This window comes from Solanum dulcamara, chromosome 2 (genome assembly GCF_947179165.1).
Source record: "Solanum dulcamara chromosome 2, daSolDulc1.2, whole genome shotgun sequence".
Lineage (NCBI taxonomy): Eukaryota > Viridiplantae > Streptophyta > Magnoliopsida > Solanales > Solanaceae > Solanum > Solanum dulcamara.
Window position 1 is genome coordinate 37523747 of NC_077238.1, and position 72089 is coordinate 37595835.

The 72089-nt window shown below is 37.8% G+C and overlaps 1 pseudogene; it reads right to left on the reverse strand.

The window, feature by feature from the left end:
* Positions 1 to 36995: 36995 nt before the first annotated feature.
* Positions 36996 to 37117, reverse strand: LOC129881211 (5S ribosomal RNA; annotated as a pseudogene).
* Positions 37118 to 72089: the final 34972 nt, after the last annotated feature.

Consider the following 72089-nt stretch of genomic DNA (forward strand, 5'->3'; position numbering starts at 1 on the left):
ATATTAAAATTGATCATGTCAAATTCAACAAGATCACATGTAATAATTTTGTGGAAGACTGATACGAGATAATTTCTATAAGTTGTCTTGGCTAATACTGAATCATCAATGGGAGTTTAAACCAAAAAAAGTTCTAACAACACCCCAAGGAACACATTAAATCTCATAAAAGGTACGGAGTAACAAATGATAAGTGGTCACCCAGATCAAGCAATGTATAAACATAAAAGTTTAAAACTCATAACATACCCGTAACCACACCAGAGGTCTCATCCATATTTTGCATAGCATGAAAGAGCATAGAATGGGTTATTACGTTGACCACCCTTAGGTTGAGCTTGGGCGTCTTGTTTGACTTGGCCTCCTTGAGAAGGATCTTATGCACTTTTCTTGGCAACGTGAGGGCACTCAAACTTCTTATGGCCTATCTTTCCACATCTATAGCAAGAACCCATTCCCATCAAACATCTACCTCCATGATTCTTTCCACATTTTCCACACTTAGGAAAAGAAGAGCTACTAGTATTGATACCTCCTCTTCCTTGGGATTTAGGGTATGTCACCCCATCCTTAGCAAACTTCTTCCCTAAATCTTAGCCTTGTTGAGAGTGACCACTATTACTACCACCGGTCCTAGCATTGGAGAACCTACCTTCATACCAAGCCCTCTTAGAATCCCTCATTCTCATCTCTTTGAGCTTTTCTCCTTCAATTTGTTTGGAAAACGTCATGAGCCGAGATATGTCTATCTCCTTATCAAGCATAGCAGTATGACATTCCTTAGCAACTAAGTTGGACACTCCTGAGATGAATTGGCTCATTCGGGAACGTGGATCAGAAATCAATAAAGGATCATACTTGGATGGCTTATTAAACTTGAGGGCAATTTCCATCATTCTCATATTCCCTTATCAAAGATTAATGAACATCAAGACCTTAGATTCTCTTAGTTCAAGAGGGAAAAAGCGATCAAGAAAAGCATGTTTGAAGGCTTTCCATTTGATAGGAATTTCATCTACCCTATTTATCTTCCATTGGGTATGCCACACTTGTGAAACACTCTTAAATTGAGAGGCCACTAACTCCGCCTTCTCTTTGGGAGACACCCCGATAATGCTCACTATATTTTACACCTCATCTATGAATTCTTGGGATCCTCACCAACTTTTGAGTTATGAAACCTCGAAGGGTTTATTCGTACAAAGTCCCTCACTCTAGAAGTTGAATTGGGGACACTTGGAGGAGCCGCAACCCCTTGGTTGGATACCACTTAGGCTAGCATAGTAATGGTGGTCCTGAACTCTACATTAGTCACTTGGTCGGGTAAGGGACCAAAGTCTTGACGAGCCGAGGGAGATTTGGCATCATTAGCATTGTTTTCCCTTATCAATGATGGTCTTCCTGGAGGCATGTTTTAGAAAATTCTAAAGAACAATTATTAAGTCTTAGAATACACTCTATCGCATGACATAGATTATGAAAGAAGTGAGAATACCTAAAACATCTTATAGCCTCCTATGTATAGATGTGGCATGCTTCACAACCATGAATAAGACTCTACTTGACGCGCCATGTTAGACACCCTAGACATCATAAAGCTTATGCTCTGATACCAAGTTTATCACGAACAAACCTAAGGCCTAGTCTATAATAGAGATCAAAACCTCGAAGGAATCTAACCAATCATTTTTTCATAGCGTAAACCATACATAGGGTAAAGTAAATACGGAAACATTATAAGAGAGTCTAGAATATGAAACATAACAAAGAATTTCATTTGACAACAAAGACTTAAAATATTTGTCCAACTAGATTCCTCTGCTCCTGAACATGGGCGGGGGCTAAGATATGTCCCTAGCTCACCCTCAAAATGAAAATAAAACAAAAGTCGTTAAAAGTAAGAAACAACAACGCATAACTTGTCTGCGATAGATGAGGACTCACCAAGACTTCATTGATCCAAAAGCTCAACCGGCCACGTGGATGGATATGATCCTTAACCTCAACTCCTATATTGTGATACAATGTAGGCAAAAATATGCATTAGTACGTTTGAATGTAGTAAGAATGGGGGTATGATATGCAATATAAATCATAAGATGCAATGACCAAGAATATACATGATAAAAAGTTTAAGTAAAATAATGAGGAAAGTCATAATGATCAAAGAATTTTAAAGGACATAGTTGAAGATCATAGAGTAACATAATACTCATATATATTTGTGGGATAGGAAGTATAACCGATAATAAGACTATGCAATCTATAACATGGAATCCCATTGTCTCCCCGTACAACAAAGAAAAGGGGAATCTTCTTGCCAAGGTAGACTCTATCCTGCAAAACAGGTCATGTACATACAATTTATGTTGATCCACTATGTAAGTCATAACAAAACCTATGGTGGCACATAGTTTATGAAATATGAGGCTACTACTAAGGCTTTTGGCATGTCCCTTACCTCAAGTCTACTCGGTGGTAAGTCAAATACCGTGGAATATGTATCATAATATAGTAATCAAAGTTAACATATCATAAGAAAGTTCATAGGATTGAAATTCATAGAATAATGCATTTCATAACATAGGTACAAAGTGAATATTGTCCTTCCACAGTACAATTCATGCATACATGATTCATATCATTCGGCCCTAGGTCACAACACAGGGCTCTGAGTCACCTTTTCTATAATTTGTATGAAAATCATAACTTAAAACATACTTATGATCCATGATCATAATTTATACTTGAATTTAGAGTATAAACTCATATAAATAGTCAATTTGATTTAAACCCATAAGTATACCTTGAAACATAGGACTCCTTGGTAAAAATTCATCATAAAAATAACTTCATGCATGGGCTTTCATAATTCATCTTGAAATCATGTAATTTACATAACAACATAATCATATTGATCATAAATTATGATTAAATCCAAAATTGAATGAGCCCAATATAATTCATCAAAAATTGAAGTTTTAAAAGTATTGGGATTTTATGAGATTTTTGAGTTAAACATTGCACTCCATGAGTGGAAGGGACTCATTAATCAATCTACACATACCTTGATTGAAATTGAACTTGAATTTGAGAAAGGAGACTTGATATTGAAGAAATCCTAATTAATGCTTGAAGAAATCTTAAGGAACCTTGGGAGAGAAGTCTAAAATTTATTTGGGAATTAATGAGGGAATATAATGAGTTTAGCAGTATTTAGGATCCAATTCATAATGAATCTAGTCCTTAAAACATCCATACAGACTATTAGAATGTAGGGAAAAAACCAAACTACACATCATTAAAATTCAAGTTGGGCACTTTTACAAATGGATTCTATGGGTCTTAGACACAGTGATGAGTCATCTGTAGGTCCTCAGAAAGACTTGAAAATCGAGTCACTGTACTTTTATTATGACTTTTCATTGAGTTTATGGGTCATCAAAGTCATCCGTATTGTAGTTCTGAAAAACCTTAGAGTTGAGGAGTCTCTGATGTTTTCATATGACTCATTTCTACGAGTCTTAAACTTCTCAATGACTCATCCTGTTCAGTCGTAGGTGAAATCCTGAGGGTGACATCTATGGGTCATCTTAACTTGCCATGGTGACTCATTTCTATGAGTCGTCATTCCCTTTTTGGGTCATTGATGGACTCATTAACCAAACTCCTGCCTTAGCCAAATTTCCAAATTCTTACTTCAACTCTACGAGTCATTTTTACGACCCGTACCAACTTCTATGAGTTGTAGACTTGAGCATTTTCAATTCCTTCAAAAACTTTTCTTTTGTTTGACTTTTTATCATATGGGGTCTTACAAATCTATTTGCTAAGGTAGACTCTACCTTGCTAGGCAAGTCTTGAACATGTGCTTTATGTGGATCCACTAGTTAGGACATAAAGGAAATCCTACGGTGGCACGTAGTTATGAGATAAGAGACATTTTATAAGGATCCCATAGGTCGACCTTCCACCTCAAGTCTCATTCATTGCTAAGTAAAATACCACGAAATACATAACATAGTATTCGTACTTAATAGATATCATTGACTTGTTCATTTGTTTAAAACACATAGAGTAGCTCATTTTCATATCTTAATTGTAATGTGAGTAAAACCCTTCAACATCACAAATCATACTTCCAAATACATATCATTAGGTTTCTAGGTCACCAACAAAGGATCCTAAGTCACCTCCTTCATAACTTGCATAAAATTTATATCTTGATCATAGTTGAAACCCATAATCATATGTTATACTTGAAATTAGGGTAGTAACTTGAATACCTAGACAATTAGATTGAAAACCATGAACTTGGATTGAAAACCTTTATGATCATACTACTTATATCAAGCCATATATAATTCATTAAAGTAATGCTAATTAGATGGATAATTTAGTCAACAATCATATAATATACCATGAATAGGAAAACCCAATGCATAAATCATAAAATTAGGACCTTTTGAATAAGATTTCATAAAGAAAAATTGGAAAGAACCTTGGGACTCCAAGAGTGAAAGGACTCACGGATGAATTCCCACATACCTTGGTGAATTTGACCCTAGAATTGAGAGAAGGAGACTTGATCTTGAAGAAACCCTAACAAAAACCTTGATGAAGGAGAGGATCTTTTAAACGAACCTTGGGATAGAAGACTTTTGAATGTTTAGGAGTAAAGAAAATGAAGGTTTTTAGGAGTATCAAGGTAAGTTAATAATATTAATCTAGTCTTAAAATCCTCCACATACATTACTTAAGTATAGGAAAAGGAACAAGCTACCCCTCATTTAAATCTGGTCGGACATCCCTATGAATCCACCTTACGAGTTGTACAATATTTGACAAGTCATAGAAATGACTTGTCTTCCAGGGCCTGAAAACTCTGAGATTATGATCCTCTAAATTTTCTTCTAAGACTCTTCTTTATGAGTCATCAACTACTCTACGACTCATTTTGTTAAGTCGTAGATTAGGTTCTGAGACCTGTCATGTGCAGGAACTCAGAAACTGCAATGATGATTTTTTCCCATGAGTCTTCATCGCTTATACGGGTCATAAAAAAACTCGTGGACCTACTTTCTTCCTTAACCAAATTCCTACCTCAGCCTTCACTTCCACGGATCACTCCTACAACTTGTAAATAGTGCCTACGAGTCGTAGGCCAACTCATATACTATGGGATAGTAAATATTTCTTGAATTTTTCCTTCGTTTCAACTTTTGAACTTCCAGATTCTTATAATATCTCCCCCTTGAAACATTCGTCCTCGAATGAGATTCAACTAGCATGGAAAGACACGGAAGGAAGACTAGCAACCCAACATGAATGCAATGATACATAGAATTGCATAAATCATGAGATTTTCAAACTTATCATAGAACATGATTTTAAAACCAACTTCATGCATGCATATGAAAGACATAGGATATATATGAAACGTAGGAGTTTAAACGATCTAAGCATGGATAACCTAGTACCTTCATACCGGTTCTAACATTTGAGAACCCACCTTCATACCGGGTCCTCTTAGAGTATCTCATCCTCATCTCCATAAGTTTTTCACCTTGAATTTTTTCGGCAAATATCATGAGCCGAGATATGTCTATTTCCTTAGCAAGAATAACGGTTCAACATTCCTTTACAACCAAGTTGGACACCTCCGATATAAATTAGGTCATTCAAATACATAGATCGGTAACCAATGAAAGAGAATACTTGGATAGCTTAGGGAACTTGGGGGCATAATCCCTTATCCTCATGTTTCCATGCCTAAGACCAAGAAAGGCAAGATTGAAGGCTTCCCAACCAATAGGACCTTCATCAACTCTCTTGGACTTCTATTAAGTATACCAAACTTGGGAAACACCCTTGAATTGCTAGGCTTCCCACTCCACCTTTTTCTTCTAAAGTCACCCCCATTATATACACTACCTTATACACCATGTTAATGAAATTTTGGGGATCTTCATCAATTTTAGAACTATGGAATTCGGGAGGACTCATTCTTTCAAAGACCCTCACTCTAGAATCTAGAGTAGGAACATTGAGAGGATCCATAACCCCTTAATTGGCCACAACTTGAGCTAGCAAAGTAATAGCAAACCAAAACTCTGCATTAGTCACATGATCGTAAAGGGGACCATTTGCTTAAGGGGCCAAAGGATCTTGGTCTCCATTAGCATTGATCACTATTTGAATAGGTGCTCTTATTGGAATCATTTTCTAAAAATCACAAAGAACAATTGTTAGGGAGAGAAAGTCTTAGACTATACCCTATCACATGATATAGATAATAAAAGAAGTGAGGATTTCCTAAAATGCCTTATAGCCTCATATTCATAGATGTGGTACACTTCAAAACTATGTCTAAAACTCTACTTGATGAGGCATGTTGGACTCCCTAGGACACTCTTAAACCTTGTGCTTGGATACCATATTTGTCACGACCCAGACTAGGACCTAGAGGTGACATGATGATCGAAAACCCCAAAGGGCTCCAACCAAGTCTCTTTATCTTAAAGCGGAAAGAATCATAGGAAGATCTCAAGAACTTGAATTATAATAGTATAAAATTCAACTACATAGACTCTATATAGTATGTCCAACAATGCCTCTACTAGTCAATATGGGTATGGCTAAGACATTTCACTAGCTAACCCTCATTATTAATATAACAAAAGTCTTTTAAAAGAATTAAACTCATAAACTTGCCCTCGAATAGATGAGGACTCACCAATCTTTGTAGTAACAGAACTCAACAAGCCACGTGGAGAATGGATGCGATCTTTGACCTAGATATTATAATACAATGTATGCAATAAAGTATGAGTTAGTACGTTTTAATGTACTAAGTATGCGGGCATTCCATGTAATGTGATATATAAGATGCAATGATCAAATAATTTGCACGATATAAAAGAGGATAACGGGAGTTATGAGAAAACTATATTTTGATCAAAGTATTTAAGAAAAATAGATGATATCATTAAGAGTACATAAACAAAGTATACATATATGGGATAGAACCATAACCGATAATAAGACCATGCGAGCTATAACATGGAGTCCCAATGTCTCCCCATACAATGAAAGAAAGAAGAATCTACTTGTCAAGGTAGACTCTTCCATGCTAGGCAGGTCATTATCATGTGCTATATGTGGATCCACCAGCTAGGCCGTAAAGACAAACCCATGTGGCATGTTCTTATGTGTTAAAACCTTTACATAAGGACCCCGTAGATCAAGCCCTAACCTTAAGCCTCATTCGGTGCTAAGTCACATCCCACAAAATACATAACATAGTAATTCTACTTAATATATATCATAAATTTGTTCGTAGATTTAAAACTCATAGACTAGCTCATTTTCATATCATAATTATAATGTGAGTAAAAACCTTCAACATCATATATCATACTTGCATAATACATGTCATTAGGTTCCTAAGTCACCAATTAAGGATCCTAAGACACTTATTTCACAACTTGCGTTAAATTTCTATCTTGATCATAATTGAAACCCGTAATCATAGCTGACACTTGAAATTAGGATAGAAACTCGAATACCTAAATAATTTGATTGGAAACCATGAACTTGTATTGAAAACATGCATGATCATACTACTTATATCAACACATACATAGTTCATGAAAGTAATGTTAATTAGATGCACAATTTAATCAATATTCATATAATATACCATGAATAGGAAAACCCAATACATTAATCATAAAATTAGAGATTTTTGAATAAGATTTCATAATGAAAATTTGGGAAGAACCTTGGGACTCCATGGGTAAAAGGACCCATGGATGAATTCCCACATACCTTGCTAAATTTGACCCTGGAATTGAGAGAAGGACACTTGATCTTGAAGAAACCCTAACCAAAACCTTGATAAAGGAGATGATTTTTAAAGGAACCTTGGGAGACAAGACTTGTGAATGTTTGTGAATTCAATGCGAGAATGAAGGGTTGTAAGAGTATTTAGGATAGTTAATAATAGGAATCTAGTCTTAAAATGTCCACATAGATTAATTAAGTCAATGAAAAAGACCAAAATACCCTTTATTTAAATCTGGCCAGGCAGCCTAATGAATCCACCTTACGAGTCATACAAAGTTTGATAATTCATACAAATGACTCATCTTATAGGGACTGAAAACTCTGAGATTTTAATACTCTAAAGTTTCTTCTAGACTCTTCTTTACGAGTCGGCAACTGCTCTATGAATCATCCTATTGAGACATAGATTGGGTTCTGTCTCTTTTCATGTGCAGGAACTTAGACACTACAATGCTGACTTCTTCTCACGAGTCGTTATCAGTTCTACGAGTTGTAACTAGACTTATAGACCTACTTATTCCTTAACCAAATTCCAACCTCAGCCTTCATTTCCATGGATAACTCATATGACTCGTAAGAGTGCCTATGCATCGCAGGTCAACTCATAAACTCAAGGAAAGTCAATTTTTATTGAATATTTCATTCATTTAGACTGTTTAACTTCTGGGGTATTAGAACTTCCCTCAAATGTCTATACTTTTTGGTGGATCCCGAATGTATAGAATATCTAGAGCTACGGGATTCACTCAATATCATTTGTCTTAGGACATCAACATTAGGATCACATAGCCGACCTTGGTAAAGAAGAACTCCATCTCCTCTTTGTGAGAATGCCTCAATTTTCTTATCGATCACCAACTTCTTCAACTCAACTAAAGTTGGATCCATGTCTTTATTTGCCTTTACATACGCTACCAATGATGATTCTGAACTATTTTGAACAACGATACCACTCTTATTGGAGTAACTCAATTTACCCCCAAATGGGCCAATCGATGCCAGTCTTTAACTAACTCCTTTTTTTTATCTTCAACATAAGCAACACTATTCATGGATAACCAACTAAGAGCATCAGCAAAAACATTTGCTTTACCCAGATGGTACAACACCCTCATATCATAGTCTTTTAATAGTTCAAACCACCTTCTTTGACTAATGTTCAGGTCTCTTTAGCTAAATACATATTTCAAGCTTTTATGGTCGCTAAATATATCAACATGCACACCCTAAATATAGTGACACCAAATTTTCAATGTAAAACAGCTGCTTAGTATGAGGCAAACCCATTATAATGTCCATTTATATATCTTCCCAATTCTAAGTAGGAATCTCAATATCTTGACCTAAACCTCTCAGTTTTTGATGCTCAACCTTAACTTGTTGACTATTAGGACACTTAGCCACGACTCTCCTATGTTTCTCTTTATGCCATTCAACCAATACACCTTAGGGACATCTACCTCTATAGGAAATTCTATACTAAGAGTACTACCCCTTACTACCATATTCAACAAACTTCGAGACCTGATAAGGAAACACACAATACATCATACATTCAACCATATGCCATAAACACTACATTCAAGCCTAGTTCTATAACCAATATAATACCCTCACTTGAAACCCTAAACAAGAATTCATCAATAGACTATTACAATTACTAAAATATCTACAACCCCACATTTAACTCTACTATTCTAACCACTTTATGTCTCCTTTGAAGTCAACATCACATAATAATTTTTATATCTACCTTACTATCTTTATATCCTCATTGGTATTAACTCCTACCAAATGTCACACCAATATACTCTTACCTATCTATTTCACATAACAAGGTCTCATCCAGCTTTTTCTCCATGTCTATAACCTTAAATGGACCAAACATACCACAATTATCACAATATAGAACACCCACTCTTCCCCCAAATCTTCTCTAACTCATCCATAGAGAGTTATGAACTTTCCTCAATATCATTTCTCTTAGGTCAACTACATTCGAAACTCTTAAGCAACCTTGGTAACGAAATACTCCATCTCCCCCTTGTGAGAGAACCTCGATCTTCTCATCAACCACCAATTTCTCATGCACTACCAAACATAATTCCTAACCATCTCAAATAATTACACCACCATCATTAGCATCACTCAAACTTACCCCTCAATATTGAGTCACATGTGGGTATTAACCGAAAAAGGCTCTAGCAAGATTTGGGGACATACATCAAATCTTATAGAAAGGTAAGGAGTAACAAAGGATAATGTGGCACCCTGATCAATTAAATCATAGACATCAATGTCAAACACCCACAACTTACCCATAATCACGTCGAGAGACTCCTTAACATCTTGCCTAGCTTGAAGTGCATAGAACCTATTGTGGCATGGGCCACCACCTTGTTGAACTTGTCTACCTTGAGTAGCTTGCCTTTGAGGATGTCTTTCTTTCCCCTTGTTAGGGTATTTGGAGACCTTATGCCCCATTTTACCACATCCAAAACAAGCACCCATTCCCATCAAACACTTACCCCCATAATTTATTCCATACTTGGTGCACATAGGACAAGTAGTACCACTACCATTTACACCTCTATGTTGGCTCTTAGGGTATGACACCCTATCCCTATCAAATATTTATCCCAAAGCTTGAGGGGAACCTTGACCTTGGAATCTGTGTCCTTGTTGAAAACATCCATTATCCTCATCAGTTTTACCATTAGAAAACCCTTCTTCAAACTGAACCCTCTTGGACTCCATCATCTTTTTCTCTTCAAGCTTTTCTCCTTCTATTTGTTTATAGGTCATGAGCTAAGATATATCCATTTCTTTCACAAGCACATCGGCTCGAATTCTCTAGCAACTAAATTGGACACCCCCGAAATGAACTTACTTATCCGGGCACAAGAATGAACTACCAAAAAAAGAGCAACTCCCTTACACTCATATTACCTTGCTTGAGGTTGATAAACTCCAACACATTTGCCTCCCCCAACTCAAGTGGAAATAAGCGGTCAAGAAAAATAACTTTGAAATCCTCACAACTTATAGGTCCTCTTTCAACCTTTTAGGCCTTCAATTGGTCAAACCATACTCGAGTGACACCCATAAGTTTGTAGGCTGCCATATACGGCTTATCTTTTGAAGACATCCCTAAAATATCCATAATATTATATACCTCATAAAAAATTCTAGGGGATCCTCATCCCCTTCCTAACCATGGAACTCGGGAGGGTTCACCCTTGTGAAGTCTCTAACTCTTGAAGCTGGTGTGATCACATTTGGAGGAGCCATTATACGAGCTATAGTGATAGCAGTCTAAAACTCCTCAGTAGTTATTTGATAGGGAAGAGGGTCGTTAGCTTGAGGGATTTGTCTTCTTAGAGGCATTTTCTGAAAATCACAAAGAATAATCGTTAGGAGGGAAGGTCTTAGAATACCACTTTATCGCATGATATAGATATAAAAAGTGAGGATTTCCTAAGATACCTCATAAGTGTGGCACGCATATTGACCCATGAATAAGACTCTACTTGATGCGGTATATTGGACTCCCTAGGATACTTAAACCTTATGCTCTGATACCAAGTTTTTCACAACCTGACCAAGGGCCAAGTCATAACACTGCGATCGAAACCCCGAAAGGCACCAACAAGCCTCTTGTACATATCATAAGCATACATAGGGTAAAGTAAAAGAAAAAACAGCATAAGAGATTCTAATCCATGAATAGAAAATGAAAAATATCACATGACAACATAGACTATAAATATTTCTCCAACTAGATGCCTCTACTCATGAACATGGGCAGGGGCTAAGACATGTTTGTAGCTCACCCTCAAAATGAAACTTAACAAAAGTTTTTAGAAACAACAACCAACTCAACAACTAGTCCCCGATAAATAAGGACTCATCACAAACACCGCTTTATAGAAAAGTATAACTAGCCACGTAGACAAATATGATCTTGAACCTCAGCCCCTATATTATGAGACAATGTAGGAAAAAAGTATGCATTAGTATATTGGAATGTACAAAGTATGAGGTCAGGACATACAACATAAATCATGGGATGCAATGGTCAAGTAAAACTCATAATAAGATGAGATAAGTAAAGTCATGAGAAAATCATAATGACCAAAGCATTTGAAAAGCATAATGGAGATTATGAAAATACATTTGAGGTCGTACATATGTGGGATAGGAATTATAACCGACAATAAGACCATGCGAGCTATAAAATAGAATCCCGAGGTTATCCCTACACTACAAAAAGGGGAATCTACTTGCCAAGGTAGACTATACCCCACTAGGTGGGTTATACATACACTATATGTAGATCCACTAGCTAGGCCAAAAAGGACAATTCTACGGTGGCACATAGTTGTGGGACAAGAGACTTTATATAAGGACCCTATATTTGGATCTCCCAACCAAGTCCACATTCGGTGCTAAGTCAACTCCCACGGAATACATATATAGAATAGAAATAGTAAATAACATGGCAATCAATATAATCAAGTGAGGAGTTTAAGTTACTTGTAGGTGTAGGGAACAATTAAGGGTACTTGTTCTTTATCTCCTCTTCGGCTTTCCAAGTCATCTCTTCTCAATTATTACTTTGCCATAATTCCTTAGTTCGTAACCTTCTAATTTGTCGATCCAGGATGTAGATAGGTTGATATTCATATGATAACTCCTCTGTTACATGGACATCATTTACGATAAATACTTTGGAAGGGTCGCATATACATTTACAAAGCATTGACATGTGAAAAACTATATGTACAGCTTCCAAATCAGATGGTAGGTCCAACTCATATGCAAGCTTGCCTACCTTATGAATGATCAGATAAGGGCCAATGTATCTTGGGCTAAGCTTCCCTTTCTTTCCAAATCTCATTACCCCTTCATAGGTGACACCTTTAAGAACACCCAATAATCAACCTAAAACTCTAAAAAGTCAACGTCGATTATCTTCATATGATTTCTGTTGACTCTGGGCTGCTAATAATCTTTCTTGAATGAGCTTCACTATATCCACAACTTGTTGAATCATATCTGGGCCTATTAGTTTAGTCTCACCAATGTCAAATCAACCAATATGTGACCTACACTTCCTGCCATACAAAGCCTCGTACGGGGCCATCTGGATACTAGAATGGTAGCTTTTATTATAAGCAAACTCAATAAGAGGAAAATGATCATCCCACCTACCTTTGAAATCAATAATATAGGCCTGTAACATATCTTCTAGCATCTAAATAGTACATTTAGCCCGCTCATCAGTCTGAGGGTGAAATATTATACTAAGATTTACCTGTGTTCTTAATTCCTTCTGGAATGATCTCCAGAAGCTAGCTATAAATTCATCCCCTCTGTCTGAGATAATAGATGTGGGAATCCCATGAAGTCTTACTATCTCCTTATTATATAACCTCGCATAGTCATCAGCTGAATATGTAGTTCTAACCAGAAGAAAATGGGTTGATTTTATCAGCCTATCTATAATAACCCATATGGAATCATACTTACGTGGAGTATGAGGTAAGCCTGTAATAAAATCCATATTAATTTCTTCCTATTTCAAAGTCGGGATTTCCATCTCTTGTAATAGTCCTCTAGGCTTCTGATATAGAATCTTAAACTGTTGGCAATTCGGGCACTAGGCTACGAACCCTGCTATATCTTTTTTCATGCCATTTCCCCAGTAAAAACATCTAAGGTCATGATACATCTTTGTTGACCCTAGATGAAAAAAATATCAGGTATAGTATACTTCTCCCATAACATGTTGTTGTAGCCCTGCAATCTCAGGTACACATAATTTGCCCCTATATCTTAGCACTCTGTCAGGTGTGATCTTGAATAGGGTCTTTTCCTTTTGAAGGATTGCATCCCTATACTGTGCTAGAAAAGGGTCCTCGTACTGGCATCGCTTTACCTCTTCCATGATAGAGGATTTAGTAATTTCTCGAACAGAAACTCCACCATTATTTGACTCAGCCAAACAGACTCCAAGGTTAGCTAACTGGTAAATCTCATGGACTATCTTTTCCCGCTCTAGTTGTACATCTGCCAAGCTTTCCACAAATTTACTATTGAGTGCATATGCTACAACATTTTCTTTCCCTAGGTGGTATAAAATATCAACATCATAATCTTTTAGTACCTCTAGCCACCTTCTCTGCTGCAAATTCATATCATTCTACTTAAAGATGTATTGGAGACTTTTGTGATCTATATAAATATCAACATATACGCCATATAGATAATGCCTCCATATTTTCAAACCATGAATTACTGCTGCCAACTCCAAATCATGAGTTGGATAATTTCTTTTGTGCTTTCAGAGCTACTGGGAGGCATAGGCTATGACTCTACCATACTGCATCAATACACAACCTAGACCAACACTATAAGCATCACAATAAATAACATAGCCATCTGGTCCTTAAGAAGAGTTAGAACAAGGGTCGTAGTCACCTTGTCTTTCAGCAACTAAAAGCTCCATTCACAAGCATCAGTCTATTGGAAGTTACCGACCTTCTGAATATCCTGCTAGCCCTAGAAAACTATGTACCTCTATAGGTGTCGTAGGTCTAGGCCAAGTCTTTACAGCCTCAATTTTCTGTGCATCTACTCGAATACACTCAACTCCAATAATATATCCCACGAATGCTACTAAAGTCAACAAGAATTCACATTTAGAGAACTTAGCATACAACTTCTGGTGCTGGAGCACCTTAAGTACCGTCCACAAATGATCAGCATGCTCCCCTTTTGATCGTGAGTAGATTAGAATATCATCAATAAATACAATCACAAATACGTCTAGGAATGGCTTGAACACTCGATTTATTAGATCTATAAACACTGCTGGAGCATTGGTCAGCCCAAAAGACATTACCCTAAACTCATAAGGCCCGTATCGGGTCTTGAACACAGTGTTTGGAATATTTGCCTCCTTTACCTGTACCTAGTGATAGACTGACCGCAAGTCTATTTTTGAAAAATACTTAGCACCCTGCAACTGGTCAAATAAATCATCAATCTTGGGAAGGGGATATCTTTTCTTTATTGTAACCTTGTTTAACTACCTATAATCAATACACATTTGTAGTGAACCATCTTTCTTTCTCACAAATAATATCGGTTCTCCCCAAAGTGATTTGGTGGTCCTAATGAAGCCTTTTTCTAGTAAAGTCTCGCAGTTCCTCTTTCAACTCCTTTAGCTCTACGGGTGCCATTCTCTAGGAAAGAATAGATATAGGTTGAGTATCTGGTAATACATCTATAATAAACTCTATCTCCCGCTTTGGAGAAAGACCTGGAAGTTCATTTGGGAATACATTTGGAATTTATTAACTACCAAAACTGACTGAAGAGTCGGTACCTCTACTTCCAAGTTATACACATGAACCAGATGATAAATATAACCCTTTCTAAGCATCTTTCTTTCCTTTAGGTATGAAATAAACTTACCTCTCGACGATGCTGTATTGCCCATCCATTCTATGATTGGCTCTCCTGAGAATTAAAATCGAACTACTTTTTCTCTACAATCAACATTAGCATAACAAGAAGCTAACCAATCTATTCCCATACTAACATCAAATTCTGTTATATCTAACTCTACCAAATCGGCCATTGTGTGACGACTATATATAATCACCGAACAATCTCTATATACTTTCTTATTTGTAATAGAATTTCCTACCGGTGTAGCTACCTTAAATGGTTCAATCAATTCAGGTTTTATTCTAATTCTATTAGAAACCAAGGAAGATATATATGATAAGGTGGAGCCTGGATCTATCAATGCATATACATCCCAATAGAAGATCAATAGTATACTTATAACCATATTTGGTGATGCCTCTGGGTTTTGTCTACTAGCTAATGCATATATGGAGTTCGAGGGACCGCTAGAACTAGAAACTCCATCGCGTCCCCTACTACAACCTGCTTGTGTCTGAATACCCTGCCCGAGATGGCATATTGCTATAGAAGAAGATTAACTAAAAACTGACCCAGTAGGCTGAGTTGCACCACTTAGATTACCCCTGAATGGACAATCCCTCATGATATGGCCTTGACAACCATAAGAAAAACAAGCACCAGTAGCGAGATGGCACTCCCCAGAATAGGGCCTACCACACCGAGAACACCAAGGCAAAGGTGGCCTCAGCTAAATCAAACCTCTGGGCATCTATAAACTTGAAGCCCTAGAGCTTCGACTGGCTCCTGAGTACCCTATGCTATCGAACCTCTTACCTGTGAACTGTGAGGGTGTACTCCAGGCTGGCTGAGAAGGATATGTACTATACTATTAAGGTTGCCTGCCTCAAAACATACCAGATTAACCAGTTGATCTAATTCTTTTACGTTGCCTCGGTCATGATCTATATCATATGGATGCCCTCTGTACCGATCGTCTACCCCTTGTGTATATGCCTACTTGAGAAATATCCATACCTAGATGAGAATCCATTGCCATATAGTTATCAATCAAATAATGATCTAGCCCCATCATATAACAATACACTCTATCAGCCATATTAGCTACAATAGTAGGTGCATGTCTTGCCAATGAATCAAAATCAAGACTATAATCTCTAACACTGCAGCCATTCTACCTCAAATATAGAAATCTATCTACTCTATCTCATCTCATCGCCAGAGGTAGAAAGTGGCCAAGGAAGGCCTTTATAAATATATCCCACATTACTGAAGGAGCACCTTCGCCCCTAGAAAACTCCCAGGACTCATACCAATTAACATCTACATCACGCAATAGATATGAGGCTAGCTCAACAGACTCAGTATCAGAAGCCTTAATTATCCTTAACGTACGTTGCATTGTTGAATAAACTCCTGCGGATCCTCTGTGGGATTTGACCCATAAAACTCTGGGATTACAAGTCAAGAAGTCACGAGCCTTTAAAATATCATGCCTATCCACATAGTCAACCCCTAATCCATGCCTACGAGCCTGCCCTACCGCTATTCTGGTTAGTAACTGAACTGCATCTCTCATTGCCCTATCCTCTGCCCCTGACTATAGAGCTGGAGGCTCAGGTACTGGAGCCCTTGGAGCTAGCGATGAAGCTATCCCCTGATCCATAGTTGCAGTTATTACTTCTCTAAGCTCCTTTGGTGGTGCTGGCATAGTAGTGCTCGACGACTGGAGCACAACCTCAGGCATAGACTGGGCATGGGCCTTAGTAACTCTCGGGGTCCGGCTAGTCTCTCCTGCTTCTAACTTGCCCTTTTGGGTAGCTGTCGCTTTCTTTGGAGGCATCACTGTAAACATAATAATTCGTTAGGGAGGAATTATCCTGATAATACAGCTCTATCGCATGATTTAAAGTAAAAAGAAAGGATAATATCCTAAATGTCTTGTAGCTCTTTTTTATAGATGTGGTGCAAAACACATCGATAAATAAGACTCTACTAGACACGGTATATAGATACTCCAAAATGAACTATTCGGATACCACTTTTGTCACAACCCAACCCCATGGGCCATGACTACTGCCCGAGCTGGAAACTTTTATACACACCTATTATGTATAATCAATTAGCAACCAAACATCATTTGGGACCTTCACAGGCAGAACGTCATCTCAAAATTATCATATATATATCAAAACCACCTGTCTCCTAAGGAGTAACAATCATCAAAAGATAGCATAGTATGTAAGCCGACAAGGCTGTCATTATATGAAGAAATGCCCAGTATATACATATACGCAAGCCAACAAGGCTTCTACTATGAATAGAAATATCCCAAAACATAAGTCATACTAGTACAGCCGGACAACATGTATATATAACCCAAATATGTATCTACAGACCTCTAAGAGTATTAACTATAGCATATAACGGGACAGGGCCCCATCGTACCCATAAATAAACAAATATATACATTAAAGGGCTTGGTACAAAAATTATAGGCTCAGACAATGGAGCACTTCAAAACCGCTGAGTGGAAATTCTAAGCTGGCGAATCCCCGAAATGGGTATTTGTACCTACAGGCATAAAATATAGCCCCCTCAAAGAAAGAGGGTCAGTATGATATATGTACTGAGTATATATAAGCATAAAATACAATAAGAAAGATCATAGCTAAGTAGAGGTTTTAGGAGATAAGTATGATATCGATACTCAAGAAATCACTGTACCTGTGCCTTATGAGATAAAATTATGCATGATTATATCATATATGACCCATTATGGACTCAATGAATCTGTCATATACAAGTATATTATATTCGGCCCATCATGGGGCTCGACTCCATCATCATATCATCATGTCATCCTATTATATCATTATATATATATATATATATACCATACCCAACCCTCTAGTGAGGGACTCGATGAACAATATAGTGAAGTTGTTCATGAATACATACCCGGCTTGGGACTAGTGAAATATGTGACAATAGTATGCACGAGCAGATTAGTGAGTAACTATATGCATTTAAATCATCATTTGAGACTCAATAGAATAATCAAAATGATCCATCATTTGAAAATTAAGACAGTATTCTTTCAAGTACCGTTCGATTGTCATTAAGAATAATACCAAACATGAATTATATCAAAATATGAATTATACCAAAATAGAATGGCTGGAATCATACACATGTATCAATACATAATGATATAAGTTCTGGGAATTAAGAATATTATCCATCCTAGTGTCTCTAAGAATAGGAGCTCTTTTTTTGGAATTTATACATTCGGCATCCATTTGTTTCATATAGGTCATGCCAAAAGAAAGAAAGGTTAGTTTTACATACCTTTAGCATTTATTTGCACACAATACATATATGCTGCCCAATAATGTCTCAATCTATATTAAGACGTTAAGCACTATTATTAAGCTATGAAGAGGCATAATACGTATTTTTATCATTAGTAGGTTATTTCTAGAAAATTAGAAATCACCTATGTTACACCTCATACTTTTGTACTTTGGAACACGTTCTTGTCTCTTGAAAGGCTCTTAACTTTTTGGAAGGATCGTAAGCCTCTTAAGTTTCTTAAGGTTTCCTAAAGTTTCTTAAAGCTTCTTAAGAACTCTTAAGCTTCTTAAGAGTTATCATGTGATTCGGGTAACCTATAACGTTAACAAACAACTCTAAGGAAAGGATAATGCGATTCCCCTTAGTAGACAAGATTGGAAATAGAGTTATAAGAATCCGGAAGAAGATGGAGACCGACTAATGAGTTGTAGGACTCGACTTAATTACGTAAGATACCAACTTGGAAATCTTACATACTTAAGCTACGTGATTGCATACCAAGCTTACAAAACAAGGATTACATAGGTTCATAAAGTAAAACGAGATTACAAACCCATGAGGGGGAAAAGAGAGTGCCACATGACAGCATAAGAGAGTGCCATGTGGCAGCAGCTGGATCAAGGGTGGTGGACCCCACCTTCCATGTGGAAGTCCATGGTTGGAAGGCATGGTGCGTTGGGCCATAAGGGCTTGACAGGTGTCACCACTTAGGCGTTGACATGTGTTACTCCCCCATAAGGTGGTATATATATATATATATATATATATATATATATTATAAGTCATCCTTATCTCCAAAAAAAAAGTAATTCTTCCACAAAAGTATCTAGGCAAAGGAAAAGAGAAGAAAAGTCTAGAAAGAAAAAGAGAGAAGAGGAATCTTAAACTTGAGAAAGAGAGCCACGGATTTGGAGCCAAAAAGGTAAGTTCTCCGATTTTATTCTGTGAATTAATTATATAGGGTGCAAAACGATGTTATAAAGGTTTTATTAATGAAAATTTATGATTTTTATCAGCTCGAAAGGTTATCAAACAGCCACGAAGTTTTAGGCGTGCTAAAGGAACTTCCGAGACAAGTTTCGATGAGTTTGATGAGTTTTGGTCAAGGTAAGGGTTTTCCTTTCAAATTGGAGTTTATGATGTCATTATGAGGTATATTACATGTCTTAAATAAGGTTAGAAGTGGAAAAATTGTATAAGGATGGTTGATGTTAGGAACAAACTAAATTGAAGTCGTCGTAGTTAAATCGAAGTCGAGTAGTGTGTTGCGATGGTGGTGCTGTGGTTGAAGCTGGTTGGATGGAATGTTGAAGGGATGGAAAGTGTTATAAAAGGTGTGTGGTTACTTGAGGTTTCAGACATAAGACCCTCTATTTCGTATTGTTAAAGGTTTTGTGAAAAAAAGATTAAAAACTCTATTTTGATATCATTGCTTCGGGCGAGTTGTTTGGAGTTTGTATTATGTAATGTTGAAGTAATTTACTTGTGTATATGCTGCTGATTGTTGTTGTTGGTATGGTTTTTGACACGATGTCTGAGTTGAAATATCAAATATGTTAAAGTTAAAAGGGAAATGATGTCTAATTTTCGGTAACTTTGGAACTAGTAATAAACTAGTCGAGGGTATTGGATAAGGAAACGATTCCTATGGGTACTTGGTTGTAGAGTTGGAAATTGTAAAGTGAAAGGTTATTAGTATTAGTCTCATGCTAATAGGTCAAGGATATAACGAGGCGAGCTGGGTTATAGTTAATCCACAAAAGGTATGTGAAGCTTACCTTTTCTTGTTTTGGCATGTCTTAGCCTTAAGTTATATATACGAAACTTGGGAGTCATTCCATTCATAAAGCTCTGAGTATGAGTCAAGACCTTTTTTTACTTCTGGATCTTAGAACTCCTTCTCTAAGTGGACTCATCGCCTTTCAAGTCTTCTATAGGATGAAGAGTAGTATATATAAGGCCTATCTCCTTCTTTCATTGAAATCGCTTAAGGTAAGTGAAATGATGTATGATATGAGTTTAGAGTTAATTCTATTTATAGGTTCTGAAAATAATTCATGACTCGTAGTCACTTCTGAATACTAAGGGTCCTAAAGTAGTTAAATTACTACTCTCGAGCCATCTATATGTCGAATAGTAAGTGGGGATATAAGCTCCTATTCTGAAAGGATCTGAGAGGATAAATATCTCTGATTGCATAAGTTGTATCTCTGATTGCATAAGTTGTGTCTTTGATTGCATAAACAATGTGGCATTATCTTGGTACATGCCTATGGTTCCTGAGGCCCTAATTAATGTAATCCCTAATAACATCTAGAGGGTACCTCAGAGAATTACTTTCTTGGTCTTCAAGTGACGGTTCACTTGACTGTTTCATTGAGTCTCCCGAGATGATTTAGTTGCATATGGTTTCTCACTACTCTACTCGTGCATACGGTAACCCTTCTTTCACTGAGTCCCACGAAGGTCAGGCCTAATATCATCCCAACTTTACTACTTCTTTTACCGAGTCCCAGGTCGGACGTGATATGATACCGTAATATGATGGGTGATGCCACGTATGAGGAAGGGATACTATATATAATGATATGATGATGTGATGATATAATGATGCGACAATGATACAAGTATTCACCGCATCCCAGGCCGGATAAAATATGATGATTATGATACCAAGTCCCATAATGGGCTGGGTATGGTATATGGTGATATAAAGAAGGAACATCAAGTCCCTCACTAGAGGGTCGTGTATGGTATATATATATACGACATGGGTACGCTATAGATGTACCCTACTCTCTTCACCAAGTCCTTCACTAAAGGGCTGAATACCGTAGGTAGGCATGCATATGCAAATATAGTGATACATTTGTGACACCAAATCCTATAATGGGCCGGATATGTTATGATATATATATACGATGAGGTTATGTCGTGTTCGATGGTATGATGCCGTATACGATGACACAATGAAGTGATATATATGATGAAAAGAGAAGATGATATGATATTATGATGAAAATAATTTTACTGTATGAGATACAGGCATGGTAATGGGTTAATTGTTATACTTGTCCCCTATATCCCTGTTCCAACTATAATATCGTTATGGTGTTTTATGCTTACATACTCAGTACATATGTCGTACTGACCCCCTTTCTTTGGGGGAGCTGCATTTCATGCCCGTAGGTACAGACACGTGACTTGAGGATCCACTAGATTAGGATTCCACCCAGTGGGTTTAAGAAGAGATCTATCATATCGGAGCCCAGCTTTTGGTACCGACCATTGATGTATATACTTGGGTGTTTGAGGGTACGGCAGGGGCCCTATCCCGCCTTATGTTTTTGTTTCTATTTACTCTTAGAGGTCTGTAGACATGTGTGTGGGTTGTATATGTATGTGTGAATAGTTGTTCCTATATGTTACTATAGCCTTATTGACTTATATATATTGTCTTGCATGTGGGCATGCTATGACTCAAATAGGAGATAGGTTTCTTTATAGTTAGCAAGGGTACACGCGAGTGTCCAATTCGGGCACCCATCATGGCCTAAGGGGTTGGGTCATGACAACCTCTCCTATAACACTAACTTTCCTTACCTCCTAGTCAGTCATATAACAACCAATCAACATCAACAATCACACATTCAAATGTCATGTTAAGACTAGCTAGGACGAGATTCAAGAATATTCCGAACAGCCCACATAACATTTAACTCTCATTAATTATCAACATGACAACTACGATGCTATCGAATTACTCATCATAGGTTGCAGCCACCATATACTACCGAAATAATTTATAACATCCCAACAATGATAACCATACAATGCATAATTGTACTACCCTTAATCCTTCAATTCAACATAAGCATCCACACATTATGAGTAGCCCTTAAATCAATTACAACTCCAACTTCACATATCGAATTCTTTCATTTTCATTATGTAATCAGCCACAATAACAACCACAATAACAACCACAACATTAATCGAAATTAATTCACCATGTTAAGATTAGAACAGCCCCAACACGGCCCAAATGGAGATTTAATATTAACATATACAATTCCTTCACTTTTAACACATAATCCATAACAATAATAGCAACAACAACAATCAACCCAATCAAATTCAAGAAACCCCAATTCTGTCCATTTTAATACCAATACTAATCATGGAGTTTTCTTACTTCTAATTCTATTTAATATAAATTAATCTCTTCATTATAACATCACTTCAAGAATAAGGTATCCCACATTCATAACATCCGACAACAATCCAAATCCACATACAACTACTATATCTTCATGTTATCTTTAATGATCCATAGTCTTAACATTTTCATCAAAACATCCCTACAACAGCCCAACGAACATAAAGACAACATATAATTTTAACTATCATTAATTTTCTAAGATCAACAAAAATAACAACAACATACCATAACAGCCCCTAACTAACAACATAAAGATACTCAAAAACCTTGTGAACACCTACAACACGCCAAGCAAACCACTTACAATTTTTATATGTTATTCCATACAATCTTTTTATCTAAATTAATGACATATAACAGCAGCCCCACGACAGTAACATCACTCATTTAAATGCAAGAAAACTAGGTTAATGATACACCGAGTTCTACAATAGCCGATAAACAATTACAACATCAACTTTAACCACTAATTACCTTCATTCTCTTCATAAAATCCATAATAATAATAATCAAAATACTATGAAAAATTAGTTCACGATTTTCTGCACCAAACAGCCCCCAACGTCTCCCACCATACCTCAACATCAACACCCATAATTTCATAAATTCATCACCCATTTACCAACTTATACAAGCTTAAATTACCTTCAAGATAAGGAAAAAGATGGAATCTTACCTTAAACTATAATGACAAAACTTACTTGGAAACTTGAGGGCTTGGTTCATCAATGTTTTTGTTTCCCTAAAGACTTCATCCTCGCTTCCACCACCATGAAAACCAGTACACTTGACCCTTTAATTTCTCCTTCACCTTGCTTGGCTGAGAGCCTCTCTTTCTCCCTACACTCACTTCTCTCTCTAAAACTTTGGTTAAGAAGAAAAGATAAATGTATTTTTATCATGTGCTCCTCTCTCTCTCTCTCTACACCTCTCAATTCTTTTTCTAAGTGCTTTGGTCAAAACGAAGAATGAAATAAATTTTCAGCCTTATCCCTTAAGGCATAGCCTTTGTACTCTTTCTATATGCAGCCCCTCTCCTTTATATGGCAACCATCATTCTTTTATTAGTTCACTAATTTGGGTAGGTACCACACAAGAACTTAGGCTAATTAATTTAATCAATCACTAATTAATTAAATTTCTAGTCCCCACAATATATACTAATTGGAATTGAGAATTGAAGATTTCTACTTCGTGTCCAAAATTGATCCCGTCTTTAACTTGAGTCGGTTCTCTTGCGAATAACTCCACGTACAAAAATACAGAATATAACATACCCAATCCTACAATTCCATTTATGACTCATTAAAATTTCTACTATTCATCCTATCGATACATTTCAATAGTACTGAGGCTTGTTATTTTTCAGAATTCAGTGACCCTACGACTCATTTCAATGAGTCGTCAACTTTTTTACAGGTTATAACTCGATCATAGACCTTTCTTACACTTAAAAAATATTTCAGCCCTCAGTGTTAATCCTACGACCCTTTCCTACAATTCGTAGAATCTTCTAAGACGTAGGTCAACTTGTGGGAACTAGCACAGTCCAACTTTTCCCAAATCTCCCTTGTTTTTCCTTTTCAACTTTTGGGCTCTTACTATACCGTCCCCTTGGGAACATCTATCCTTGAATGAGATTCTATTATAATAGAATGCATATGGAAAGAGGACTAGCAACCCAACACGAATGCAATAACACATTAATATGCAAAGAATATGATATTTTCATCTTTTATATAAAATATAGCTTAAAAAATAAACTTCATGAAAATGCATACATACAAAAATATCAGAATTAAAAAATTTGGGAATTCATAAGGATATACATGAGAAGCTAACACTTTAACTAGCATGGAAACTCAAACACTCGGGTTATCAAGTCAATCATGGCAAGTGAATACAAAACCAATCCATACCAACCATTTTTGTAACCAAAGGAAACTCATAACATACAAGATGAAGCATCCTGAGCCATCCTCCTTCTTCTTTACTGACCATGCATTCTCCTTGGTCGATCCTACCACTCCTCTCACAAGGGAGAAAGAAACATATTTCTTGTTAGGCTTAAAAATTGGGGCATTAGAAAAAGATGAACCACTATTGGTCTGCACCTTTTTGAAGTCCCTAGATTTCTCCCATAGCTTTTTATCTTCTATTTGTTCCCCATATGTGATGAGTTGGGATATATCCATATCCCTTACCAACATTTCCGCCTTACAATCTTTGGACACCAAGTCCAAAACTCCCAAAATGAACTTGTTTATCCGAGCTCTAGGGTCAGCTACCATAAATGGAGCATACTTTGACAATTGGGCTAACGTGATGGCATACTCCCTCACACTCATATTCTGTAGCTTAAGGTTAATGAACTCTTGTATCTTGGCCTCCCTCAACTCCAATGGAAAAAAGCGAGCAAGAAACACTCCGTTGAACTCTTCCCAATTCACGGGATCCACCTCCCTAGGCCTCTTACTCTTCCATTGATCAAACCAAATCCTAGCAACCCCTTTTAATTGATAAGTATCCAACTCCGCCTTCTCCTCCGACCACACTCGCATGATATCCACAATATGATACACTTCATCAAAAAACTCTTGGGGATCTTCATCTACCTTTGAACCATGAAATTCGGGAGAGTTCATTCTTGCAAAATCTCGTGTTGTAGAAGCCAAATTAGGATCATTAGGAGGACCAAAAACTCCTTGATTTGCAACAACATGATCTACCATAGTTATAGTAGTCAGAAACTCTGCATTGCACATTTGGTCGGGAAGAGGACTATAAGCTCGAGGGACTTATCTTCTTGGAGGCATTTCTGAAAATCACAAAGAACAATTATTAAGAAAAGAACCTTAGGAAACATCTCTATCATACTACATAGATCATGAAAGAATTTAAACATTTCCTTAAATAACTCATATACTCATATTCATAGTCGTGGTGCACTTAACACCGATGAAGAAGACTCTACTCAATACGACATGTTAGACACCCTAGGACACTTGAACCTGTTGCTCTGATACCAAGTATATCATGACCCTGACTAGGGCCTAGCTATGATATGGTGATCGAGAATCTGATGGATCCTAACTAAGCCTCTTAGCATACATGCATTCATAAAGTAAGATAAAACATAATTAAAATAAGAGGAAGAATAATCTCAAAAATGGAAGTCTAGAAATGAAAATGAAATCTCAAGTCATATATCACAACTAACTACATCAATTCTTATGTCTAAACATGCCTTTATCATGCTAACATAGGTGGGCACATAGAACAAGCCATTATTTCCCCAAACAAGAAAGAAATATCTCAAAATAGAACCATAGTCTAGCGGTGGCAAGAAAAGAAATAAGCTCGATAAGTAGTCCCCAAAGCATGAGGACTTACCAAATAAAGTGAACAAGTCTTCCATCTATCCATGATAATGTGTATGGTAATCATCGAGCCCTACATTATAACACAATATAGGTAAAGAAAAGTATGCACTAGTACTTTAAATGTACTAAGTATGTGACCAATGCAATACATTATATGAAATCAATGACGTATGATCAAGGCTAAAGCACATAATAATTAAATCATTTATACATGGTAAAAAATCAAGAGTAAGGCTATTGCCATTTATGACCATAATAAAAGCATATGAAGAAAACCTATCCAATGCATGGGTAGTCATGAGTCGTAATGAAGAATCATAAAAGAGTTTGCAAGTTCATAAGTAGTAGTAAGGATCTTAAATTACATTGAGAGTCATAAACCATGGGTGAGAAAACATACTTTACTTGTGAGAGACATATTAGCCATAGTAAGAAATATCGTAAACATTGGAAAAAGGTACATTGTACTTTTGTGAGAGTGACCATTAACCGACATAAACTATGTGAGCTATAACATGGAGTCCCGATGTTACCCCTACAGAAGAATAAATTAGGAGACTACTTGCCGAGGTAGAATCCATCATGCTTAAGTGGGTCCACTAAGCTATATGGAGAATCGAGCCTCAACCACGGGTGACCCTCAAAAGAATCAATCCTCTCCTATGGATGATCCTTTATCCTACAGTGGCATGTTGATATGGGATAATGGAATCTTTGTACCGGTCTCTTTCCTTTACTATAGGAGAGAATGCCTATCCCAAGGTCCACTAGGATCTAGGTAAGCTCTCAACGGAATAGACAAACCATAATACATAAAGTCAACATCATGTGGGAGGGGTCTTATCTTCTACCCGTCATAGGAATATAATCCTAGAATAGCTCCTTAACTTTATCTCTTGTAATGTGAGCATACCCCCTCCATCATTACATATTTATATTCATAAACATCTTTATGGCCTTAACTCACCCTATCATTAGGTTGCTTGAACATTATAGAGTCATCATTCATAAAATTTCTTTACTAAAAGTGTTACACCCCATACTTTTGTACATTGAAATGTGTTCTTAAGTCTCTTGAAAGGCTCTTAAGTTTCATGGAAGGATCCTCTTAAGTTTCTTAAAGCTTCTTAAGACTTCCTAAGAACTCTTAAGCTTCTTAAGAGTTTCCATGTGAGCCGTATAATCTATAACGCTATCAAACAACTCTAAAGAAAGGAGAATGCAATACCCCATAGTGGAGATTATTAGAAATAGAGTTATAAAAATCTGAAAGAAGTTGGAGACCGAAAGATGAATCGTAGGACACGAGTTTCTTACGTAAGATACCAACTTGGAAATCTTACATACTTAAAATACTTGAGTACATACCAAGCTTACGTAGCAAGAATTACATAGGTTCATAAAGCAAGACAAGCTAGTCGAGGGTAATGGATAAGGAAATAACTCCTATTAGTAATTGGTTGTAGAGTGGGATATTGGAAAGTGAAAGGCTATAAATCTGAGTATTACTTATACGTCAAATTGGTTAAGGAGGTATCAAGGCAAGCCGGATTTCAATTATTCCCAAAAAAGGTATGTGAAGCTTTCTCTTGGTATATCTTTGGCATAAGTATGTGAAGATTACCCTTTCTTTATTTTGGAATGTCTTAGCCTTAAGTGATTGATATACGAAATGTGGGGATAATTCCATTCATATAACCTCAAGTATGACTCATAAGTCTTATTCACTTCTCGATGGTAGAATTCCTATACTAGTTGAGTTATTGCCTCTTAAGGCTTCTATATGATGAAGGATAGTAAGTATGTGAAGTTATATCCTTTCTCTTGGCATGTTTTTGCATAAGTACGTAGAGCTATCCTTATTTACTCCTAATATGTCTTTGACATAAGTGTGGTGCTATGATGGTAAGGTAATGCAATAATAAGGTTATGATACCGAGCCCATGATGGGCCAAGTACGATATATGTAATAATGACTCCTTGAGGAAAAGTAGAGACTAGGTAAAGCTTATTCTTTCTCTTCCTTTGGCATGTCCTAATTGTAAGTAAAATATGATATGAGTTCTGGGGTAACTCCACTTTTAAGTCCTAAATATAATCCATATCTCTTATTCACTTCTGAATGTCAAAATCTTGTAGTAAGTTGAACTACTTTCCTTGAACTACATAGGTTGAGAAGTACTGGATGCTTAAGCTCCTAGTCCTAAGGACTCTGTGATGATGGGTATCTCTAATTCTATGAACTATTAGTATTACTTTAGTACATGTCTAGGGTACCCTAGATCCTAAGTGATATAGGCCTCAATGGAATTTAGAAGGCACTCGAGATGGCTACACTACTATTCTGGTCCTCGGACGATAGCTTAATCTTCTTACATTATCGAGTCTCTCATAGTGATTTATATTGTATATGGTTAATCATTACTTGATTTGTGTATACTATAATACATCTTTCACTGAGTCCTATAAAGGGCTGGGTATAATATATGATGATATGATTATATCGAGTCCCATAAAGGGTCGGATATGGTATATGATGATTATGACACTAAGTCCCATAAAGGGCCAGGTACGATATATGATGATATGATTACATTGAGTCTCATAAAGGGTTGGGTATGGTATATGATGATATGATGATACCGAGTTCCATAAAGGGATGGGTACGGTATATAATAATGTGAAGACACCGAGTCCCATGAAGGGTCAGGTACGATATATATATGCAATGATATAATATGATGATGTGGATCAGACCGAACATTCCTCGACATTACTATATGATATATGGATTGGGCTAAATTTTCCTCAGCATTACTATATAATATGTGGATCAGGCCGAATATTCCTCGGTATTATTATATGATATCTGGATCGGGCCGAACGTTCCTCGGTATTATAATATGATAAATGGATCAGGTCATATATTCCTTGGCATTATTATATGAGATAGAACTAATAGTATATAGATTCTTATGATAACAGAGTGATGTATTTGTTACACCAAGTCCCTGAATGGGCCGAGTACGGTACGTGATAATAGTATGTATGACTTTATGTTATAAGCTATAGGTACAGTAAATGATTAGATGTCATACCTGCCCCTACATCTCTAAGCCAGCTGTATTTTCCTTATGATGTCTATGCTTTACATACTCAGTATATATGTCGTACTGACCCCCCTTTCTTGGGGGGAATGCGTTCATGCTCGCAGGTACAGATACATACTTTGGGGATCCGTCATCGTAGGAGTTCCACTCAGCAGTTCAGAAGCACTCCATTATGCTGGAGCTTAGTTTTGGTATTAACCCTCAATATATATATTTATTTGCTCATGGGTACGGCGGGGGTCCTGTCCTGCCTTATGTTACTGTTCTTACTCTTAGAGGTCTGTGAACATATATGTAGGTTGTGCATGGGTTATATATGCATGTATATACAGTGGTGCCTATGATAAGCCTCGTTGGCTTATCCATTATCCTGCATGTTGATGTGCTATAACTTAAACAAGGGACAGAATTACTTACAGATAGCAGGGATATATGCGAGTGCCCAGTTTGGGCACCCGTTACGGCCTACGGGGTTAGGTCATGATAAAAAGCTTCTTTAAACTCCATAGTAGACCTTATCAAACATTCATAAAGCTTTAGTTGAATATAAATTGAAAATGAATACCATAGCTTATACTTGTAACTTAGATAAAGCATGCATATATAATCAATTTGACTTGACATCATGAAATATGATGGAAAACATGCATGACTATATACTTTATATGAACCCACACATATTTCATGAACATGAAATCAATTTAAAGCAATAATGAACGTATCCATAATTCATATCATAAATCTAAAGATCAATATATGAAATTTATAGAAAACTCATTGAAATCATCATTTATAATCTTTACCTAATTTCCATAAGACTTAAAACATCATTTATAAAACGTCCCTAAAACATCCACATACATTAAGGAACTTATCAGAAAAAGACCAAATAACCCCTCATAAAACCTGATCGGAACACCTTACAAATCACTCTTTATGAGTAGTCAAAAGGTTTACGAGTGGTAGACCCAACTCATCCTGAAAACCCTTACAAAATTCTGAAAAACTGATCCTCTGATCTTCTTTTATAACTCAACTTTATGAGTTGTAAACATTTCTATGATTCGTACGTTTTTCCTATGAGTCGTAACTCAAGATCCTAAAACTTCTAATTTGGCAGTCAATGGTAAAACACCATAATTTTTTACTCAGAACTCCAAATAAGGAAAACTTGGTGTATTGTAAAGAGGACTCCAAGACTTTTAATTATATAGTTCATGGGCCACCTAATTCTTTATATTCTAGGATATATGATAATTTAAGTTTAACTAATGTAAAATCTTTCACAAAAATCAATTGGTAAGGAAGCTTTCAACTCAACTTTATGTTAGAGGATTCTTGTGACCTTTAAACATCTTCAAATCCATTCCCACACTGAAGAATTGACCTTAATATCTATACACAATTAAGAATCACCCAGTATGACCTTACGGATGGCCCTCTACAGATTATCACTTCCTCTACAGGTCTAGACCCAAATCATAAACCAAGGTGGATGAAATATAAGCTACTTGAAAGCACCTTTGGCTTCTACGCCTCACATAAATGAGTCATTGACTCTTCTATGAGTCATACCAATGACTCATCAACTTCCTCCATAACTTAGTCAAAACTAACTATTTTTTCCTTAATGAAAATCTTCCCTAACCTACCAATAGATTCACCAAGAGTAATTATTTATCTTATTATGTCATACTCTATCTTTCTCACCCATGGAATATTATACAGATACTCAACCTATTTCTATTCTTCCTTATCGGATGGGTCCGGTGGAGTTAAAGGAGCTGAAGGATCAATTGAAAGACTTATTAGACAAGGGTTTTATTAGGACAACTATATTCCCATGGGGCGCTCTTGTATTGTTTGTTAGAAATAAGGATGGTTCACTATGCATGTGCATTGATTGACGGCTATTAAATAAGGTAACCATCAAGAATAAGTATCTATTTCTGAGAATAGATGACTTGTTAGATAATTTCAAAGGGAAAATTACTTCTCCAAAATAGACCTTCACTCCAGTTATCACAAATTAAGGGTGAGGGAGTGTGACATTCCCAAAATGGTATTTTAGACAAGGTATGGCCATTATGAGTTTTTAGTCATGTCATTTAGTTTGACTAATGCTCCCGCGACTTTCATGAATTTAATGAATAGGGTGTTCAAGCAATACCTAGATATATTTATGATTGTATTCATTAATGATATTTCGGTTTACTCTCAAAATGAGGAGGAGCATGAAAGTCACTTGAGGATTATGCTGCAAACTCTAAAAGACAAACAACTATTTGCAAAGTTCAACAAATGTGAGTTTTGGTTAAGGGAGGTGTCTTTCCTTGGTCAAATTGTGTCTGGTGAAGGAATTATGGTTGATCTTAAGAAAACCAAAGTGGTTAAGAATTGGACTAGAGGATTATATCCTCCGGATATTATGAGTTTCTTGGGCCTATCCGGATTTATAAGAGATTTGTGGAAGGGTTTTCATCGATCTCATCACTATTGACCAAGTTGACTCAAAAGAAGGTGAAGTTTCAATGGTCAGAAGCATGTCAAAAGAGTTTTCAAGAGTTGAAGGATTGTCTCACTACCTCTCCTATCTTGAACTTGCCGAAAGGGTCCAATGACTTTGTGGTATATTGTGATGCTTCAAGGATTGGTGTTGTTTGTCACGACCCAACCCCGTGGGCCGAGACTAGGGTCCGACCTGGACCCCCTTTAACGTAACTATTGACTATAGTCAAATTGGACTATGTATAACGTGATACTGCTCACAAAAACCTCAATGGGTTAAAACTTTTCCATGTTCATATAGCCTCCTAGATATAGGAATCAAGCACATGAACCCAGTGGGTGCTAAAATATTCATACATGTGTGGCCTCTTTCATTTGCATCATGTCATGAAAGGGGAAAGCCAGCCGAGAAGGCTGCCACAACATAATAGGTTTTACAATATATTGCATAGACATAACAAAAATAAACACCTAAAAAACCTACAGACATATGTCTACAGACCTCTAAGAATAGGAACAACAACATATGGCGGGATAGGGCCCCCGCCATACCCCTGCATAAATGAATATATACATCGCAGGAGCAGTACTCAAACTCTAGGATCTGAAATAGTGAAGCACTTCTAACATAGCTGAGCAGAAATACTAAGCTGTCGGATCTCCAAAATGAATATCTGTACCTGCGGGCATGAAATGCAGCCCCTCGAAGAAAGGGAGGTCAGTACGATATATGTACTGAGTATATAAGCATAATAAAACTGAGATAACAACTGAACTAGGGATGCAGGAAACCCAGTATAACATTTAATAGGGTACTGTGCCTGCACCTCACAAAATAAAGTCATGTATACCATTATCACATACCGTATCTGGCCCGCGCGGGGACTCAATATTACAAATACATCATCTATCATGCTAGGTATATATATGCCATTAAACCTGTGGGATGTATAACCTGATCCCTGTATATAGAAAGTACATGCCGAGGAATGATGGCCCGATCCGTGTATCATATAATAATGCCGAGGAACGACGGCCCAATCCATATATCGTATAACAATGCCGAGGTATGACGGCCCGATCCATATAATGTATAATAATGCCGAGATATGATGGCCCAATCCGTATAATGCATAATATTGCCAAGGTACGATGGTCCAATCCGTATAATGCATAATCTATGGTGGAACGTACGACCCAATCCTTACATAGCAAAATGTGTCGAGGTACGTTTGGCCCGATCCATATATATCATAATGCATATACATGTACTTAAAACTCTATAAAATATCAAACATCCCACATATGTCATCCTAAAGCATGTTTAAGAGCCCCTAGATATACGAGCTTACACATCCCAACACTATTCAACCTATAGGAGGCTTGAGGGTCGTAGTTCAACTACTTCAAGGTCATTATCATTCAAAAGTGGGTACAACTCATGAGTTACATCTAGAATCTATAAATGGGGCTATATCCAAATCTATGTCCTATAGAACCTTTAGTCTAGTCTTTCTCGAAGCAGGAAAAGACAAGCTTTACATGCACCGCTTCCTATCACATAGAAGACTTGAAAAGTAATGACTCAACTTGTTACAGGAGTTCTAATCAGTAGGATCAATAGGAAGTGAACAAGAGTCTTAACTCACCCTCAGAGTTTTAAGAGTGGAATAACTTCAAACTTCATATACATAATACTTACATCTAAGTCGTGCCAAAGGAGAGGAGGAATAACTTTGCATACACTACTTCTCAGTATATAGAATACTTGAGGAATGGAAGCTTAACTACTTTAAGAGTCTTAATATTCAATTGTGAACACGAATTATGAATCATGAATCATGTTCAGAGCTCATGAATAGAGTTACCCCAAGCTTCATACAAATATCACTTGTCACTTATATCTAACACATGCCCAAAAGAAAGAACATATAGGCTCTACATATTTATACCAAAACATGCCAAAAGAAGGAATAGCTTTACATACCTTGTCTGAATTATTCCCTATCCTACTTGCCTCGCCGTACTTTGAACCTATTCAACATAAAAGTAGTATGAATATCAACCCCTTTTACTTTCCATCACCATAGGTTACATCTTAGTATTAATGGAATCTATTTCCTTAGTCGTTTCCCCGACTAGTTCTGTTATTCGCTAAGGCATCGACGAAAATTGGGCAGCACCTCCCCTATAATGTGCCCTATCTAAATTTCCAATTAGGTCCCTAAGACCTACAGCCAACCAACCATAACAACCTTCAGCAATTCACACCAACATTATACAACATAAACTCCAAATGACTTATTCAAAAATATGGTAGGACAATAGGGCGTCTAGCCTTTATTTTGTAACGCCTTTCATTATACGCAACGAGGGGTCGTGTGGATGCAACCAGCAGCATACACACCCCTTTTAGAATTCATTTAGGCCCTGCAACAATACATTACACCCCTGCAGAAATAACTTACAAGAAAAACACTTTATTTTGACGACAATTCACTTATAGCGACTCCAATTTAGTTTATTTCAGGCGTCAAACATATTTATCATATTTTCACATTTCCAGCCACTTACACAATGTATAATACCCTCTATAACAACACCATAAACTCCAATTTAAAAGGAAAGGCCTTACCTTATGTTAAACTTGTCAAATTCGCCAAAACTATCCAAAATGAGAAATCTGGACAGCCCACTGTCTTATATTGTCGCTTAGTTTTGGAGGGGTAATTGAGCGAACCAGGATTTGTGGCCTCGATGAAAGTTATATACATGTGTATCAAGGTCGGAAAAAAAATTTAGTTACCCCTACAGATTTTTTGTACGAAAATATATGACCAAAATACTCACAGCTGTCCGTGTAGGATTTCCAAAACATGATCTGGGCAGCAGCTCCCCCATGCTTCACAACCAATTTTTGAGCAGATAAAAGCAAAACTGGGTTTTAGAGTCTAAAAGAAAGTTATATACCTATGAAATATATTTCCAAAACATCTTGAATCACTTAAAACTAAGCCTTACACAAGGATTTATACTCATTTTACTAACAGCAGTTTAATTCAAAAACGGGTCTGTTCCCTAGCGTTTTCTCTTTAAGCTTCTCTTAGTTTTCCAAGTGTAGTACTGAAAAAATGGTTCCGTAAGCATCTTAATATACACATATACACCTCCACGTAGTTGAGGAATACCGTAGATAACTAATTGACGGAGGAGAAGTGAAGAACTCACCTTTAATTCTTCTAAACCATAGCTGCCTCCTTCCCTTCTTCTTCTCCACGTTTTTCTCTCTATGTTTTGGGCTGATTTTGGATAAATAATTACTTAAGAGTCATTAGCATACATATATATGGTTCCTTAGGAAGTGCCACGTGTCATCCCCTAAATGTGACATGTGTTAAGCCCTTATTGGGCCACGAATCCATACCTAGCCTCCAAGGCTGCCATGTGGCAGTGTGGGACCCACCTCAAGTAGGTGTGTCACCTACTTGGTCCAAGTAGGTGCATCACCTACTTAGTCAAAGTAGGTGCATCACCTGCTTGCTTTTGAGTAGGTGCTACGCCTCCTTCCTCCTCTTCGTTGGGTTCGTAATCTCGTCTTACTTTAGGAGCCTATGTAATCCTTGATACATAAGCTAAACATGTACTCCAGTGGCTTAGTTATGTAAGTCGTCCAAGTTGGTAGCTTACGTAAGTAAGTCGAGTCCTACGACTGATTTCTCGGCCTCTAATTCATTTCAAATCCTTATAGACCTATTTCCAACCTTCACTCTCAAAGGCGTCACGTTCTTCCTTCCTTAGAGTTATTTAATCATGTTATAGATAATCTGGGTCACGGGACATCTTTCAAGAAGCTTAAGAAGACGTTCCAAAGCATAAAGGTACATGGTATAACATCCTTCCCCCCTTTAGAACATTCGTCCTCGAATGTAAACCAAAACCTTCCTCCGTACCTTATACCGATTATATGGAGAGGTCCTCTATCCCATTGCCATAACATATACTTTCATCGAGCAATCAATATCAGAGTTCCAAAGGTTAGGATTACTTATAGGCATAGGGAACAGGTGATATTTCTTTTCTATTACTTCTTTCCCATTTCTTTACCACACATCATATTGCACCCTTTACACGGAACATGTATAGGAGCTTAAAATAGCCCGAAAGATGTTTTAGCATCACCATACAAGTCTATACGTAAACTTGTATCATTTCTTACTTCCTTCCTCTACTTACCCTTGAGTTTCCTCATATTCCAGTATAGGAGAGATCTCTCATCCTTTCCTTATTTTTCTGCTTGTACACCACAATATTAGTAGTCAGTAACTTTGTTACCAACATCTTACCTTCAGTCGAGTATAGCCTGGCTATTCCTTACAGTATGTTTAAGTTCTCATCGTAATTCTCTTATTGTATTCATCCCCTTTGTATGCACCTATTCTTTGATGTATTACTATTCAAGTCCTTACTATTAATTCTCCGCACTATCTTTGGTATCATGGCTTCTATCCGTTTATTGCTAGCCTTTAGATCTTACTAACCCGTGCCAGTATGAGATCTCACTTGAAGCCACTTCCCCCCTTTAGGGTGTACCCATGTCACTATCTGTTGTATTCTACCTGATGCCCTTATTTCCAATTTTCCAATACGTATGATTCTTTTCCAATACATTCGATATACTGCACCATATCTATGCCTTCATTTATATCTTCCATACATTTGGTTTTCTAGGTACGACAACTTAACACAATCATGAGGTGCTAATCCAGTCTAATTATGGGAACTCGAGTCATGTAGCAATTTATTCGAAACCATTTTCCATTTATTTTGATCAACAACTAGCTAGGGCTTAAAGTCGTTTCCAATTCTCAAATAGGCAGTACTTACCTTCCGACGCTCGGTGTCCCAAGCTTTGTCTTAGTCCTAGCCTTATCCTAGTGGGTATCACTTGTCCCTTTAATGAATTCACAATGCGCTAGTTGTTTTTCAAAGCTACATCCCCTATCTCAAGGGTCTTATCATCTTTCACGCTGGAGTTACGTATCCACAATACTTTTTTATATCAACAATGCCATGCATGGCCAACTTGTATGTATACATGCATATCATCTCATATCACATCCACATAGGGCTTCCCGGGGGGGTCACCCATCCCAATATTATTCTTGCCCAAGCATGCTTAACTTCGAAGTTCTGATGGGATCCGGTACGTTAGTGCTGGTATGATCGCACCCTCCCCCATAGAGCGCATATCTATCGAAGAAGATGATGACCCAGTAGCCGATCCAGTAGGCCAAGATGCACCGCCTAAGTTACCCTTATATTCTTATTACACGGACCACATCCTATCTTTAGCCACTTTCTCACAACGCTCTACTCATTTTCATAACTATCCTCATTATATTCACATCATATCTTGTTCGCATTCTACCTCATAGTATAACACTTCTTAACCTTTTTCATGATTCTTACTATGGGTTACTTACAATTCTTAGTTAGTCTTACCCTTAATATATCGTTCTGTCCAAAACTACCAGTCTTTCCTAAATCATTTCCCTTTTATTTCAAGGAAAATTTAGGCAGAGTTTCCTCTGTATTTCTTACTATCTCAACACCTGCACACAGAAAATGCCAATAATGCCTTACAGGGGCAATACGAATAAATATACATATATACATATTATATCACGTCATATCGCAGCCTCACAGGGCGCCCAATATCAATAATAGTATAAACTGATGGACTTACCTCATATATCCAACTCGAACTGCACTTGTTTAGACTTTCCGTCTACTTTTCCTTTGAATTTTCAACTTTACATGTCAACCGTAATTCAATACCTTACCTGGTACCTATTATTCGTGCCTTTGTTTACCTGCATGCTTTATGACTTCTAATATCGTCAGTCACTTTCTACTTTCGATGTTGTCCTTCTACTGAAATCACAGGTTAGTATGAGGAATTTCATTCCCTATGACTCAGTTCTATTGCACGATCTTAGATATGAAAGAAAGGTAACATCCTAAATGTCATGTAGCCTCCTGTTTATAGATGTGATGCATAGCACATCGATAAACAAGACTTTACTAGACACGGTCTGTAGACACTCTAAGGACGAACTGCTCTGATACCACTTCTATCACGACCCAACCCCGTGGGCCGCGATTGGGGTCCGACCTGGAACCCTGTTTACGTAACTGTCAACTACAGCCAAATTGAACTATGTATAACGTGATACTGCTCACAAAAACCTCAATGGGTTAAAACTTTTTCATGTTCATATAGCCTCCTAGATATAGGAACCAAACACATGAACCCAGTGGGTGATAAAATATTCATACACGTGTGGCCTCTTTCATTTGCATCATGTCATGAAAGGGGAAAGCCAGCCGAGAAGGTTGCCACAATATAATAGCTTTTACAATATATCGCATAGGCATAACCAAAATATACTCCTAAAAAAACCACACACATATATCTACAGACCTCTAAGTATAGGAACGACAACATATAGCGGGACAGGACCCCCGTCGTACCCCTGCATAAACGAATATATACATCACAGGAGCAGTATTCAAATGCTAGGATCTAAAACAGTGAAGCACTTCCAACATAGCTGAGCGGAAATCCTAAGCTGGCAAATCTCCAAAATGAACATCTGTACCTGCGGGCATGAAACGCAGCCCCCCAAAGAAAGGGGGGTCAGTACGATATATGTACTGAGTATATAATCACAACATAACTAAGATAACAACTGAACTAAGGATGCAGGAAACCCAGTATAACATTTAATAGGGTACTGTGTCTGCACCTCACAAAATAAAGTCATGTATACCATTATCACATACCGTATCTAGCCCGCGCGGGGGACTCGGTGTTACAAACACATCATCTATCATGCTAGGTAAATATATGCCATTAACGTTGTGGGATGTATAGCTCGATCACTGTATATGGAAAGTACATGCCGAGGAATGATGGCCCGATCTATGTATCATATAATAATGCCGAGGAATGACGGCCCGGTCCATATATCGTATAACAAAGCTGAGGTACGATGGCCCGATCCATATAATGCATAATAATGCCGAGGTATGATGGCCCAATCCGCATAATGCATAATATTGTTCAGGTACAATGGCCCAATCCGTAGAATGCATAATCTATGGTGGAACGTACGACTCGATCCTTACATAGCAAAATGTGTCGAGGTACGTTCGGCTCGATCCATATATATCATAATGCATATACATGTACGTAAAACTCTGTAAAATATCAAACATCCCACATATATCATCCTAAAGCACGTTTAAGAGCCCCTAGATATACGAGCTTACACATCCCAACACTATTCAACCTATAGGGGGCTTAAGGGTCATAGTTCAACTACTTCAAGGTCCTTATCATTCAAAAGTGGGTACAAGTCATGAGTTACATCTAGAATCTATAAATGGGGATATATCCAAATCCATGTCCTATAGAACCTTTAGTCTAGTCTTTCTCGAAGCAGGAAAAGACAAGCTTTAGATGCAACACTTCTTATCACATGGAAGACTTGAAAAGTAATGACTCAACTTGTTACAGGAGTTCTAATCAGTAGGATCAGTAGGAAGTGAACAAGAGTCTTAACTCACCCTCAGAGTTTTAAGAGTGGAATAACTTCAAACTTCATATACATAATACTTACATCTAAGTCGTGCCAAAGGAGAGGAGGAATAACTTTACATACACTACGTCTCAGTATATAGAATACTTGAGGAATGAAAGCTTAACTACTTTAAGAGTCTTAATATTCAATTGTGAACACGAATTATGAATCATGAATCATGTTCAGAGCTCATGAATAGAGTTACCCCAATCATCATACAAATATCACTTGTCACTTAGATCTAACACATGCCCAAAAGAAAGAACAAATAGGCTCTACATATTTATACCAAAACATGCCAAAAGAAGGAATAGCTTTACATACCTTGTCTGAATTATTCCCTATCCTGCTTGCCTCGCCGTCCTTTGAACCTATTCAACATGAAAGTAGTATGAATATCAACCCCTTTTACTTTCCATCACCCTAGGTTACATCTTAGTATTAATGGAATCTATTTCCTTAGTTGTTTCCCCGACTAGTTCTATTATTCGCTAAGGTGTCGACAAAAATTGGCTAGCACCTCCCCTATAATATGCCCTATCCAAATTTCCAATTAGGTCCCTAAGACCTACAGCCAACCAACCATAACAACTTTCATCAATTCACACCAACAATATACAACATAAACTCCAAATGACTTATTCAAAAATACGGTAGGACAATAGGGCGTCTAGCCTTTATTTTGTAACGCCTTTCATTATACGCAATGAGGGGTCGTGTGGCTGCAACCAGCCGCATACACACCCCTTTTAGAATGAATTTAGGCCCTGCAACAATACATTACACCCCTGCAGCAACAACTTACAAGAACGACACTTTATTTCGACGATAATTCACTTCTAGCGACTCCAATTTAGTTTATTTCGGGCGTCAAACATATTTATCATATTTTCACATTTCCAGCCACTTACACAATGTATAATACCCTCTATAACAACACCATAAAATCCAATTTAAAAGGAAAGGCCTTACCTTATGTTAAACTTGTCAAACTCACCAAAACTATCCAAAACGTGAAATCTGGACAGCCCACTGTCTTATATTGTCGCTTAGTTTCGGAGGGGTAATTGAGGGAAACAGGATTTTTGGCCTCAATGAAAGTTATATACATGTGTATCAAGGTCGCAAACAATTTTTAATTACCCCTACAACAATTTTGTACGAAAATATATGACCAAAATACTCACAGCTGTCCGTGTAGGATTTCCAAAACATAATCTGGGCAGCAGCTCCCCCATGCTTCACCACCAATTTTCGAGCATATAAAAGCAAAAATGGGTTGTAGAGTCTAAATTAAAGTTATATACCTATGAAATATCTTTCCAAAACATCTTGAATCACTTAAAACTAAGCCTTACACAAGGAGTTATACTCGTTGTACTAACAGCAGTTTAATTCAAAAATGGGTCTGTTCCCTAGCATTTTCTCTTTAAGCTTCTCTTAGTTTTCCAAGTGTAGAACTGAAAATATGGTTCCGTGACACGTGTCAAGCCCTTATTGGGCCACAAATCCATACCTAGCCTCCAAGGCTGCCATGTGGTAGTGTGGCACCCACCTCAAGTAGGTGTGTCACCTACTTGGTCCAAGTAGGTACATCACCTACTTAGTCAAAGTAGGTTCATCACCTGCTTGCTTCTGAGTAGGTGCTACGCCTCCTTCCGCCTCTCCCATGGGTTCGTAATCTCATCTTACTTTAAGAGCCCATGTAATCCTTGCTACGTAAGCTCAACATGTACTCTAGTGGCTTAGTTATGTAAGTCGTCCAAGTTGGTAGCTTACGTAAGTAAGTCGAGTCCTACGACTCATTTCTCAGCCTCCAATTCATTTCAAATCCTTATAGACCTATTTCCAACCTTCACTCTCAAAGGGCATCACGTTTTTCCTTCCTTAGAGTTATTTAATCATATTATAGATAATCTGGGTCACGGGACATCTTTCAAGAAGCTTAAGAAGACGTTCTGAAGCATAAAGGTACGGGGTATAACATTGGTTGTGTATTGATGCAATATGGTAAGGTAATATTCTATGCTTCTAGGAAACTTAAGGTTCATGAATGGAACTATCTAACCCATGATCTTGTACTAGCAATGGTTGTGTTTTCTTTGAAAATGTAGAGGCACTATCTTTTTGGTGTCCATGTGGATATGTTCACCGACCACAAGAGTTTACAATATGTGTTTAAGCAAAATTACTTGAACCTTCCGCAAAGGAGATGACTTGAATTATTAAAGGAATATACTATGAGAGTGTTGTATCATCCGGTCAAAGCTAATGTGGTTACCGATGCACTAATTAGATTGTCCAGCAATAGTGTGGCATATGTTGAAGAAGATAAGAAATAATTGATTAAAGATGTTCATAGATTGGCACATTTAGGTGTGCATTTGGTTGATTCTAATGATGGAGGCGTTCTAGTTCATAATGGTTCGAAAATGTCTCTTGTAGTGGATATTAAGGCCAAGCAGGACCAAGATCCAATGTTGATTGAGTTAAAGAAGTCGGTTACCAAAAAATACTTTGAGGCTTTCTCCCAAGGGGGAGATGGTGTGCTACGTTACCAAGGTCGTTTGTGTGTGCCTAATATTGATTGGTTGAGAGAGTTGATATTGAATGAGGCCCATAGTTTAATATATTCAATTCATCTAGGTTCCACCAAGATGTATTATGACTTAAGAGAAGTTTATTGGTTTAATGGCATAAAGAATAACATAGCAGAGTTTGTAGCTACGTGTCCAATTTGCGAACAAGTTAAAGTTGAACATCAAATACTGGGAGGTCTAGCCTAAGACATTGAAATTTCTTCTTGAAAGTGGGAAGCTATAAATATAGAATTTGTAATAGATTTGCCTCATATTAAGAAGCTACATGATTCTATTTGGGTTGTTGTAGATTGGATGACCAAATCGGCTCATTTTCTACCGGTTAAGACTTCATACGGTGCCGAAGATTATGCTAAGTTGTATGTTCATGAATTGGTAAGACTTCATGGTGTGCCCTTGTCCATCATATCGAATCGAGGTACACAATTCACTTCACATTTTTGGAAGTTATTTCAAAGGAATCTCGATACAAAGGTGAAGTTAAGTACCATTTTTCATCCTCAAACCTACGATCAAGACGAAAAAATAATCCAAACTTTAGAGGATATGTTAAGGGCGTGTGTTATCAATTTTAAAGAAAGTTGGGATAAACATTTTCCATTTATTGAGTTTGCCTATAATAGTTATCGTTATAGCATCCAAGTGGCTCCTTTCAAAGAATTGTATGGGAGGAAATATAGATCCCCGGTGGGATGGTTTGAAGTTGGTATGATGGCCTTGATTGGTCCAGATTTGGTTATCGATGCTATGGAGAAGGTAAGACTCATTAGGGAGAGATTAAAGATGGCTCAAAGTCGTCAAAAGTGTTATTCTGATGTTTGGGAAAGAGAGCTTAAATTTGAAGTGGATGATTGGGTTTATTTGAAGGTTTCACCCATGAAGGGTGTAATGAGTTTTCAACACTTCGACGATCTAAAGAAATGAACCTGTCGGGTTAAATTTAATAAAGGGTAATTGTGTTTTTCCAAAGTTTGGTTCAATAAACCTAGACACTTTTATGGCCAAGTTCAAAGTCTATAAATATTCAATCCTTCAAATTCCCCTTTTATTCAATTCATTCTCCTAAGTTCCAAAACGAGGGACTTTGATTTATTTTGGATCCAGGGAGTTTGAGCATTCTTTACCTTAGCCTTCTCTTTTATCCTTACATATTTTAAAAACCAGTAAGGTGCACGACAATTCTGCATCGCGGACTTGCTTGCCTCTGCGCCGCGGACCTGGTGTGGGTTTTTTCGGATGAATTTAGTTTTTAGCAAGGGCACTTTAGACTTTTCTCTAATTGTTAGCTAATGAATCTAGACGTTTTTAGGACCTAATTCAACTTTATAAATTAACTTAAACCCCTAATTCTATTCATTCTTCTATAATTGACCTACTCAAATATATCTCTCTCTACAAAAGACGTTCAAGGGCTCCATTGAAGACTTCAAGTAAATTCACTCAAGCTCTCCATCAAAACTCTAATGTTCTTCCAAATTGATTGGTGTTCTCACTTAAGGTATGTGGGTATTGACTCATGGATCCTTTCATCCATGAAGCCCAATCAACTTCTCAAGATTTTCTTTCAAATTAAAGTATGGTATTTCATGAGTTTTATGATCTCTGTTCATATTACATGAATTATGATTCAAAGTATGATCCTGATTCTATTTTGATATAAATTGATGGTTATTGCATTAAATTGAAGAGTTTTTCCATTAATTCTCTTATTTTAATCTCTAGGGTTCATGATGTAAATTATGAGTATTTGAATTATACTTCCAAGGGATATTATCTATATGAATTATGTATGGGATGATATAAAGTTTATGATCATGCATGTTTTCAAGTCAATTTCATGATTTTTAAGTCATTGATCATGCATTCATGTCTTACCCTAATTTCAAGTATAAGTTATTATCAAGAATTTCCAAGTATAAATTATGATTATGTATTTCAATTATGATTATGAACTATAAGTATGTTTTGAATGATGATTTTCATGCATGTTATGAAGTAAGGTGACTTAGGGCCCTATTTGGGGACATAAGGCCTAACTATACGAATTATGCAAGTATGATTGTAATGATGAAAGGAAAATTTTCACATTACAAGTATGTTATGAAAATAAGCTACTCTAAGATTTCAAACCTATGATCATGACTATGATATATGAAATTATGATTTCTATGCTATGCATGTATTCCATGGGATTTGACTTAGCACCGAGTGGACTTGAGGTGGGGTCCCTACTAAAAGACCTAGTAGCAATCTCATATCTCTTGAACTACGTGCCACCATAGGTACAAAGGGATTAGAGGCAAATACCTAACTCTCTAAGAGGTGAGTACCCAAAATATCACGTCTTAGAGATGAGTACTAGAGTATAACAACTAGGAGTGAGTACCGAGTTCACATAACCGCTTAGTGGATCCACTTAGGCATATAAGAGTCTACCTTGGTAAGTAGTCTCCCCCTTTCCTCCGATGTAGAGGAAATATTAGGATTTCATTATCACGACCCAACCCCGTAGGCCGCAACTGGGGTCCGACCTAGCCCTCGTATACATACCTATCAGCTACACTTAAGTTGAACCGTGTGTGATGTGATACTATACACAAAAACCTCAATTGTTTAAAATTTTCTCATATACATGTAGCCTCTTTCATTCGTATCATATCATAAAAGGGAACGCGAGCCGATGAGGCTGCCATAGCTGTTACACCCCGCACTCTTGAGCTCGGAACGTCTTCTTAAGTTCCTTAGACACTATCATGTGAGCCGGATAAGCTACGACACTATCAAACAACTCTAAGGAAAGAAGATTGTGATACCTCGCGAGAAGGGAGGTTGGAGATAGAGTCATAAGAATCTGGAAAGAGTTGGAGGCTAAGAAATGAGTCATAGGACTCGATTTACCTACGTAATACACTAAGTTAAGAGTCTTATACACTTAAGTTGCTTAAGGATATACCAAGCTTATGTAGTTCGGATTACATGAGCTCTTAAAGTAAGACGAGATTACGAACCCGCGAGGAAGGGAAAAAGACGACGCGTGGAAGCCAATGGAGGAGCGACACGTGGCAGAACCTCAAGCAAGCAGGTGATGCACCTACTTAGGTTCAAGTAGGTGATGCAGCTGCTTGGGGGAGGTGGACCCCGCTCCACGTGGCAGCCCCTAATTGGCAGCATGACACGGTGGCCAATCATGGCTTGACACGTGTCATCCTTAGGGGATGACACGTGTCACCCCTTGGGACCACCTATATAAGTTGATATGTATCCTAATTACTTCAGTTCATTAACAAATTTCCAGCAGCAACGTGAGAAAATAAACCCTAAGAACTAAGGAGAAAATTTCGACGGCTTGGGACAAAAAAATAGGTAGGTCCCGTTTTCGTTCCGAAATTAATTAATTAGCGTATACTAAGATGATATGGAAGTATTAGTAGTACAAAATTAGGAGTTGTTGCAGCAAAAATCGGACAGCAAGCTGCCACAACGATTCAGCATGTGAAAACAATTCCGAGGAGCGATTTCGGCGAGTTCTAGCCAATTTCGGGAAAGGTAAGTTCTTCCCCTCTAATTTGAAGTTTATGATATTAAATTATGGTGTATTGCACACCTTAGGAGCTGATGGAAGTTGGGGAAAAGGTTTGAAAAGTTCAGCGTTCGGAATAAACGAATTTGGAATCGCTATAGTTAAGTTGTTGTCGAAATAAGGTGTTGTACGCGTAGGGGCTGATGCTGGTTGTGTTGTGGAGTTTTGCAGGGTCTAAAAGTTATCTAAATGAGGTGTGGGAGCTTCTGTTTTCATCCACATGACCCTCCTCTTTGCAATTAAAGAATTCGCGAAAGAAAGATTAAAGACTCTAGTTTTGGTATCTTAGATTCGAGTTAATTGTCGGGGGTTTATATTGTGTAATTTTGGTCGTAATATGTATATGTATGGGTTGGTGGTTGCATTTTTGGTTGGATTCAGGTGCTAAGGACATGGTTGGGAATTCGGATAGGGCACATTATAGGGGAGGTGCTGCCCGATTTTCGTTAACATCCTAACTAGTTAAGGAACTAGCCGAGAAGGCGAGCGAAGGGATGAATGTTATGAATACTCGTGGGTAGTCTAAGTTGCTGAAAAGTCCAAGGTTGTTAATACTTACATTACTTCCATGTTAAATAGGTTTCGAGGACAACGATGTGTACGTGATTAAGAGAAGTCCATACAAGGTATGTGAAGCTTTCCTTTGGCGTGTTTTTGGAATAGATATGTAGAACTATTCTTCTTTTCTTTTGGCATGTCTTAGATATAAGTTATGAATGATATGTATACGATAATTGGGATTCAATCCATTCGTAAAGCCCTGAGTATGAGTCGAGACTCTTGTTTACTTCTTGGTATTAGAACTTCTGCAATAGCTGAGTCATTGCCTTTTTGTCTTCTATGTGATGAAAACTAGTACATGTAAAGCCTATTTCTTCTCTCCTTTGGAATGGCTTAACTTTAAGTGAAATGGTATATGATATAGGTTTAGAGGTAATTCCATTTATGAGCTTTGATTGTAACTCGTGACTTGTAGTCACTCTTGAACATTAAGAGTCTGAAAGTAGTCAAACTACTATTCTCGAGCCTGCTATATAATGAATAGAAAGTAGAGGTACCAGCTCCTCTTTTTAGAAGCTCTGAAATGATAAATGTCGTTGATTGCATGAGTTGAGTCTTTGACTAGATAAATTGTGTTTCTGATTGCATAGACTATATTTCTGATTGCATGAATTATGTGGCATTATTTTGATGCATGTTTGTGATCCCTGAAGCCCCAACTGATATAAGCCCTAATGACATCTAAAGGGATACCTCGGATAACTACTCCCCCAGTCTTCAGGTGACGGTTCACTTGACTGTTTCATCAAGTCTTAGATAATGACTTAGTTGCATATGGTTTCTCACTACTCTACTCATGCATACTGTAACCCATCCTTCCTCGAGTCCCATGATGGGCCGGGATATGTTATCGTACACAGTGTTACTGCTTCTTTCACCGCGTCTCGGGCTGGATGGGTATAGTTCCACGCACGAGGAGACAATGTCGTACGTGAGGTATGATATATGTTATATGTTATGACGATACGATTATTCACCGAGTCCCGGGTCGGCAGTAATATGATAGTATATGTGGTGAAATAAGGAAGGAACACCGAGTCCCTCTTTAGAGGGCCGGGTACATATGTATATTATGATGGTACGCTATAGACGTACACCACTCCATTCACCGAGTCCCTCGCTAAAGGGCCGGATACTTTATGTAGGCATGCATATGAGATTAAAGCAATACATTGTGACCCTGAGCCCCATAGTGAACCGGGTATAATACGATGATATACATGATAAGATGATACCGTATACGATGGTATGATACCGTATACGATGATATGATGAAATGAAATGCATTATGACATGATGATTTGTGATTATGAAGTAATGATAATGACACTAAGTTCACTAGAGGGCCGGGCACAGTATATGATGGTGTATAGGATCACGTGTCCTAAGGTACAGGTACAGTAAATTGTTAATTGTTATACTTATCCCCTGCATCCCTATTTCAGTTATGATCTCAGTTACGATATGTTATGCTTTACATACTCAGTACATATATCGTACTGACCCCCCTTTTCTTGGGGGGGCTGCATTTCATGCCCGCAGGTACAAATGTTTATTCTGGAGATCTATCAGCATAGGAGTTCCTCTCAGCTGTGTCGGAAGTGCTTCACTGTTCTGGAGCCTAAATTTTGATGCTGGTCACTTAATGTATATATTTGTACATTCAGGGGTACGGCGGGGGTCTTGTCCCGCCATATGTTGTTGTTACTATTCTTAGAGGTCTGTAGACATATGTATATGTGGGTTGTTTGTGAGTTAGTTTCGATGTTGCCTATTCGATATGTTGTGAATGTTTTTGTTATAGCAGCCTTGTCGGCTCGCATGCCCTTTCATAATATGAAACAAATAAAAGAGGCTATATGTACATGAAAAGGTTTTAAACTATTGGGGTTTTTGTATATAGTATCACATCACACACAGTTCAACTTAAGTGTAGTTGATAAATACGCATGAGAGGGTCCAGGTCGGAATCCAATTGCGGCCTACGGGGTTGGGTCGTGACAGAAGTGGTATCAGAGCAGTTCGTCCTTGGAGTGTCTACAGACCGTGTCTAGTAGAGTCTTGTTTATCGGTGTGTTGTGCACCACATCTATAGACAGGAGGCTACAGAACAATTAGGATGTTACTTTCTTTCAGATCTAAGATCGTGCGGTAGAGCTATGTTATTAAGATGATCCCTCACTAATGTACTATTATGTTTGCAGCAATGCCTCCAAAGAAAGCGACAGTTGCTCAGAAGGGCAAGTCAATAGCGGATGAAACACGTCAGACATCGGGGGTTATTAAGGCTCATGCCCAGTCTATGCCGAGAATCATGCTCCAGTCGGCGAGCTCTACTACGCCGCCACCCCCAGAGGAGCTTAGAGCAGCAGTAGCTGCAGCCCCCGAGGCCCCAGTACCTAGGCCTCTAGCCCCACAGCTAGGGCCAGAAGACAAGGCAATGAGGGATGCAGTTCAATTATTGACCAGATTAATGGCAGGGCGGGTTCAAAGGCATGGGCTGGGGATAAAGAGACGATGCAGTGAGCGCCAGACCGATAAAGATTACGGCAGAGGCCAGCATAAGAAGGCTAAGTTGGCTGGTGATTCGGGGGAGCCTCAAGGCAGACAGCCTTACCAGTATAGTCGATACCCTACCCAACTAGCTTGGAGGGTGCCTTTTCAGTCCCCAGGTGGAAGATTCAATAACACGGGATGTTCAGGAGTCGGTCAAAGCTCTAGGGTTTTGGGTTCACCAATAAGCAAAGGTTTGCGTCAGTCAAAGACACCTTTGCCCCAGTGTCCTTACTGTGGCAAGACTCACTTTGGGGAATGTCGTCTTACTACAGGTGCTTGTTTCGCCTGCGGCCGTCAAGGCCATTTGGTGAGAGAGTGTCCATTCAGAAAAAATTTAAGGGATGTAGCTCAACCTATTGGATCAATTGTTGGAGTTCCTTCTTCGTTGGCTACGTGCCCTAAAAGGCAGGATATTCATACCTCAGTAGGCCATGGTAGAGACCGCGGTAGACCTTCTAGTTCTAGAAACTCGTCGAACCGCATTAATGCTTTGCCTAGTGGACAGGACCATGAGGTGTCGTCAAATGTAGTTCCAGGTATATTATTAATCTCCTCTCAGGATGTATATGTATTAATAGACCTAGGCTTCACCTTGTTATATATGTCTCTGTTGGCTATCAGTATTGGGCGCCCTGTGTGGCTGCGATATAATACGATAGGAATATATATGATGTTGGCCCTGTGAGGCATTGTTGGCATTTTCTGCGTGCAGGTGTTGAGATAGTAAGAAATATAGAGGAAACTCTGCCAAAATTTTCGTAGAAATAAAAAGAGAATGAGCTGCATGGCTATAGTATGTCTTGAAACGTGGTTCTCTCAACAATAATGAGATTTGACTAAACAAGTATGGCTGACCTCGAGAAATGAGTTAATTGCTGAATTAATGGCAATAAAAACTAGGAGATCGATATTGATATAGTAGAACGAAGTTGGAAAGGAGCTATAAGCCAAGGAAGATGACTTATAAAAGACTGATAGATCGGAATAAAACGATATGGAGAGGCTTCTCCTGAATTGATACATAGGGATAAACTATGACAAGTTATGGTTGAAGGAAGTAACGGTATGACTAAGACAAGAGTACGAGGGATAAAGAATTGTGATGGATATGAAGTGTTAAGAAGACAGCTACAAATTGAAAGTATAGTATGATGAAAAAGTAATAAGATAAGGCCCCTATTACCACGAAATTGATATGGTTTTAAGCAGGATTAGAAATGAGCCTTAAAGCACACGACAAAGATGCAAGCTCAGGAGGCGTAAAGAAGTAGGGTGTACACATGACTCCACTCTAATGATTAGTGGTATCCACTGGAATAAAGTTAGTATAATAACGAAGCTCGAAACATGAGTCATTAAAGTTTAAGTACACTCGAGTGGGGAATGTGCACCAATTATGAGCCCTCGCTAATTACTGATTGGGATGAATGGAATGTGGCTTTGAGTGCACTACTACATTATGGATACTACTCGAGTATCAATCATTAGATGAGATTCGATTCGAGATATTCCAAATATTACAGCACCCTACGATTGTGCTAGGGTTTCCTAGAAAGGCAACCTAACATGGGGATGATTTAACAGAAGATGTAGATATGGTGCAACCCGTTAAATATGTTGGAATAGAATCATTTGTGTGTAAATAGCTGAAGATATACGGAGAATGACATAGGTACACCCTAAAAGGGGGGAAGTGGACAAAAGAAGTACAAGCGTAAAAGAAAATCAACTGATGCTATCGCATGTAAATGGGGACGCTTAAACATCAAACGAGACCCCATAAGAGATGGACGTGATCATACCCAAACTGATGCACCGGATTCCGTCAAAACTCCGAAGTTGAGCGTGCTCGAATAAGAGTAGCACTAGGATGGGTGACCCCCTGGAAGTGAGAAAGAGAACAAAACAAGTATGACAAAAAGAGATTATAAAAGCGGGTTAGTACAACGACACATATAGAACAGAGTACGCCAAGAGCAGAAAAAGATTATGACTGAAATACAATGCACCTCGTGAAAATGGCACAAGAATAGTTGTGCAACCTATGAATATTGGCATACTAAGAGCGAGGTCAAATGATTACTCGATAAAAGAAAGTCAGTAATAACAATATGATTTCCATATTTAGAATCTATTCAGGAAAAGTGTAAGATGGTTCGAGGCAGAACAATTAAGATATAATCGGTATTAAGGACAAGAGCCATAGTTGAGCCTTGACCTCGACTAAAGGAGGTAACCCACTAGTATAGCAATGCTAAGGAATTTTCTCGACTGCTCTATGTCCGTACACACATTTATGTAAGGATTACAATATGATGTATGGTAAGAAAACTGGAGAAAAGATCTGAGTAAACGAGAAAGATAGCATACATAAAGCATTACAAGTTAGATTAAGAGGAGTTGTACAATAGCTTAAGTTAAAAGAAGCATCAGCAGTCTGATAGCCTATCTCAGGGAATGGAAACCCCGACTCAGTGGTGGAAAGCAGTTAATATGTATTATAGTATGAGCTGACCTTGCATTCTAAGGAACTGGGAGTTCATACGGGCTATGGTAGATGGGCTGACAGAATCAACCTGTTCCCCTCCAGTTAGAAAGGCATATTCAGCTGAGGGTTCTGCGAAATGACATAGTAGGGAAACAATAAGATTTCACGGAGTCCCCACATCTATTATCTCAGATAGAAAAGTTTAATTTACAACTAACTGCTGGAAATCATTTCGTAAGGGATTGAGAAACCCAGATGAATCTTAGTATGACATTTTGCCCTTCGATTAAGGGACAGGCCCAGATGTGATCCACTAAATTATTGATGAAGTAAAGCTTATTCCGGGACAAGATATTGATTAGCAGCCTAAAGTCAGCAAGAAGGGGATACATTGATCCTTCGCAGAGCATTTTTAGAATAGATAAAACTGCCTATGAGTGGGACCTATAGTCCGATTTGAAACAATACATTCAGTTTTCACAGATCAATGCTCCGTAAGAATGGGAACGACGCTCCCAGAATATTTCATGTGGAGGAGGTCCACGTAATAGGGAGTTATCCTACGAGGGGCAACCTATCTCCATCCGGGATCAGCAGATTAAACGGGTTGTGAACTAAGGACATAACTTCCGTCAAGGTACTATGGCGGAATAAAAATCGTGAAGACATAAACTGGGAGGTTGAGAAGGATATGAAACACAAGTGTCTGTACCTATTCCCGATGTCTACGGATAGCCCCAGTCTTGGAACTCGTATATTAATTACTTGGATGAAAATGTATGTAATTCTAGTAGAAAGGCATCTCCCTATGATCCGTATAAAGTCTTAAGGAAAGTTTTATTCAACATTCGGGGATGAATGTTCTAAAGGGGGGAAGGATGTTACACCCCGCACTCTTGAGCTCGGAACGTCTTCTTAAGTTCCTTAGACACTATCATGTGAGCCGGATAAGCTACGACACTATCAAACAACTCTAAGGAAAGAAGATTGTGATACCTCGCGAGAAGGGAGGTTGGAGATAGAGTCATAAGAATCCGGAAAGAGTTGGAGGCTAAGAAATGAGTCATAGGACTCGATTTACCTACGTAATACACTAAGTTAAGAGTCTTATACACTTAAGTTGCTTAAGGATATACCAAGCTTACGTAGTTCGGATTACATGAGCTCTTAAAGTAAGACGAGATTACGAACCCGCGAGGAAGGGAAAAAGACGACGCATGGAAGCCAATGGAGGAGCGACATGTGGCAGAACCTCAAGCAAGCAGGTGATGCACCTACTTAGGTTCAAGTAGGTGATGCAGCTGCTTGGGGGAGGTGGACCCCGCTCCACGTGGCAGCCCCTAATTGGCAGCATGACACGGTGGCCAATCATGGCTTGACACGTGTCCTCCTTAGGGGATGACACGTGTCACCCCTTGGGAACACCTATATAAGTTGATATGTATCCTAATTACTTCATTTCATTAACAAATTTCCAGCAGCAACGTGAGAAAACAAACCCTAAGAGCTAAGGAGAAAATTTCGACGGCTTGGGACAAAAAAATAGGTAAGTCCCATTTTCGTTCCGTAAATTAATTAATTAGCATATACTAAGATGATATGGAAGTATTAGTAGTACAAAATTAGGATTTTGTGCAGCAAAAATCGGACAGCAAGCTGCCACAATGATTCAGCACGTGAAAACAATTCCGAGGCGCGATTTCGGCGAGTTCTAGCTAATTTCGGGAAAGGTAAGTTCTTCCCCTCTAATTTGAAGTTTATGATGTTAAATTATGGTGTATTACACACCTTAGGAGCTGCTGGAAGTTGGGGAAAAGTTTTTAAAAGTTCAGCGTTCGGAATAAATGAATTTGGAATCGCTATAGTTAAGTTGTTGTCGAAATAAGGTGTTGTACGCGTAGGGGCTGCTGCTGGTTGTGTTGTGGCGTGTTGCAGGGTATAAAAGTTATCTAAATGAGGTGTGGGATCTTCTGGTTGCAGCCACATGACCCTCCGCTTTGCAATTAAGAAATTCGCGAAAGAAAGATTAAAGACTCTAGTTTTGGTATCTTAGTTTCGAGTTAATTGTCGGGGGTTTATATTGTGTAATTTTGGTCGTAATATGTATATGTATGGGTTGGTGGTTGCATTTTTGGTTGGATTCAGGTGCTAAGGACATGGTTGGGAATTCGGATAGGGCACATTATAGGGGAGGTGCTGCCCGATTTTCATTAACATCCTAACTAGTTAAGGAATTAGCCGAGAAGGCGAGCGAAGGGATGAATGTTATGAATACTCATGGGTAGTCTAAGTTGCTGAAAAGTCCAAGGTTGTTAATACTTACATTACTTCCATGTTAAATAGGTTTCGAGGACAACGATGTGGACGTGATTAAGAGAAGTCCATACAAGGTATGTGAAGCTTTCCTTTGGCGTGTTTTTGGAATAGATATGTAGAACTATTCTTCTTTTCTTTTGGCATGTCTTAGATATAAGTTATGAATGATATGTATACGATAATTGGGATTCAATCCATTCGTAAAGCCCTGAGTATGAGTTGAGACTCTTGTTTACTTCTTGGTATTAGAACTTCTGCAATAGCTGAGTCATTGCCTTTTTGTCTTCTATGTGATGAAAACTAGTACATGTAAAGCCTATTTCTTCTCTCCTTTGGAATGGCTTAACTTTAAGTGAAATGGTATATGATATAGGTTTAGAGGTAATTCCATTTATGAGCTCTGATTGTAACTCGTGACTTGTAGTCACTCCTGAACATTAAGAGTCTGAAAGTAGTCAAACTACTATTCTCGAGCCTGCTATATAAGGAATAGAAAGTAGAGGTACCAGCTCCTCTTTTTAGAGGCTCTAAAATGATAAATGCTGTTGATTGCATGAGTTGAGTCTTTGACTAGATAAATTGTGTTTCTGATTGCATAGACTATATTTCTGATTGCATGAATTATGTGGCATTATTTTGATGCATGTTTGTGATCCCTAAAGCCCCAACTGATATAAGCCCTAATGACATCTAAAGGGATACCTCGGATAACTACTCCCCCAGTCTTCAGGTGACGGTTCACTTGAATGTTTCATCGAGTCTTAGATAATGACTTAGTTGCATATGGTTTCTCACTACTCTACTTGTGCATACTGTAACCCATCCTTCCTCGAGTCCCATGATGGGCCAGGATATGTTATCGTGCACAGTGTTACTGCTTCTTTCACCGCATCCCGGGCCGGATGGGTATAGTTCCACGCACGAGGAGACGATGCCGTACGTGAGGTGTGATATATGTTATATGTTATGACGATACGATTATTCACCGAGTCCCGGGCCGGCAGTAATATGATAGTATATTTGGTGAAATAAGGAAGGAACACCGAGTCCCTCCTTAGAGGGCCGGGTACATATGTATATTATGATGGTACGCTATAGACGTACACCACTCCATTCACCGAGTCCCTCACTAAAGGGTTGGATACTTTATGTAGGCATGCATATGAGATTAAAGCAATACATTGTGACCCTGAGCCCCGTAGTGAACCGGGTATAATACGATGATATACATGATATGATGATACCGTATACAATGGTATGATACCGTATACGATGATACGATGAAATGAAATGCATTATGACATGATGATTTGTGATTATGAAGTAATGATAATGACACTGAGTTCACTAGAGGGCCGGGCACAGTATATGATGGTGTATAGGATCACGTGTCCTAAGGTGCAGGTACAGTAAATTGTTAATTGTTATACTTATCCCCTGCATCCCTATTTCAGTTATGATCTCAGTTACGATGTGTTATACTTTCCATACTTAGTACATATTTCGTACTGACCCCCCTTTTCTCTGGGGGGCTGCGTTTCATGCCCGCAGGTACAGATGTCGGAAGTACTTCACTGTTCTGGAGCCTAAATTTTGATGCTGGTCACTTAATGTATATATTTGTACATTCAACGGTACGGCGGGGGCCTTGTCCCGCCATATGTTGCTTTTACTATTCTTAGAGGTCTGTAGACATATGTATATGTGGGTTGTTTGTGAGTTAGTTTCGATGTTGCCTATTTGATATGTTGTGAATGTTTTTGTTATAGCAGCCTTGTCGGCTCGCGTGCCCTTTCATGATATGAAACAAATGAAAGAGGCTACATGTACATGAAAAAGTTTTAAACTATTGGGGTTTTGTATATAGTATCACATCACACACGATTCAACTTAAGTGTAGTTGATAAATACGCATGAGAGGGTCCATGTCGGAATCCAATTGCGGCCTACGGGGTTGGGTCGTGACAATAGCATAAAAACGTTTACAACGTGTTATATAGGCACAGTCGGAACAAACTCATAAATAACCCACATATACATATCTATAGACCTCTAAGAATAATAACTGTATCATATGGCGGGACAGGGCCCCCGCCGTACCCCTGAATAAATGAATATGTACATCAAATGACCAGTATCAAAACCTAGGCTCTAGAACAGTGGAGCACTTCCAACATAGCTTAGAAGAACTCCTAAGCTGACGGATCTCTAAAATGAATATTTGTACCTGCGGGCATGAAACGCAGCCCCCCGAAGAAAGGGGGGTTAGTACGATATATGTACTGAGTATATAAGTATAACAGAATTGAGATAACAACTAAACAAAGATGCAGAAAACCAAGTATAACATTTAATAGGGTACTGTACCTGCACCTTACAAAATAAAGTCATGTATACCACAATCACGTACCGTATCCGGCCCACTCGGGGACTCGATATTACAAACACATCATCTATCATAATAGGTATATATATGCCATTAATGCTGTGGCCCGATCCATGCATCATACAATAATACCGAGGAACGATGGCCCAATCCGTATATCGTATAATAATGTCGAGGAACAATGGCCCAAACCATATATCATATAATAATTCCTAGGTACAATGGCCCGATCCATAAATAACATAACATGTTGTGGAACGTACGGTCCGATCCTTACATAGCAAAATATGTCGAGGTACGTTCGGCCCGATCCATATATATCATAATGCATATACATGTATGTAAAACTCTGTAAAATATCAAACATCCCACATATATCATCCTAAAGCACGTTTAAGAGCCCCTAGATATATGAGCTTACACATCCCAACACTATTCAGCCTATAGGAGGCTTAAGGGTCGCAGTTGAACTACTTCAAGGTCCCTATCATTCAGAAGTGGGTACAAGTTATGAGTTACGTCCAGAATCTATAAATGGAGCTATCTCCAAATCCATGTTCTATAGTACCTATCGACCAGTCTTTCTAGAAGTAGGAAAAGACAAGCTTTACATGTACCATTTCATATCACATGGAAGACTTTGAAAACTAATGACTCAACTTATTACAGGAGTTCTAATCAGTAGGAAGTGGACAAGAGCCTTAACTCACACTCAGAGTTTTAAGAGTGGAATAAATTCAAACTTCATATACATAATACTTACATCTAAGTCATGCCAAAAGAGAGGAAGAATAACTTTACATACACTACTTTTCAGTATATAGAACACTTGAGGAATGGAAGCTTAACTACTTTAAGAGTCTTAATATTCAACAGTGAACACGAATTATTAATCATGAATTATGTTCAGAGCTCATGAATAGAGTTACCCCAAGCTTCATACATATATCATTTGTCACTTAAATCTAAGACATGCCCAAAAGAAAGAAAAGATAGGCTTTACATACTTATTCCAAAAACACGCCAAAAGAAAGCTTCACATACCTCGTATGGACTACTCTTAATCACGTCTATGTCATCGTCCTACAAACCTATTTAACATTTAATCAAGGAGAGTATTAAAAACCTTAAACTTTTTAGCGCCTTCGGTTGCACCTTCGTATTCACATAACTCATTTTCTTGCTAGCCTCTTCGACTAGTTCCTTAACTCGTTTAAAGAGTTACCGGAAATTGGACAGTATCTCCCCTATAATATCCCTACCTGAATTCCCACTTACATACCTAATTACTTCATCCAACGAATAACAATAACCTGCAGCTCATATTCAAGTAAAACATGAAAACATTACATAATATAAACTCCACCCAACTTGCTGAAAATTGTAATACCAAAATAGGGTTTCTAGTCTTTGTTCCACAAAACCATTAATTATATGAAAGGAGGGGTCGTGTGGCTGCAAAAAGCAGAACACACACCCCTTTTAAAATACATTTAGTCCATGCAACACATCACCACACACCTGCAGCAGCACCCCACACGCACAACACCCCATTTCGTCTACAATTTAACTACGACGACTTCACTTTTGATTGTTTCTATCGTCAAGCATTTCCACGACTTTTTTATACTTACAGCAGTATATAAGGTATATAATACACTACATAACAAACCCATAAAGTCCAAATTTAAAGGATAAGTCTTACCTTACCCGAAATTAGCCAAAACTCACCAAAACTCGCCTCGGAACTTCTCTAGTCGGGCTGAAACTGTGTGGACTGTTTGCTGTCCGTTTTGGCTGCACCAAGTCAGATTTTATACTTCTAATACCTCCATATAATTTTTTTATACGCTTATAATTAATTTACGGAATGAAATTGAGACTTACCTATTTTTTCCTCCTAGTCGCCACACTTTTCTCTCTTAGCTTAGGGTTTTCATTTTTTTGTGCTGCTGAACTTTTTGGTGCTTTGTTGCAGGTTTTTGGATAATTAACTGAAGCTAAGAGTCATTTTAACATGTATATATGGGATGCCTTGGATGTGACACATGTCATCACCTTAGGGTGACACGTGTCAAGCCATGATTGGCCACCGTATCATGCTGCCAACTAGGGGCTGCCATGTGGTATGGGGTCCACCTCACCCAAGCAGGTGGGTCACCTACTTGACCCCAAGCAGGTGGGTCACCTGCTTGCTTGAGGTGCTTCCACGTGTCATTCCTCCATTGGTTGCCACGTTTCGTCTTTTCCCCTTTCCTTGTGGGTTCGTACTCTCATCTTATTTTAAGAACCCGTGTAATCCATGCTATGTAAGCTTGATATGTATTTAAGTAACTCAAGTGTATAAGACTTCTAAATTAGTAGTTTACGTAGGTAAATCAAGTCCCATGATTCATTTCTTGGCCTCCAATTCCTTCTGGAATCTTATGACTCTATTTCCAACCTACTCTACTATGGGGTATCACATTCTCCTTTCCTTAGCGTCATTTGATAATGTCGTAGCTTATCCGGCTCACATGATAATGTCTAAGGAACTTAAGAGACATTACCAACTCAAGATTGTGGGGTGTAACATTCTTCCCCCCTTTAGAACATTCGTCCCCGAATGTTGAATAAAACTTCCCTTAAGACTTTATACAAACTGTAGGGAGATTCCTTTCTATTGCAATAACATACATTTTCATTCAAGTAATTAATATATGAGTTCCAGGAGTGGGGGTTACCTGTATACATTAGGAATAAGTACGGATACCTGTGGTTCATGTCTTCTTAGCTTCCCAGGTTATTTCTTCATAATTCTTATTCCGCCACAGCACCTTGACAAAAGCTACGTCCTTAGTTCGCAACCCTTTTAATCTGTCGATCCAGGATGGAAATAGGTTGCCCCTTGTAGGATAACTCTCTTTTATGTAGACCTCCTCCACGGGAAATATTCTGGGAGGGTCGTTTATATTCTTGCAGAGATTGATCTATGAAAACTGAATGTATTGTTTCAAATTGGATAGTAGGTTCCACTCATAGGTAGCTTTATCTATCATAACCCATATAAACTTATACTTCCGTAGAGTGCGAGGTCAGCTTGCACTATAACATACCTTAATTGCCTTCCATTTGCGAGTAGGGATTCCCATCCCCCATAACAAACTGTCAAGCCTCTGATGCTCCACTTCATTTAAGCTATTATACAACTCCTCTTAATCCAACTTGTAACACTTTAGGTACACTATCCTGCACTTTTACTCAGATCTTCTTTCCAGTCTTATTACCATACATTATGTTGTAATTCTTACACAAACATATGTAGATACTTAGAGTAATTCATAAAATGCCTTAACGTCTCTATACTAGCGGCTTACCTCCTTCAGTCGAGGTCAGGACTCCGCCATGGCTTTTGTCCTTAATACCGATTAGATCTTAATAGTTCTGCCTCGAACCATCTTACACTTTTCTTGCATAAATTCTAAGTATGGCAATCACATTGCTATTACTGACTTCTTTTTATCAAGTAATCACTTTCTCTTACTCTTAGTATGCTAATGCTCGTAGGATGCATAATTATTCTTGTTCTATTTGCACGAGGTGCGTTCCATTTTAGTCATAATCTTTTCTGTTGTTGGCTTACTCTGTTCTACATGTGTCATTGTACTAACCACTTACAATCTCTTTTTTTTATTCTTGTTTCGTTGCCTTTTTCACTTCCTATGAGGTCACCCATCCCAGTGCTACTCTCATCCAAGCACACATAACTTCGGAGTTTTGACAGAATCCAGTGCACTAGTACAGGTATAATTGCATCCATCCCTTATGGGGTCTCATTTGAAGTTTAAGAGTTCCTATTTATATATGATAGCGTTAGTTGATTTTCTCTTATGCTTGTAATTCTCTCGTCCACTTCCCCCCCCCCCTTTTAGGGTGTACCTATGTCATCCTCTATTTAGTTTCAACTATTCATATGCGAATGATTCTACTCCAACATATTTAACGTGTCGCATACCTACATTTTCTGTTAAATCATCCATACGTTAGGTTGACTTTATAAGAAACCCTAGCAGTGCATTCAAAGCCACTGTTACACCCCACACTCTTGAGCTCGGAACGTCTTCTTAAGTTCCTTATACACTATCATGTGAGCCGGATAAGCCACGACACTATCAAACAACTCTAAGGAAAGAAGATTGTGATACCTCGTGAGAAGGGAGGTTGGAGATAGAGTCATAAGAATCCGGAAAGAGTTGGAGGCTAAGAAACGGGTCGTAGGACTCAATTTACCTACGTAAGCCACTAAGTTAAGAGTCTTATACACTTAAGTTGCTTAAGGATATATCAAGCTTACTTAGTGCGGATTACATGGGCTCTTAAAGTAAGACGAGATTACTAACCTGCGAAGAAGGGAAAAAGACGACGCGTGGAAGCCAATGGAGGAGCGACACGTGCCAGCACCTCAAGCAAGCAGGTGATGCACCTACTTAGGGTCAAGTAGGTGATGCAGCTACTTGGGGGAGGTGGATCCCCGCTGCCACGTGGCAGCCCCTAATTGGCAGCTTGACATGGTGTCCAATCATGGCTTGACACGTGTCACCCTAAGGGGCTGACACGTGTCACCTCCAAGGCAGCCCTTATATACATGTAACTGACTCATAACTTCATTCCCTATCCAAAAAAAATCTGCAGCAAACAAAGAAAAGAAAGCAAACCCTAGCTTAGAGAGAAAGTAGTGACGGCTTGGAGAAAAAAATAGGTAAGTCCCGATTTCGCTCCGTAAATTAATTATTTAGCATATACCACGGTGACACGGAAGTATTATTAGTATAAAATTAGAGTTTGGTGCAGCCAAAAAATGGACAGCAAGCTGCCACAACGATTCAGCACGTGAAAAAAAGTTCCAAGGATTTCGGCAAGTTCTAGCCAATTTCGGGAAAGGTAAGGTCTTGCCCTCTAATTTGAGGTTTATGATGTTATTATAGGGTGTATTACACACCTTGTGGGATGATGGAAGTTGGGTAAAAGTCGGGAAAAGTTCAACATTCGAAATAAACTAAATTAGAATCGTTATAGTTAAATTGTTGTCGAAATAAGGTGTTGTGCGCGTGGGGGCTGCTGCTGGTTGTGTGATGTGTTTTTTCAGGGCCTAAATATGTTCTAATGTGGGTTAGGTTTCTTCTTGTTGAATCCATGTAACCCCTCGTTGCGTATAATTGAAGGCGTTGCAAAATAAAGGCTAGACGCCCTATTGTGATATCGTATTTTTGAATAAGTCGTTTGGAGTTTATGTTGTATATTGTTGGTGTGAATTGCTGAAGGTTGTTGTTGTTGGTTGGATGTAGGTATTAGGGACCTAATTAGAAATTCGGATAGGGCATATTATAGGGGAGGTGCTGCCCAATTTTCATTAACGCCTTAACAAACTAAAGAACTAGTCGAGGAAACGACTAAGGAAATAGATTCCATTAATACTAAGGTGTAACCTAAGATGCTGGAAAGTTAAGAAGAGTTGATATGCATATTACTCTCCTGTTTAATAGGTTCAAAGGACGACGAGGCGAATAGGATAAGGAATAACTCAGACAAGGTATGTGAAGTTTTCTTTTGGCGTGTTTTTGGAATAAGTATGTAGAGCTATTCTTCTTTTCTTTTGGTATGTCTTAGACGTAAGCTATAAATGATATGTATATGATATTTGGGATTTAATCCATTCGTAAATTCCTGAGTATGAGTCGAGACTCTCGTTTACTTCTTGATATTAGAACTCCTGCAATAGCTGAGTCACTGACTTTAAGTATTCTATATGATGAAAACTAGTACATGTACATCCTATCCCTTGTTTCCTATAGAATAACTTACTTTTAAGTAAAATGATATATGAGAGGGGTTTAGAGGTAATTCCATTTATGAACTCTGAGTGTAACTCATGACTTATAGTCACTTCTGACCATTTAGAGTCTGAAAGTAGTCAACCTATTATTCTCGAGCCTGCTATATAGTGAATAGTAAGTGGAGATACAAGCTCCTTTCCTTGAAGCCTCTGAAATGATCAATGTCTCTGATTACATAAATGTGTCTCTGATTGCATAATTGTGTCTCTGATTGCATAAACCATGTTTCTGACTGCATAAGCTATGTGGCATTGTCTGGATGCATGTTTGTGATTCCTGAGGCCCCAACTGATGTAAGCCTAATGACATCTAAAGGGCACTTCGGATAAGTACCTTCCTGGTCTTCAGGTGACAGTTCACTTGACAGTTTCATCGAGTCTCAGATAAGGACTTAGTTGCATATGGCTTCTCACTACTCTACTTGTGCATGCTGTAACCTTTCTTTCTTCACGTCCCACGATGGGCCGGATATTATATCGGGCATAGCTTTACTACTTCTTTCACCGCGTCTTGGGCCGGATGTGTATAGTTCCACGCACGAGAAGACGATGCCGTACGTGAGGTGTGATATATGTTATATGTTATGATGATACGATTATTCACCGAGTCCCAGGCCAGCTGCAATATGATAGTATATGTGGCGAAATAAGGGAGGCACCACCGAGTCCCTCTTTAGAAGGCCGGGTACATATGTATATTATGATGGTACGCTATAGACGTACACCACTCCATTCACCGAGTCCCTCACTAAAGGGCCGGATACTTTATGTAGGCATGCATATGATATTAAAGCAATACATTGTGACCCTGAGCCCCGCAGTGAACCGGGTGTAATATGATGATATACATGATAAGATAATACCATATACGATGATATGATACCGTATACGATGATATGATGAAATGAAATGCATTATGATACGATGATATGTGATTATAAAGAAGTGATTATAACACCGAGTTCACTAGAGGGCCGGGCACAGCATATGATGATGTGTATGAGACGAGTGATTATAACACCGAGTTCACTTGTCGGCTTGTATGCCTTTATGTGTTATGAGACGAGTGAAGGAGGCCATACGTACACGAAAAAGGTTTAACTCATTGGGGTTTTTTATGAGTAGTATCACCTTGTTCATAGTTCAATATGACTATAACTGATAGATAGGCATACAGGGGGGGTCCAGGTCGGACCCTAGTCGCGGCCTATGGGGTTGGGTCGTGACAGCCACATTCCATTCATCCCAATCAGTAATTAGCATGGCTCATAATTGGTTTAAATTCTCCACTCGAGAGTACTTATACTTTGATGATTCGTGTTTTAAGATCCGTTATTAGACTAACCTTTTTCCAGTGGATACCGCTTATTCTTCTAATAACCTCGTAATGCAGCAGTTGTCCTGCCAATCACCATTCCCTCTCTTTGCAGGATCTCACTAATCATCAAGTTAAAGTCACGTATACACAATACTTCTTTATGCCTCCTGAGCTTTCACCTTTGTTGTGTGCTTAAGGCTCACTTCTAATCCTGTGTAAAACCATATCAACTTTATTGTAGTAGTGCCTTGTCTTATCACCTTTTTATTGTACTATACCTTCAGTTCGTAACTATTTATTTCCCTTTTTGTTCGATACTCATACTTAATTAATCACATCTATCTTGAACGCCTATATTAGAACTTCTCTATTATTCCTCCAACTCATATCCATTTTTGGTTGGGCGCGAGGAATTCCATATTGCTCTTTATTTCCTTGGACTAGCTACCCTTTTCATCATCACACAACCTTTATTCGAAACGTTCCTTACAGAACTTGATAAATCTTCCTTATTTGTTCCATAGCTTGCTTTTCCGTTTCACTCCTATCTTTACATTCCATTTGCATGGACCACGTCATACCTTCTAGTTATTTTCTTACTAAGCTTTACTTATTCTCATAATGATTTTTGTTGTATTCACATGGTACCTTGTTCGCATTCAGTCCCATAGTATAACACTGCTTGACCTTCTTCACAATTCTTACTATGGTCTACTTACCCTTCTTAGTTAGTCTTATCCTTAATGTTTCACAAGCTGTCTTATTAACACTTCACTTCCGTCATAATCCTTTTTCCCTTATACTCTTGTTGTAATCATACTGTTACTTCTTTCAACTATAACTCTTTATAGTTTATCCCTATGTATCAATTCAGGCGATGCCTTACTATATAATTTTATCCCGATCTACCAGTCTTCTCTAAGTCATCTTCTTTGGCTTATAGGTCCTTTCCAACTTCGTTCTACTATACTAGTATCGACCTCCTAGTTTCTATTGCCATTAATTCAGCAATTAACTTATTTCTCGAGGTCAGCCATACTCGTTTAGTGAAATCTCATCGTTGTTGCGAGCACAACCTTTCAAGACATACTACAGCCTTGTATCTCATTCTCTTTTTATGTCTAAGAAAATTTAGGCAGAGTTTCCTCTGTATTTCTTACTATCTCAACACCTGCACGCAGAAAATACCAATAATGCCTCACAGGGAACACATATATATATTCGTATAGTATCATATCGCAGCCACACAGGGCACCCACATTAGGAGTATAAAAATGGACTTACCTCGTATGTCCCCTCAAACTGCACCTGTTGCACTTTCCTGTATACTTTTCCTTTCATTTTCCAACTTTATATATCAATTGTATTAAAACACCTTACTTGCCATTTTTCTTTCGTGCCTTTGCTTACTTGCGTGCTTTGTAACTTCCAGTATCGTCGGTTACTTTCTTCTATCGATATTGTCCTTCTGCTGAAATCACAAGTTAGTATGAGGGATTTCACTTTCTACGAATCAGCTCTATCGCACGATTCTAGATATGAAAGAAAGTAACATCCTAAATGTCCTGTAGCCTCCTGTTTATAGATGTAGTGCACAACACACCGATAAACAAGACTCTACTAGACACTTTCTTTAGACATTCCAAGGACAAATTGCTCTAATACTACTTCTGTCATAACCCAACCCCATAGGCCGTGACTGGGGTCTGACCTGGGCCCCCGTATACATACCTATCAGCTACACTTATGTTGAACCATGTGTGATGTGATACTATACACAAAAACCTCAATTGTTTAAAATTTTCTCATATACATGTAGCCTCTTTCATTCGTATCATATCATAAAAGGGAACGCAAGCCGACGAGGTTGCCATAGCATAAAAACGTTTACAACGTGTAATATAGGCACAGTCAGAACAAACTCATACATAACCCATATATACATGTATACAGACCTCTAAGAATAATAACTGCATCATATGGCGGGACAGGGCCCCCACCGTACCCCTGAATAAATGAATATGTACATCAAACAACTAGTATCAAAACCTAGGCTCCAAAACAGTGGAGCACTTTCAACATAGCTGAGAAGAACTCCTAAGCTGACGAATCTCCAAAATGAACATTTGTACCTGTGGGCATGAAATGCAGCCCCTCAAAGAAAGGGAGGTCAGTATGATATATGTACTGAGTATATAAGCATAACATAACTGAGATAACAACTAAAACGAGGATGCAAGAAACCAAGTATAACATTTAATAGGGTGCTGTGCCTTCACCTCACAAAATAAAGTCATGTATACCACTATCACGTACTGTATCCTGCCCGCTCGGGGACTCGGTGTTACAAATACATCATCTATCATGATAGGTATATATATGCCATTAACGCTGTGGGAAGTACAACCTTAAGTTTCTTAGATATTATCATATGAGCCGGATAAGCTACGATATTATCAAATGACGTTAAGAAAAGGAGAATGTGATACCCCATAGTAGAGAAGGTTGGAAATAGAATAATAAGAATCCAGAAGGAATTGGAGGCCAAGAAATGAATCGTGGGACTTGATTTAGCTACGTAAGCTACTAATTTAGACATATCAAGCTTACGTAGCATGGATTACATGTTTTTTTAAAATAAGACGAGATTACGAACCCACAAGGAAGGGGGAAAAGACGACACGTGGCAACCAATGGAAGAGTGACATGTGGCAGCACCTTAAGCAAATAGGTGACCCACCTGCTTGCGGTCAAGTAGGTGAGCCACCTGCTTGGGGGAGGTGGACCCCACACCCTATGGTAGCCCCTAGTTGGCAGCATAATATGGTGGCCAATCATGGCTTGACATGTGTCATCCATATTATAGATCGCATGTTCTTATTGTCAGTTATGGTTCCTATCCCACATATGTATGATCTATTATGTATGCTATTATTTTAAATTATGCTTTTTAAATGCTTTGGTAAATATGGTTTTCTCATGACTTTACTTACCTTAGCTTATCATGTGATTTACTTGATCATTTCCTATCATGATTTACGTTCCATGTCACGCCCTCATACTTATTACATTCCAACGTACTAATGCATAATTTTTACCTATATTATCTCATAATGTAGGGGTTGAGGTTGAAGATCACACCTATCTACGTGGCTAGTTAAGCTTTCTTATCCAACGGTGTTGTAGTGAGTCCTCATTTATCGGGGACTATTTATCGAGTTAGTCATTATTTTCAAAGACTTTTTCTATGTTTCATATTAAGGGTGAGCTTGGGACATATCTTAGCCTCCGCCCATATTCATGAGTAGAGGCATCTAGTTGGACAAATATTTCGAGTTTATATTGTCATGTGACGTTCTTAAATTTCTATTCATAGTTTAGACTCTCTTATAATATTTCCATTTTAACTTTATCTTATGTATGTTTATGATATGTAAAAGAGGCTTGGTTTTGATCACTATGTTATGACTAGGCCCTAGGTCGGGTCGTTACATACATACTCGTACAATTGATATACTCACGCCATTTGGCCTGCATCATTTTATGATGTAGATACAAGTGCTAGAGATCATCAATAGGAGCTTTATTGAAGATCTCTTCCTTCCTGAGAGTGGTGACACCTTCTTGCTTCCACGGAAATCATATTTATTTTAAATTATTTTTTTTGAGTATTTTCTTTCAGGTAGTTGTGGACTTATCTCGGCACCCCTTTGACATTTGATAGAGGCTTCTTAGACATAGATTAAGTTGAGGTCTCCTTGAGTTGTTATTTTCTCAAAAAAATCTATTTTTATGAGACTGATTTGAGCTATTTGAGATTGATGATTTTAAGATTTTCAATTTTATTGAGTATTGAGTTGTTAGCCCACTTAAATATCTCTTTGGGTTATTTTAGTCTTCCGTAGATATGTTTGAATGAGTGATTGGACCAAATGGTTCACTCAGGGCCAGCAATGGTTTCTGAGTGTCGGCCACGCCTAGAGTACCCTTACGAGGCGTGTCATGAAGTACGATTCTTGTGAGTAGAGATACGAATATGAGTATTGACAGTTATGTTGATTCAGAACTAAGTGATTGACTATATTAATCGAACATAGATATGTGTGAGAGAGATTATTCTTAAGAAATTCCTAACTCTAAATACATTATGGATCATGGATCCATTTAGATATATCTCTACCTGAAGCAATTGTACTTGTGGAAACATATAAAGAAAGATATTGCTAATTGTGTTTCTAGTTTATGGCCTATGAACATGTAAAGATAAGTGTAAGCAACCTATATGACTACTACTACAATTTGAGATTTCAGAATAGAAATTGGAAAGAGTTACTATTGGTTTTATGAACAAACTACCACAAACCCTTAGAGGTTATGACCTGTATGGGTATTTGTAGATTGGCTTACAAAGTCGGCACACTTCTTATTATTCAAAACTTGATAAACTAGAGAAACATCTGCAAAAATTTACATGAATTGTTTGACTCCATGAGTTCTAGTGTCTATCATATTTGACAGAGTATCACTGTTTATTTCAAGCTTTTGAGAAGCTTTGTTTGAAACATTTAGTGCACATATAGATCACAGTACTACATTTATTCACAAACAAACAAATATTTTGAACATAACTATGTAAATCTTGAAGGATATGTTGAGAGCTTGTATTCCTTATTTTGGGGGTAGTTGGGATACTTACATGCCTTTAGTTAAATTTGCCTACAACAAAAACTTTTAGATAGCTACAGATGAAGCCTTGTATGACAGGCGTTGTTGTTCTTCTATAGGGTGGTTGGAAATTGGAGAGGCTAATGTATTGGGACCAGACTTGGTATAGGAAGCTATGGACAAAGTTTTGTTAACCAAACATAAGTTTCTCGTAGTTTAAATAGATGAAAGTCTTAGATATATAAGAGGAAAATAAATTTAGTACATAGTTGGAGACTGAATCTTCCCATGAGTCCCTCCATGGAAAGCATGAAATAATGTAAGAAAATGGAAAAAAAAGAAAAGGTAAATTGAGATCGATATATATAAAAATTTATGAGATTATCTGATCGAATGGGACCATTGTTAGTCGTCCAGTGTTATATGTTTCTACTAAGAAAACATATATCATACTACTCTCATGTGCATGAAGTACAAACTTAAAAACTTGGTGAGAATTTTATATCACACCTCGGAAGGGAATCCTAGATATAACCGGCACTCATAAGCCATTACTGGCTCCCAATAGAACCACTTGGCCAGACCACACATTTATTCATTCAGCGAAAGACTTAGTTTAAGAGAAAAACAATCTTAGTGGGATAACTCAATCAACAATCTGAATCATTCTAATCAGAAACATAGTTTGAAAGAAAACTAATTAAGAGTTAAATACATCGAAACAAATCCATCAGTATCTAGTCTATGAAGCCTCTATCTTTACTATCTAGATGGTGCCAATGATATGTTCATGGATACCTCAAAAGAAATAATCATAAGCAATGGTAAAAAAAGTGAATATGACCAACTCAATATGATATGGAAGTATAAAATATTACATTGCTTTATGAAGGGCTCAATAATATACAATTTGTTCAAAACATCTCATATACTTTCATGCACAATCTAGGAGTCTCTATGAACTGATAACAATCCCACCACCTATAAGTAGGTGATGTACAATGAAATAACGTCGTTTCCACATCCTTCCAATACTTGCCAAGTAAAGGACGAATCAACCAATCTTGGATCCACAATCAATCAAGTCATATCTTTTCAGGACAAGAAAAAGGGAAATATCCAACTTTCACGGTTCAATCCTCTCCTACGTTGGATACGTAGTTATTGAGTTTTAATCTCACTCAATTCGATGCTCGATACTACTCCCAAAACTCAATATACTCATATAACTTAAACCAATAAGTTCAATCAAAACTTTTGACTAGTCTCATTGGACTCTCATCAAAACTTAATCTCATCTCAATCATTATGCTCTTTCAAATCAACTCAATCCAATCCACTCATTTTTATTAAATACTCAAATCTATTAAGTCTCTTTAAAACATGCAATATCCACTCAAATTATGCATAGATAAATTAGGATCAAAATAGTTATAATCTTAAAGACTCTTTTAATTCTGCTCGGGCTCGGCTCATGCTCAAATCATCAAGTTCTTTTAGAAAAATATATATTTTCAAAATCAATCCCAACTTATTAAAACTCTGTCTCAAAATTATTATTTATTCTCAAAATATTCATGTTCAATATAATAATTAAAAGATTTCTTATACTCAACTCCTGCTTGACTTAGTCTCATGCAGGACATTTACCATTCATACTTTCAACTCAATCAATACATAAAATAGAATATAGTCCTCAATTAGGGTTCATGTAAATAAACACATGAACATGCATCCATATCAAATACTCAACCCATGAACATCATCAATACGTATTTAATTAAGTATAGGAAACTCAACAAGACAATAGATAACTCAAAAATTCAGTTCAAGGAACTCAAAAACTCCAACTCAACTCAACTCAAATCAATAAAGATGAAGGGGCACGTGGACAAACTCAGTCCAATATTGTGTTAGCCTTACGTACCTTAAAAGCTTCATAAATCTTGATGAAAAATCTTAACTTGAAGAAGAACACGCATGAGACTCTTTTCTTGAAATTCTTGGATTTGTTTTTTTGGAAACCCTATGGTTAGCATTTAAGATTTATCTTAACGATTCTTATGTATATGAAGAAATTTGGGTTGGAAAGCTTGAAATCTATGAAGAAGAACTAACCTTGATAAAGAAACTTGAAAGAGAACCCTTACTTGATGTTTTCTTGAAAATTCTTCAGAGTTAAAGTTTAAGAGTGAATGAGAGGGTTTTTCATGAGGAAAAATTAATTTCTACATGTTTAGAAACATTAAAATAACCTCCAAAGGATTATAGGACAAAAATACCCTTAAAAGAATAAAAGGAGCATCATTTGTCTTAGGCAGCAGAGTCTGTATCCTCTCTGCGTCACGGAGCCATCTCAGACGTCTGCCAGGATGGAGCGTCTCCAGTAAATCGGACATGATGTTTTACTAGAAACTCCAAATGAGGCAAACTTGAAGGAGTTGAAAACAAGATAAGTAGATCTTTAATTAGATATATCAAGGGCTACCTAACTCTTAATATTATGATAGATATGGTCAATTAAAATTGACCCTTATAAGATCTTATACGAAAACTTAATCGGTAAAGGATCTTTGAACTTGACTTAGTACTAGAGGTTCCTTATGACCCTAATTCACCTCTAATACACTTCAAATACTTAGGGAAATGATGCTACGAAAATATATAATTAGGAGTTATCGGGTTTGGGCCTATATGCATAAGAAGAATCGCTCGGGTCTTAGCTTAAAAAATTTTAGGCTATAACAGTATCAGTAGACCAAGGATGGACTCAAGGCAAGAATAACAATCAAGACTCAAATATTTAACCAATCAAATGCTCTAAACTATCAACTATTCAAACTCAAGGATGGGCATACCAATTCAAATTAAGCATAGGGACATTACCTTCAACATTATCATTAAAAGGCATGAATAGAATGCATGAACTCAATTACTCAAATACTCATACTCAAGAATGAATATAACCTCAAAAATAGAAACCCACTTACTAATGAACATCGAATCTAAATTGAAAAGAGGATTACCATCTCGAACAGTTCCATCAAAATTCCTCATGACTCCAAAATAAAACTATTTGTCCGATATAATGATAGGACCACTTGTATTAAGAGGTACGACTATTAGTTTTTTGCTCATCAACTCTTATTCACTATGCTTTCTTTCTCGAATACTACACTTCATTAATTTAAGCCTATAGCTCTCATCAAAGCCTAAGTCTACTGCATACCCTTATCAAGTTCAAGCCTAACTCTAAGTCATAACGTGCTACCATAAGATGATCATACTCATACAAATCTAACCTGCAAGATTCATGTTCTATATCTTTGTAAGGACCTTCATTTAGAGGATGCTACCTATCTTACTAATCTAATACACTTACTTGATACCCTTAACAAGAAGTCATCCATCGCCTATTTCTAACACTCACATAATGAGAGTCACGTATTCAAGCTTATTATTGTACTTACTCAATGGCCTCTTTGAAGTAGAAATCACCTAAGAATTTTCATGTCTACCTTACCATTTCTACACCCGCAATTGCATTAACTTCTACCAAAAGGCATACCAATATACTCTTACCAGTCTATTACACACAACAAGATCCCATCTTGCTTTTCCTCCGCATCTATAACCTCAAGTGGAATCAGCACAGCACAACTCTCACCATAAGAAACACCTACTCTCTCTCATCTTCCACAACTCATCTACTATCATCAACATCACTATCAAGACTAAAGAGGAAGAATCATTCAAAAAGTTTAGAGAAAAAGGTCATAAGCATGATTCATTCAAGGTAGTCTAAGCTGGGAACATCCATAACTAATATGATCTCTCTAGTCTTTCATGGCCTATCATGAGTTCAACGAACTATACATATTATGAAACTCAAGTCATGTCTCATGTAACATAGGGCTTAAAACTCTTAGACTCATGAGACAAAATTAGGATTGCTGAATGAAATTATTAATTCTCATCCTCGAACTCAGCATGTATATGCATCAACATAAGGGGTGAATGGGTTTAGGCCATAGGCATGGTGCTCATACACATGGTAGGAATAGAGTATCACCTTGACTAAAGTATTATTAATATGCGAGATGGAAAGAAACATTGATGTCAAAGCTTAATCAACTTATCACTATTGAAAGCTCAAGACTTACTTTGGTTCGTTAACGCATCATCTCCCCCTTAGCCAAAAGGTTATTTCTTTAA